We start from the raw sequence: 72,089 nt of genomic DNA on the forward strand, positions 1-72,089 counted from the left end.
TATTTATTTTTTTTCCGTGGAATTTTTTGTTATATTTTCAACTGTGCAGTATTTTGATTAGCTTATTATTAGTACATGTATCTTTCAACATCCGTTTCATAGGAAATAGATCATTTGATATTGATTTTTACATTTTTTTATATCAATTTTTACACTTATTTTTAAATTTAATATTAACTTCATTTTAATATCTCCTTATCTAATGGTCATTTTTTATCTGACATTTTTTGTCTTAGATCTGACTTTTCATACTTTCTTCAAGTTAGATCTGTCAGTTATCTCAAGCGTATAGCAAATATATACATATTTTTTTGTATTTTGTTGTGTTTCTTTTGGTTTTAAGCAACATTAATAAATACTATCTTTTAAATCATTTGAACTCGAACCACATATGCCATTCTCTAAATTATGACCTCGGCTAGTGCTGTAAAGCTCTACAAACTCTTTGTATAATATTGCAAATTATATTATAACAAACAACCAATATATTAAATTATACCCATTTTTTGAAGTAAATGAGCACTTGCATCCCTTTTTTGAAAATTTGAACCATAGTAATACCTACAATTCCGTGCTAAAATTAAACATTTTTGAACAATTGATCCAATTTTTTTTTTAGATAAACTCCATTTTTTGCATCTGTGTATTTTAGGTGCAATAACCTGAATATATTCCTATTCTATTTTTTATTCAGTTTAATTATCTAACTAAACAGTTATTTATTTTACATTCCTTTAGCGCTTACTCTAATCCTTTCCATATATATACATGTTTGTGTGTGTAGTGCCGCCCACAAGCGTTATCAAGCCCGCATGCAAATAAAAATAATTAGGGGGAACATTGATATATATATATATATATATATATATATTTACAGTGCATTGCAGTTAAGTAGATGAAAATTTGAAAACAGCATATTTATTCAATATTTATTTTTAATAAAAGTTTTAACTATGTATTTACTGTAAATATTTGCCATTCCAATGTTATGCACATACCAGAATATGTTTTATGTATTTTTAAATAGGTATTCCAATAGATATCTATACCTAAAAATAATAATCTATGTATAGGTATAGATATATATTGTAACAAAATACCATCAGATATATGTCGAAATATTTATTTATGAATAAAGAGAACATATTCTTGCATGTGATGAACATCGGAATGTGAAAATATTCATATTTTCATGTCAGGTTAGTGCATATGACAATATGCGTTCGGGTTTGCAAAAGAGTGGGTTGCCCTCCCCACTTTTTTTGCTTCATTGCTACAATTTTTTAATTTTTGGATTTTATTTTCTATATAGGACACTCACCTTTTTTTCACCACTATATCACTATAGTGTCATTATCATATATTTTTTGGATAATTGGATATAAATAGGATTTTCTAGTTCACCTTTTACATCTGGAAGAAGGATCATTCATGAACTGTTAACCACCCCTCACAGAACATTATTTTTGTTACTCTACATTTTTGTTTAACCCAATCAATTGGTATTGTCTGTTAATATTGCCTTTTATCATACTGTAACATTATATTATATTATTTTATTGTGTAGGTATCATGGATCCATGATTGTCAATTTTAAATATGTACCACATTGTCTTTTAAATATGTATTAAATTAATTTTTAAACATATATCACACTTATTCACGTAGAGTACCTGCCTCCGTTTGGTTAGGCGCCTTGGCACACACACTATCTATAACCTTCTCTTTGGTGATTGCTAGGTATCCTAGACTAGAGGTACGCAAGTAGGCGCTTAGTCCATTCCTTAAACCTGTTGAATATGTGAATGTGCATGCAATACTCTAACTTCCGCTTTTTACACTCGTCGAATTAGCACAAAAGCAAAAACAGTTGACTTTTTACTCATAATACGAGTGGAACCCGACTTGCGCAAAAAGCTTACTTCAAGAGCAATGAACGCTCAAGCGGTAGCGCCCAACTTGTAATCTGGCCCAAAATGTTTAGTTATGCTTAGTAAAACAACTTTGCAATATACTTTCATTGTTTAATTCTGTAATTTATCTCTGAAAATTATGGATTTTCAAACTATGAACTGGAAATGCACACTGCTGACTAACCCTGCTGCATATCTTTCTCTGATTGGCTTTAACTGATAACAGCAAAGTCCAGATCGGCTCCTCCAAGTAAGTAATGTGGTGGCGAAAGTCTGGCTTTTTAAAAACAATGGCAGCAAACAATCGGCTAGATTACGAGTTTTGCGTTATGATTGAAAAAGGAGTGTTATGGGTTGTAACGCTGCATTTTCACTACCGCTGCTGTTACGAGTCTTGTCAAAAAAGCTGTACCGCACACTTTTTTGGCCATAATGCAAATTAACTTATGCAATTTGCGTAAAGTCTTTTTTCAATGGGACTTCCATAGTGCCGATATTACAAGCTTTTTCTGAGAGGCCAGAAGCCTAGCCCGCAAGATTCGTAACGCAATCTAAAGTCAGTAGTTATGAGTTTTACGCTATAAAGCTGTAGCATAAAACTCATAACTAAAGTGCTAAACAGTACACTAACACCCATAAACTACCTATTAACCCCTAATCTGCCGCCCTCACGCATCAAAAACACTAAAATAAAATTATTAACCCCTAATCTGCCGCTCCCGACATCGCCACCACTATAATAAACATATTAACCCCTATACCGCTGCACTCCCGCATCGCAAACACAGGTAAATCTAAATAAAATCTACTATCATTACCTAAATTATTCCTATTTAAAACTAAATATTTACCTATAAAATAAACCCTAATCTAGCTACAATATAACTAATAGTTACATTGTAGCTAGCTTAGAGTTTATTTTTATTTTACAGGCAAGTTTGTATTTATTTTAATTAGGTAGAATAGTTACTAAATAGTTATTAACTATTTACTAACTACCTAGCTAAATTAAATACAAATTTACCTGTAAAATAAAACCTAACCTGTCTTACACTAACACCTAACCTTACACTACAATTAAATAAATTACTTACATTAAATACAATTACCTAATTTAAAAAAAAAAAAACAAAACACTAAATTACACAAAATAAAAAAGAAATTATCAGATATTTAAACTAATTACACCTAATCTGATAGCCCTATCAAAATAAAAAAAGCCTCCCCAAAATAAAAAACTCTAACCTAAACTAAACTACCCATAGCCCTTAAATTGGCCTTTGCGGGGCATTGCCCCAAAGAAATCAGCTCTTTTACCTGTAAAAAAAAATACAAACAAACCCCAACAGTAAAACCCACCACCCACACAACCAACCCCCCAAATAAAAGCCTAACTAAAAAAACATAAGCTCCCCATTGCCCTGAAAAGGGCATTTGGATGGGCATTGCCCTTAAAAGGGCATTTAGCTCTTTTTCAAAAGCCCAAACCCTAATCTAAAAATAAAACCCACCCAAAAAATCCTTAAGAAAACCTAACACTAACCTCTGAAGATCCACTTACAGTTTTGAAGACCGGACATCCATCCTCAACAAAGCCGGGAGAATTCTTCATCCAAGCCGGCAGAAGTGGTCCTCCAGACGGGCAAAAGTCTTCATCCAGACAGCATCTTCTATCTTCATCCATCCGGTAAGGAGCGGCTCCATCTTCAAGACATCAAAGTCTTCTTCCAGAATGAAGGTTTCTTTAAATGATGTCATCCAAGATGGTGTCCCTTGAATTCCGATTGGCTGATAGAATTCTATCAGCCAATCGGAATTAAAGGTGAAAAAATCCTATTGGCTGATGCAATCAGCCAATAGGATTGAGCTCACATTCTATTGGCTGTTCCAATCAGCCAATAGAATGCAAGCTCAATCCTATTGGCTGATTGCATCAGCCAATAGGATTTTTTCACCTTTAATTCCTATTGGCTGATAGAATTCTATCAGCCAATCGGAATTAAAAGGACGCCATCTTTGATGACGTCATATAAATGAACCTTGATTCTGGAAGAAGACTTCAATGGAAGAGGATGCTCCATGCTGGATGTCTTGAAGATGGAGCCGCTCCGCACCGGATGGATGAAGATAGAAGATGCCGTCTGGATGAGGACTTCTGCCCGTCTGGAGGACCACTTCTGCTGGCTTGGATGAAGACTTCTCCCGGCTTCATTGAGGACTTCTTGCCGCTTGGATGAAGACTTCTCCTGGCTTCGTTGAGGATGGATGTCCGGTCTTCAAAACTGTAAGTGGATCTTCAGGGGTTAGTGTTAGGTTTTTTAAGGGTTTATTGGGTGGGTTTTATTTTTAGATTAGGGTTTGGGTTTTTGAAAAAGAGCCAAATGTCCTTTTCAGGGCAATGGGGAGCTTAGGTTTTTTTAGTTAGGATTTTATTTGGGGGGTTGGTTGTGTGGGTGGTGGGTTTTACTGTTGGGGGGTGTTTGTATTTTTTTTTTACAGGTAAAAGAGCTGATTTCTTTGGGGCAATGCCCCGCAAAAGGCCCTTTTAATGGCTATTGGTAGTTTAGTTTAGGCTAGGGTTTTTTTTTATTTTGGGCGGGGGGCTTTTTTATTTTGATAGGGCTATTAGATTAGGTGTAATTAGTTTAAATATCTGATAATTTCTTTTTTTATTTTGTGTAATTTAGTGTTTTATTTTTTTGTAATTTAGGTAATTGTATTTAATTTAGGAAATTTATTTAATTGTAGTGTAAGGTTAAGTGTTAGTGTAAGACAGGTTAGGTTTTATTTTACAGGTACATTTGTATTTATGTTAGTTAGGTAGTTAGTAAATAGTTAATAACTATTTACTAACTATTCTACCTAGTTAAAATAAATACAAACTTGCCTGTAAAATAAAAATAAAACCTAAGCTAACTACAATGTAACTATTAGTTATATTGTAGCTAGCTTAGGGTTTATTTTATAGGTACGTATTTAGTTTTAAATAGGAATTATTTAGTTAATGATAGTAAGTTTTATTTAGATTTATTTTAATTATATTTAAGTTAGGGGGTGTTAGGGTTGGACTTAGGTTTAGGGGTTAATAAATTTAGTATAGTGGCAGCTACGTTGGGGGCGGCAGATTAGAGGTTAATAAATGTAGGTAGGTGGCTGCGACATTGGGGGCGTGAGATTAGGGATAATAAATATAATGTAGGTGTCGACGATGTTGGGGGCAGCAGATTAGGGGTTAATAAGTATAATGTAGGTGTTGGCGATGTGTAAGATTAGGGTTGTTTAGACTCGGGGTTCATGTTAGGGTGTTAGGTGTAAACATATATTTTGTTTCCCCACAGGAATCAATGGGGCTGCGTTACGGAGCTTTATGCAGCTTTTTTGCAGGTGTTAGACTTTTTTTCAGACGGCTCTCCCCATTGATGTCTATGGGGAAATCATGCACAAGCACGTAAAACCAGCTCATCGCAGCTTTCAGCATTGCTGGTATGGGATTGCAGTATGGAGCTCAATTTTGCTTTACGCTCACTTCTTGCCTAATAACGCTGGGTTTTTTATAAACCTGTAATACCAGCGCTGTAGGGAAGTGAGCAGTGACAATAACGTTCAAGTTAGCACCGCACCACTCATAACGCACAACTCGTAATCTAGCCGAATGTTAATTTGATTTAAAATGTTGTGACTTGGCTGTTATGTTACTTTATAGCAAGACAACATAAAGTTCTTGTAATAACAAGGAGTTTACTGTCCCTTTAAGCTGATCCAGCTCTAGGAGTAGTGATTAACCCCTTAATGACCGAGGACGTGCAGGGTACGTCCTCAAAAAAAAGGCAGTTAATGCCTGAGGACGTACCCTGCACGTCCTCGGTGTGGAAAGCAGCTGGAAGCGATCCTGCTCGCTTCCAGCTGCTTTCCGGTTATTGCAGTGATGCCTCGATATGGATGCATCCTGCAATAACTTTACATGGCCATCCGATGCAGAGAGAGCCACTCTGTGGCCCTCCCTGCACCGGACATCGATGGCCGGTATCGTTGGTGGGTGGGAGCCGACTTGGGAGGCGGGTGGGCGGCCATCGGTGTATCTTCTGCCATCAAGGGGGGCGGGATCGGAGGCGGGGCCGTTAGGGGGCGCGCGCGGGGGCGCGCGGGAGCGCGCACGTGCACGGAGGTTGGCGGGTGGGCGCGTGCACGGGGCGGGAGCGGGTGGGAACCGCTACACTACGGAAAATATTGCTAGGAAAAAGGGCCCAATCTTGTTTGTGCAAAAGCACAAAAATAGATCGTGGAGGGGTGGGGGGTTGGTTTTGTGTGGGGGGAAGCTACACTACAGAAAATTGTAATAAAAATAAAAAAAAAACATATTTTCTTCTAAACTGGGTACTGGCAGACAGCTGCCAGTACCCAAGATGGCGCATATTAAGTTAGATTGGGAGGGTTATAGAGCTGTTTGGGGGGGATCAGTGAGGTTGGGGGCTAAGGGGGGGATAGTACACAGCAGCATATGTAAATATGCTTTTTAAAAACACAAAAAAACAACAAATATAGCTTTTATTTTAGTACTGGCAGACTTTCTGCCAGTACTTAAGATGGCGGGGACAATTGTGGGGTGGGGGAGGGAAGAGAGCTGTTTGGGAGGGATCAGGGGGTCTGATGTTTCAGGTGGGAGGCTGAGCTCTACACTAAATGTGATATTAACCCTGCAAGCTCCCTACAAGCTACCTAATTAACCCCTTCACTGCTCGCCATAATACACGTGTGATGCGCAGCGGCATTTAGCGGCCTTCTAAATACCAAAAAGCAACGCCAAAGCCATATATGTCTGCTATTTTTGAACAAAGGGGATCCCAGAGAAGCATTTACAACCATTTGTGCCATAATTGCACAAGCTGTTTGTAAATGATTTCAGTGAGAAACCTAAAATTGTGAAAAATTTAACGTTTTTTTTAATTTGATCGCATTTGGCGGTGAAATGGTGGCATGAAATATACCAAAATGGGCCTAGATCAATACTTGGGGTTGTCTACTACACTACACTAAAGCTAAAATTACCCCAAAAAGCTCCCTACATGCTCCCTAATTAACCCCTTCACTGCTGGGCATAATACACGTGTGGTGCGCAGTGGCATTTAGTGGCATTCTAATTACCAAAAAGCAACACCAAAGCCATATAAGTCTGCTATTTCTGAACAAAGGGGATCCCAGAGAAGAATTTACAACCATTTGTGCCATTATTGCATAAGCTGTTTGTAAATAATTTCAGTGAGAATCCTAAAGTTTGTGAAAAAATTTGTGAAAAAGTGAACAATTTTTTTTATTTGATCGCATTTGGCGGTGAAATGGTGGCATGAAATATACCAAAATTGGCCTAGATCAATACTTTGGGATGTCTACTAAAAAAAAATATATACATGTCAATGGATATTCAGAGATTCCTGAAAGATATTAGTGTTCTAATGTAACTAGCGCTAATTTTGAAAAAAAAATGGTTTGGAAATAGCAAAGTGCTACTTGTATTTATGGCCCTATAACTTGCAAAAAAAGCAAAGAACATGTAAACATTGGGTATTTCTAAACTCAGGACAAAATTTAGAAACTATTTAGCATGGGTGTTTTTTGGTGGTTGTAGATGTGTAACAGATTTTGGGGGTCAAAGTTAGAAAAAGTGTATTTTTTTTCAATTTTTCCTCATATTTTATAATTTTTTTATAGTAAATTATAAGATATGATGAAAATAATGGTATCTTTAGAAAGTCCATTTAATGGCGAGAAAAACGGTATATAATATGTGTGGGTACAGTAAATGAGTAAGAAGAAAATTACAGCTAAACACAAACACCGCAAAAATGTAAAAATAGCCTTGGTCCCAAACGGACAGAAAATGGAAAAGTGCTGCGGTCATTAAGGGGTTAAAGATAACATTATTAGAAAATTAGCATAGTGTAACCTACATTATCATAGTGATATTTATGTCTTTCTTTACCATATTTGAAATTAATAGTCAAATAAGGATAAAGTATTTATTTTGTTTCCCCTTTTTTATTTTTTTATAACATCCCAAAATTAATGGTTCACTTGATATCAAATTAATAAAAACAAGAGTGCTTAAAGGGACAGTCTACTCCAGAATTGATAGATAATCCCTTTATTAGAAACAGCAAAGACTCGCGTATCCAAAAGCATTAACCAGGAGAGTATTGATAGATTAAAAATCCATTTTATTGATAACAAAGGTTAAAAGAATATAAGGGCACAGTGCAGCAACCACAGCTAAGCTATGGTTACTGCGCTGTGCCCTTATATTCTTTTAAACTTTGTTATCAATAAAATGGATTTTTAATCTATCAATACTCTCCTGGTTAATGCTTTTGGATACGCAAGTCTTTGCTGTTTCTATTTTGGATTATAATACAGGGGCGAAGTGGAGAGCCCCAGTGTTTTCCAGCATTGCAGCTAGTGCCGTGAATACAACAACGGCACGTTATCAAGGTATTTACTCTGTTCCAGTGAACGCCAATCAGGCTATACACTCAGGAGGAGACATTTGTGATTACACAGAGACTGAACGAACCTGGATGAAGAGGGGTAAGCCTTGTTGATATTAGAGAAAACATCTCTTTTTTTTTTACTAAACGCAGAGAGTTATAAATGTATTGTTAACCCTGTGATAGCCGCATATAGTGGAGCTCAAGGAGAGTTGATTTCACGGAGGGGTACACACAAAATCATTACTTTGGTTTTAACTGTGAATATTACTCTGTGAACAATACAGGGGTGCTAATCCCTTTATTACCCTTTCTCCAGTTTTGTATAACCAACACTTATATTAATACACTTTTTACCTCTGTTATCACCTTGAATCTAAGCCCCTGCAGACTGCCCTCTTATCTCAGTTCTTTTGACAGACATGCATTTTAACTAATCAGCATTGATTCTTAAATAACTCCAGGGGAGTGAGCACAATGTTATCTATATGACAAACATTAACCAGCACTGTCTAACTGTGAAAAGCAGTCAAAATACACTATGGTAGGGGGCGTTTTTTTTTAGCAGTTTAGAAATCAGTTTGAGCCTACCTTGGTTTAGCTTTCAGCAAGGAATACAGAGAGAGCAAGGCAAATTTGATGATAAACGTAAATTGGAAAGTTGTTTAAAATTACATGCCCTATCTGAATCATGAAATTATAATTTTGACTAGACTGTCCCTTTAAATTTGTCATAGATCAGACATTTATTAAAGATATATTGGGCTAGATTACAAATGGAGCTCTAATTTATCGTGTGCCCATAAACTAGCTAATTCGCTGTTTATGGGTGCACAATAACTAACCAGCCATTACAAGTGGCTGGTTATTGCTACCGCAAACTCGCAGTAGCAATTAGCGCTCAAAAAATTAACCAAGGATTAGATCTAGGGTTAATTTTCTAAATGTCCCCCAATTGGCCACTAAACTAAGTGTGGTGTAGTTCAGTAAAATACAAACATCAGCATTTTTATTTTATTTTTTAAATTAACTGCACAAAGCAGTTTTTCAGAGTTAAATGTGTCGGTGATGAGGTATTAGAAAAAAAACGGCACCGACAAGTGCCTTTACATTGCAGTCTATGGGGACTGTGTGTTCACTACATATATATATATATGTATATGCTTATATACATATATTTGTGTGTTAATACACATGTTAACACATACATATATATGTAAATATTCAAATATATTTATATTTTCTGCCCATCGCTGTGCCACATACCTCCTTCATTGCGCTAGGTCTCATGCCGTGTCTCACGGCATGAGAACAAGGATTCTGTTGAAGCCTATGGAAGGATGCCCTCGTAAACGCAAAGCTTCAGTGAAATGTGAACGTGAGGTTGCGTTCGCATTGCCCGTAACTTGTAATACCAGTGCACATTTGCGTGCGCTGGCATTCCTAAGTGCAGCAGAAATATTGCTTTTGCTGAAGCAATATTTTGCGCTCCTCTTATAATCTAGCCCATTATATACTAAATTACTAATCTTCTTGGTCTACATCTGTTTCCTGGGTTTACTTGTTGTTACAGTGATCACTGGCAGTAAGGAGACATATTGCAGGGAGTGGCAAAAGAGCAAACAGACATCAGTTTCAATATCAATTACAAATTTACAAACTCATCTCTTATTGTTAAGTGATATTTAATTTAAGGGAATGACAAACGTCACAGTAGAATACATTGTGGACCAACCCCCTTATCAACTTTCTCCAATAATCCCTTATACCACCTCCTCCCCTTATCAGTCTCCTTCCCACTCTCTCAGGCCTCCATTATCACTTACTATTCTTTTGTCCCTCCTCTGAAAAAGTATGTTATATTGATCTGATCATACTTCAAGCTCACAGCTCCTGTAACAGCTTCTTCCAAGTCATTTTCCCACTTTCAGGCTCCTCCCTTTGTTAGTGAGAGGACCTTTTGTGTTGCTGCTGCTGACATAATAGGGAAATAGACAGCTAGGATAGTGTATTTAGTGTCCACTACAGACCTGAAGGACTCATCTCATCTCTGCTGCAAGGACAGCACCCCAAAAAGCCATTTTTAGGGCTATAACTTCAGTCATTTTTTTTTTTTCTTTGTATTTTTATTTGCATTTGCCTGGCTTTCAGCCTGTGTGTGAGGCTCACAGCATATGCTGTGATTAGTGCCACCACTGATATCTGCCTAACAACATTAGTTTAAATTTAACCAACAAAAAATTGAAATTATTTTGCTAGTGTAATTTATTTTCATCTTCTATCAGGCCTGTGTCTCTCAGGCTCACACAGCATATACTTCAGTTTTTTTCAGTCTTTTGGTTAATTGCTCTGTGCCAGCCACCACTCATATCTGCTTAACCTTATTTTAAATTTAAAAAAAAACTTTTAAATCATTTTGCTAGTGTAATCTAATTTCATTTTCTATCAGGCCTGTGTGTTTTGCTGACTTACAGAGCATACTGTGTTTAATTGCTGCCCTCCCTAGTCTATCAGCCACGACTCATATGTGTTTAACCTTTTTTTAAATTCCCCCCCAAAAAAAACTTTAAAAATCATTTTGCTAGTGTAATCTAATTTTATTTTCTATCAGGCCTGTGTGTATCTGACTTACAGAGCCTACTGTGGTTAATTGCTGCCTTACCAAGGCTAGCAGCCACGACTCATATGTGCTTAACCTTTTTCTTTCAATAAAAAAAAACAACTTTAAATCATTTTGCTAGTGTAATCTAATTTTATTTTCTATCAGGCCTGTGTGCATCTGACTTACAGAACCTACTGTTTTTAATTGCTGCCCTTCCAAGGCTATCAGCCACGACTCATATGTGCTTAACCTTTTTCTTTAAATTAAAAAAAATCTTTAAATCATTTTACTAGTGTAATCTAATTTTATTTTCTATCAGGCCTGTGTGTATCTGACTTACAGAGCATACTGTTGTTAATTGCTGCCCTACGTAGCAGCCAGCCAGTGCCACCACTCATATCTGCTTAACATTATTTAAAATTTTAAAAAAAAAAATTAAATTATTTTGCTAGTGTAATCTAATTTAATTTTCTATCAGGCCTGTGTGTTTCTCACTTACACAGCATACTGTTGTAAATTGCTGCCCTACCTACCAGCCACGACTCATATCTGCTTTACATTATTTTAAAGTTAAAATTTTTTTTAAATCATCTTGCTGCTAGTGTAATTTAATTTCTTTTTCCATCAGGCCTGTGTTTCTGGCCCACATCATATAGTGTTACACAGATTATTATTTTTTTCCACCACTTATATCTGGTGTAACAACATTAGTGTAAATTTTATGTAATTTTTTTTTTAACATCAGTCATCTTCTAGTGTTATTAAATTTTAGTTGCCAGGCCAGCCAGGCTGCCATTAGTGCCAGCCTGTGTGTCAGGCTGCCAGCATATACTGTGCCTACTTCCATCATCGGTGCCAGTCCACGACTCCTATCTGTTGTAACATAACATTAAAATTTGTAAAAAAAAAATTTACATCACTCTTTGAGTGTTATTTAATATTAGTTCACAGGCCAGCCTGCAACCACTAGTGCCAGCCTATGTGTCAGGCTGCCAGCACATACTGTGCCTAGTTCTATCCTGAGTGCCATTACTCCTATCTGTTGTAACATTTTTGTAACTTTTTTAAAAACAAACTGTTACATCATTCTGCTATTGTTATTTAATTGCAGTTGCCTGCTTGCCAGAGTGTGTGCCAGGCCCACTTGCCAACTAGTTACACCAATCATATTTGTTGTAACAGTATTGTTAATATTTAAAAAAACAAATTGCTAGATTGTGAATCATCCGTTTGCTCGTGCCATTGAATTGCAGTTTCCTCCTGCCTGCCAGCGTGTGTGCCAGGCCCACTAGCCAACTAGTGCCACCAATCATATTTTTTGTAACAGTATTGAACTTTTTTTAAATCATAACTTTTTTGACTGTGAATCTTCAGTCTCCTAGTGCCATTGAATTACAGTTTCCTCCTGCCTGCCAGCCTGTGTGCCAGGCCCACTTGCCAACTAGTTACAGCAATCATATTTGTTGTAACAGTATTGTTAATATTTAAAATTAAAAATTGTTAGATTGTAAATCATCATTTTTCTAGTGCCATTGAATTGCAGTTTCCTCCTGCCTGCCAGCGTGTGTGCCAGGCCCACTATCCAACTAGTGCCACCAATCATATTTTTTGTAACAGTATTAAAAAATTTTTAAATCATAACTTTTTTGACTGTGAATCTTCAGTCTCCTAGTGCCATTGAATTGCAGTTTCCTCCTGCCTGCCAGCCTGTGTGCCAGGCCGACTTGCCAACTAGTTACACCAATCATAATTTTTGTAACAGTATTGTTAATATTTAAAATAAAAATTGTTAGGGGCGCGATCCGATATAGATCGTAGTTTGCGGCGCAAGCGAGGGAACCCGCGTTGCCCACAGTTTCAGCTCGGAACTCGAGCTATCCCATATACGGCGCCGTCAGAGGCTAAAGTGCCGTAAGTCGGATAAACCAGCGATGTCCAGAAATCTGCGCAAGTACAAATTTCTGGCGTCGCCAGTGACTTACGGCACGTTAGAAACTGCCGGCGCCTACAAAACCTGACTAAAGTCTAAATCCCCCGCACTGTCTAACACGCCTCCCTAACATAGCCCGACACGTCTAACCCTCTATCCGCTATCCCCCCTCACTAGCCTAACAATAAAATATGTATTAACCCCTAAACCGCCGCTCCCGGAGCCCACCGCTACCTAATAAAGTTATTAACCCCTAAACCGCCGCCAGCTATATTAAATCTATAACCCCCTAAAGTGAGCCCCTAACACCGCTGCCATCTACCTTACCTACCCCCTAAAGTGAGCCCCTACCCCGCCGCTATCTATTTTAAAATTATTAACCCCTAATCTAATCCCCCTACCCCGCCGCCATCTATATTAAATTATTTAACCCCTAAAATACTAAACTATCCCTACCACTAAACCTAAGTCTAACCCTACAAATAGCCCTGAAAATGGCTTTTTGCGTGGCATTGCCCCAAAGTAACAGCTCTTTTGCCAGCCCTTAAAAGGGCTTTTTGCGGGGCATGCCCCAAAGAATTCAGCTCTTTTGCCAGCCCTTAAAAGGGCTTTTGGCGGGGCTTTGTCACAAAGTAAACTGCTCTTTTGCCTACAATCTACATCCCCCTACACCGCGGCCACCTATAATAAATGTATTAACCCCTAATCTAATCCACCTACACCGCCGCAAGCTATATTAACTATATTAACCCTAATTATATTAGTGTTAATATAGTAAATATAGTTATTATATTATATATATTAACTATATTAACCCTAATTATATTAGGGTTAATATAGTTAATATCGTTATTATAATATATATATTAATTATAATAACCCTATCTAACTCTAACATCCTAACTAAACTCTTATTAAAATAAATCTAATATTAATATTATTAATTAAAATATTCCTATTTAAATCTAAATACTTACCTATAAAATAAACCCTAAGATAGCTACAATATAATTAATAATTACACTGTAGCTATGTTAGGGTTTATATTTATTTTACAGGTAAATTGTTAATTATTTTAACTAGGTATAATAGCTATTAAATAGTTATTACCTATTTAATAACTACCTAGTTAAAATAATTACCCAATTACCTGTAAAATAAATCCTAACCTAAGTTACAAATACACCTACACTATCAATAAATTAAATAAACTACAAATATCTATCTAAAAATACAATTAAATAAGCTAAACTAAATTACAAAAAAAACAAACACTAAATTACAAAAAATAAAAAAAAATTACAAGATTTTTAAGCTAATTACACCTATTCTAAGCCCCCTAATAAAATAATAAAGCCCCAAAATAAAAAAAATTCCCTACCCTATTCTAAATTAAAAATAGTTCAAAGCTCTTTTACCTTACCAGCCCTTAAAAGGGCCTTTTGTGGGGGCATGCCCCAAAGAAAACTGCTCTTTTGCCTGAAAAAAAACACAATACCACCCCCCAACATTACAACCCACCACCCACATACCCCTAATCTAACCCAAACCCCCCTTAAATAAACCTAACACTACCCCCCTGAAGATCTCCCTACCTTGTATTCACCCCGCCGGGCAGAACTCTTCATCCGATCCGGGCGATGTCTAATCAAGCGGCAAAGAAGAATTCTTCATCCCGGTGATGTCTTTCTCCAAGCGGCAGCAAAGTCTTCTTCCATCGGGCAGCATCTTCCATTAAGCGGCATCTTCAATCTTCATTCTTCACTCCTCCAACGCGGAGCATCCATCCCGGCCGACGACTGAACGACGAATGAGGTACCTTTAAATGACGTCATCCAAGATGGCGTCCGTCGAATTCCGATTGGCTGATAGGATTCTATCAGCCAATCGGAATTAAGGTAGAAAAATCTGATTGGCTGATTGAATCAGCCAATCAGATTCAAGTTCAATCCGATTGGCTGAACCAATCAGACAATCGGATTGAACTTGAATCTGATTGGCTGATTCAATCAGCCAATCAGATTTTTCTACCTTAATTCCGATTGGCTGATAGAATCCAATCAGCCAATCGGAATTAGGGTATGTGGGTGGTGGGTTGTAATGTTGGGGGGTGGTATTGTGTTTTTTTTCAGGCAAAAGAGCAGTTTTCTTTGGGGCATGCCCCCACAAAAGGCCCTTTTAAGGGCTGGTAAGGTAAAAGAGCTTTGAACTATTTTTAATTTAGAATAGGGCAGGGAATTTTTTTATTTTGGGGGTTTATTATTTTATTAGGGGGCTTAGAATAGGTGTAATTAGTTTAAAAATCTTGTAATCTTTTTTTTATTTTTTGTAATTTAGTGTTTGTTTTTTTTTGTAATTTAGTTTAGCTTATTTAATTGTATTTTTAGATAGATATTTGTAGTTTATTTAATTTATTGATAGTGTAGGTGTATTTGTAACTTAGGTTAGGATTTATTTTACAGGTAATTGGGTAATTATTTTAACTAGGTAGCTATTAAATAGGTAATAACTATTTAATAGCTATTATACCTAGTTAAAATAATTAACAATTTACCTGTAAAATAAATATAAACCCTAACATAGCTACAATGTAATTATTATTATTATATTGTAGCTATCTTAGGGTTTATTTTATAGGTAAGTATTTAGATTTAAATAGGAATATTTTAGTTTATAACATAAATTAGATTTATTTAATAAGAATTTAGTTAGTGGTGTTAGGGTTAGATAGAGTTAATATAGTTAATATAAATACTATAGTAACTATATTAACTATATTAACCCTAATATAATTAGTGTTAATATAGTTAATATATATAATGTAATAACTATATTAACTATAATATACTTAGGGTTAATATAGATAATATAGCTGGCGGCGGGGTAGGTAGATTAAATTAGGGGTTAATAATTTTAATATAGATGGCGGCGGTGTAAGGGGCTTATATTAGGGGTTAATACCATTAATATAGGTGCGGCAGTGTACGGAGGGCAGGTTATAGGGCAAAAGAGCTGTTAACTTTGGGGCAAAGCCCCACAAAAGGCCCTTTTAAGGGCTGGTAACAGAGTTTATTACTTTATGGATATTAGATTAGGGGTTAATAATATTAATATAGCTGGCGGCGGTGTAAGGGGTCAGATTAGGGGATAGATCAGTTAGATGGTGGCGGTTTTAGGGGCTCACAGTAGGGGATAGATCAGTTAGATGGTGGCGGTTTTAGGGGCTCACAGTAGGGGGTTAGTTTATGTAGACGGCGGCGGTTTAGGGGTTAAATACTTTATTAGGGATTGAGGCGGGGGATCGCGGTTGACAGGTAGATAGACATTGCGCATGCGTTAGGTGTTAGGTTTTATTTAGCAGATCGCGGTTGTCAGGTATAGACATTGCGCATGCGTTAGGTGTTAGGTTTATTTAGCAGCCAGTTTAGGGAGTTACGGGGCTCCAATACTCAGCGTAAGGCTTTTTACGGCTGCTTTTTGTGGCGAGGTGACAATGGAGTAAGATTTCTCCATTTTCGCCACGTAAGTCCTTACGCTGTATATTGGATACCAAACTGCACGGGTTTGGTATACCTGCCTATGGCCCAAAAAACTACGGGCGACGGCAGAAATATACGCACGTAACTTCTAGGTTACACCGTATATAGGATACCAAACCCGCGCAAATATTGGCATCGCCAGCTTTTGCGGGCGACGATTTTTATCGGATCGAACCCTAGATTGTGAATCATCAGTTTGCTTGTGCCATTGAATTGCATTTTCCTCCTGCCTGCCAGCGTGTGTGCCAGGCCCACTAGCCACTAGAGCCACCAATCATATTTTTTGTAACAGTATTAAAAAATTTTTAAATCATAACTTTTTTGACTGTGAATCTTCAGTCTCCTAGTGCCATTGAATTGCAGTTTCCTCCTGCCTGCCAGCCTGTGTGCCAGGCCCACTTGCCAACTAGTTACACCAATCATAGTTGTTGTAACAGTATTGTTAATATTTAAAATAAAAAATTGTTAGATTGTGAATCATCAGTTTGCTCGTGCCATTGAATTGCACTTTCCTCCTGCCTGCCAGCCTGTGTGCCAGGCCCACTAGCCAATTAGTGCCACCAATCATATTTCTTGTAACAGTATTTTTAAAAATTTGTAAATCATAACTTTTTTGACTGTGAATCACCAGTTTGCTAGTGCCATTGAATTGCAGTTTCCTCCTGCCTACCAGCCTGTGTGCCAGGCCCACTTGCCAACTAGTTACACCAATCATATTTGTTGTAACAGTATTGTTAATATTTTAAATAAAAAAATCTTAGATTGTGAATCACCAGTTTACTAGTGCCATTGAATTGCAGTTTCCTCCTGCCTGCCAGCGTGTGTGCCAGGCCCACTAGCCAACTAGTGCCAACAATCATATTTCTTGTAACTGTATTGACATTTTTTTAAATCATAACTTTTTTGACTGTGAATCTTCAGTCTCCTAGTGCCATTGAATTGCAGTTACCTCTTGCCTGCCAGCCTGTGTGCCAGGCCCACTTGCCAACTAGTTACACCAATCATATTTGTTGTAACAGTATTGTTAATATTTAAAATAAAAATGTCTTAGATTGTGAATCACCAGTTTGCTCGTGCCATTGAATTGCAGTTTCCTCCTGCCTGCCAGCGTGTGTGCCAGGCCCACTAGCCAACTAATGCCAACAATCATATTTCTTCTAACAGTATTGAAAAAAAATTAAATCATAACTTTTTTGACTTTGAAGCTTCAGTCTCCTAGTGCCATTGAATTGCAGTTTCCTCCTGCCTGCCAGCCTGTGTGCCAGGCCCACTTGCCAACTAGTTACACCAATCATATTTGTTGTAACAGTATTGTTAATATTTAAAATAAAAAATTGTTAGATTGTGAATCATCAGTTTGCTCGTGCCATTGAATTGCAGTTTCCTCCTGCCTGCCAGCGTGTGTGCCAGGCCCACTAGCCAACTAGTGCTAACAATCATATTTCTTGTAACTGTATTGAAAAAAATTTAAATCATAACTTTTCGGACTGTGAATCTTCAGTCTCCTAGTGTCATTCAATTGCAGTTTCTTCCTGCCTGCCAGCCTGTGTGCCAGGCCCAGTTGCCAACTAGTTACACCAATCATAGTTGTTGTAACAGTATTGTTAATATTTAAAATTAAAAATTGTTAGATTGTGAATCATCAGTTTGCTCGTGCCATTGAATTGCACTTTCCTCCGGCCTGCCAGCCTGTGTGCCAGGCCCACTAGCCAATTATTGCCACCAATCATATTTCTTGTAACAGTATTGAAAAAATTATAAATCATAATTTTTTTGACTGTGAATCTTCAGTCTCCTAGTGCCATTGAATTGCAGTTTCCTCCTGCCTGCCAGCCTGTGTGCCAGGCCGACTTGCCAAGTAGTTACACCAATCATATTTGTTGCAACAGTATTGTTAATATTTTAAAAAAAAAAATCTTAGATTGTGAATCATCAGTTTGCTAGTGCCATTGAATTGCAGTTTCCTCCTGCCTGCCAGTGTGTGTGCCAGGCCCACTAGCCAACTAGTGCCAACAATCATATTTCTTGTAACTGTATTGAAAAAAATTTAAATCATAACTTTTCTGACTGTGAATCACCAGTTTGCTAGTGCCATTGAATTGCAGTTTCCTCCTGCCTACCAGCCTGTGTGCCAGGCCCACTTGCCAACTAGTTACACCAATCATATTTGTTGTAACAGTATTGTTAATATTTTAAATAAAAAAATCTTAGATTGTGAATCACCAGTTTACTAGTGCCATTGAATTGCAGTTTCCTCCTGCCTGCCAGCTTGTGTGCCAGGCCCACTAGCCAACTAGTGCCAACAATCATATTTCTTGTAACTGTATTGAAATTTTTTTAAATCATAATTTTTTTGACTGAATCTTCAGTCTCCTAGTGCCATTTAATTGCAGTTTCCTCCTGCCTGCCAGCCTGTGTGCCAGGCCCACTTGCCAACTAGTTACAGCAATCGTATTTGTTGTAACAGTATTGTTAATATTTTTAAAAAAATTCTTAGATTGTGAATCATCAGTTTGCTAGTGCCATTGAATTGCAGTTTCCTCCTGCCTGCCAGCGTGTGTGCCAGGCCCACTAGCCAACTAGTGCCAACAATCATATTTCTTGTAACTGTATTGAAAAAATTTTAAATCATAACTTTTTTGACTGTGAATCTTCAGTCTCCTAGTGCCATTGAATTGCAGTTACCTCCTGCCTGCCAGCCTGTGTGCCAGGCCCACTTGCCAACTAGTTACACCAATCATATTTGTTGTAACAGTATTGTTAATATTTAAAATAAAAATGTCTTAGATTGTGAATCACCAGTTTGCTCGTGCCATTGAATTGCAGTTTCCTCCTGCCTGCCAGCGTGTGTGCCAGGCCCACTAGCCAACTAGTGCCAACAATCATATTTCTTCTAACAGTATTGAAAAAATTATAAATCAAAAATTTTTTGACTGTGAATCTTGTCTCCTAGTGCCATTGAATTGCAGTTTCCTCCTGCCTGCCAGCCTGTGTGCCAGGCCGACTTGCCAAGTAGTTACACCAATCATATTTCTTGTAACAGTATTGTTAATATTTTAAAAAAAAATCTTAGATTGTGAATCATCAGTTTGCTAGTGCCATTGAATTGCAGTTTCCTCCTGCCTGCCAGCGTGTGTGCCAGGTCCACTAGCCAACTAGTGCCAACAATCATATTTCTTGTAACTGTATTGAAAAAAATTTAAATCATAACTTTTCGGACTGTGAATCTTCAGTCTCCTAGTGCCATTCAATTGCAGTTTCCTCCTGCCTGCCAGCCTGTGTGCCAGGCCCAGTTGCCAACTAGTTACACCAATCATAGTTGTTGTAACAGTATTCTTAATATTTAAAATTAAAAATTGTTAGATTGTGAATCATCAGTTTGCTCGTGCCATTGAATTGCACTTTCCTCCAGCCTGCCAGCCTGTGTGCCAGGCCCACTAGCCAATTAGTGCCACCAATCATATTTCTTGTAACAATATTGAAAAAATTGTAAATCATAATTTTTTTTACTGTGAATCTTCAGTCTCCTAGTGCCATTGAATTGCAGTTTCCTCCTGCCTGCCAGCCTGTGTGCCAGGCCGACTTGCCAAGTAGTTACACCAATCATATTTGTTGTAACAGTATTGTTAATATTTTAAAAAAAAATTCTTAGATTGTGAATCATCAGTTTGCTAGTGCCATTGAATTGCAGTTTCCTCCTGCCTACCAGCGTGTGTGCCAGGCCCACTAGCCAGCTAGTGACAACAATCATATTTCTTGTAACAGTATTGAAAAAATTATAAATCATAACTTTTTTGACTGTGAATCTTCAGTCTCCTAGTGCCATTGAATTGCAGTTTCCTCCTGCCTGTCAGCCTGTGTGCCAGGTCCACTTGCCAACTAGTTACAACAATCATAGTTGTTGTAACAGTATTGTTAATATTTAAAATTAAAAATTGTTAGATTGTGAATCATCAGTTTGCTCGTCCATTGAATTGCACTTTCCTCCTGCCTGCCAGCCTGTGTGCCAGGCCCACTAGCCAATTAGTGACACCAATCATATTTCTTGTAACAGTATTGAAAAAATTGTAAATCATAATTTTTTTGACTGAATCTTCAGTCTCCTAGTGCCATTTAATTGCAGTTTCCTCCTGCCTGCCAGCCTGTGTGCCAGGCCCACTTGCCAACTAGTTACAGCAATCGTATTTGTTGTAATAGTATTGTTAATATTTTTTAAAAAAAATCTTAGATTGTGAATCATCAGTTTGCTAGTGCCATTGAATTGCAGTTTCCTCCTGCCTGCCAGCGTGTGTGCCAGGCCCACTAGCCAACTAGTGCCAACAATCATATTTCTTGTAACTGTATTGAAATTTTTTTAAATCATAACTTTTCGGACTGTGAATCTTCAGTCTCCTAGTGCCATTCAATTGCAGTTTTCTCCTGCCTGCCAGCCTGTGTGCCAGGCCCACTTGCCAACTAGTTACACCAATCATAGTTGTTGTAACAGTATTGTTAATATTTAAAATTAAAAATTGTTAGATTGTGAATCATCAGTTTGCTTGTGCCATTGAATTGCACTTTCCTCCAGCCTGCCAGCCTGTGTGCCAGGCCCACTAGCCAATTAGTGACACCAATCATATTTCTTGTAACAATATTGAAAACATTGTAAATCATCATTTTTTTGACTGTGAATCTTCAGTCTCCTAGTGCCATTTAATTGCAGTTTCCTCCTGCCTGCCAGCCTGTGTGCCAGGCCCACTTGCCAACTAGTTACAGCAATCATATTTGTTGTAACAGTATTGTTAATATTTTTTAAAAAAAATCTTAGATTGTGAATCATCAGTTTGCTAGTGCCATTGAATTGCAGTTTCCTCCTGCCTGCCAGCGTGTGTGCCAGGCCCACTAGACAACTAGTGCCAACAATCTTATTTCCTGTAACTGTATTGAAAAAAATTTAAATCATAATTTTTTTGACTGTGAATCTTCAGTCTCCTAGTGCCATTCAATTGAAGTTTCCTCCTGCCTGCCAGCCTGTGTGCCAGGCCCAGCTGCCAACTAGTTACACCAATCATAGTTGTTGTAACAGTATTGTTAATATTTAAAATTAAAAATTGTTAGATTGTGAATCATCAGTTTGCTCGTGCCATTGAATTGCAGTTTCCTCCTGCCTGCCAGCGTGTGTGCCAGGCCCACTAGCCAACTAGTGCCACCAATCATATTTCTTGTAACAGTATTGAAAAAAAATTAAATCATAACTTTTTTGACTGTGAATGTTCAGTCTCCTAGTGCCATTGAATTGCAGTTGCCTGCCTGCCAGCGTGTGTGCCAGGCCCACTTGCCGTTTCCAACTAGTGCCACCAATCATATTTTTTCTAACAGTATTGTCAATTTTTTAGAAAAACTATTTTTGGACTAAGAAGCATGACTCAGCTAGTTTAATCTAATTGCAGTTGCCTTACTCCCAGCGTGTGTGCCAGACAGGCCCATTTGCCAACTAGTGCCAACAATCATATTTGTTGTCACAGTACTTCTAATATTTAAAAAATAAACATTTTTGACTTTGAAACATCAGTCTTTTTTGTTGTCAGTCTCACAGCGTATACTGTGCCCACTTGCCCGGTGCCACCATTTATAATTTGTGTAATAGTATTGTAAGTGTACATTTTAAAAAAAATGACAGGCAGAGGCAGGCCAACCCGCAGGTTCCGTCATCGTGTTCGTGGTGCTGTAATTCCTTTAGACCCTACAAATATGCACATTGTTCAGATGCCGGGTGCCAGGGAGGATGCAAAAAGTTCTGAGGAGGACCTAGTTGAATGGCTAACACAGGACACCCAATCTTCTACAGCTTCCGCTCCTAGTCCTCCTAACCTTGACGCACCATCTACGTCCAGCTGTGCTTTGGGCAGGTCTCAAGTGACCAGTGCCACTCGCCCGCCTGTCGCCACCACCAACACTAGCACCACAGCCGCTTCACTTGATCTGTCACAGGAGTTATTGACACATCAGTTGGAAGAAATGAGTGATGCGCAACCATCATTGACAGAGGATGTAGATAACAGTGATATGTCTCAGTCAGGCAACATTACAGACATAGAGGTATGGTGTGATAATGATGATGATGATGTTGTACCCGCTGCTGCTTCCTTTCTTGATGTGTCAGATACAAGTGAAGTGGTTGATGATGATGTGTCGGTGGATGTCACGTGGGTGCCTGCGAGAAGAAGAGGGGGAAAGTTCAGATGGGGAGATAGAGAGGAGGATGAGGAGACGAGTCGGAAGCAGGGGGAGGTCGTCGCAAGGAGCTAGTGGCACAGTCAGACAGCATGCATCGGCACCCGGGGTCAGCCAGACAGCACGCCGACGCCCATCAATGCATGCTGTTGCCACCACCAGAATGCCGTCATCGCAGAGCTCAGCAGTGTGGCATTTTTTTGTGTGTCTGCCTCTGACAACAGCGATGCCATTTGCAACCTGTGCCAAAAGAAACTGAGTCGTGGGAGGTCCAACACCCACCTAGCTACAACTGCTTTGCGAAGGCACATGGTCTCCCATCACAAACGCCGATGGGAAGAACACATGAGTAGAAGCAGCACACAAACTGAAAGCTGCCCTCCTCCTCCTGCTCCAGCATCTTCAGCCACGTCAGCCACTGCTGTCCTCCTTGCCCCCTCTCAACCATCCTCCACTGAGTCTCTCTTGACATAGCAGTTCCTGGTCATCTGCCCACAGTCAGGTGTCTGTCAAGGACATGTTTGAGCGTAAGAAGCCAATTTCTCAAAGTCACCCCCTTGCCCGGCATCTGACAGCTGGCTTGTCTGAACTCTTAGCCCGCCAGCTTTTACCATAAAAGCTGGTGGAGTCTGATGCTTTCAAAAAATTTGTATCTATTGGGACACCGCAGTGGAAGGTACCTGGCAGAAATTTCTTTTCACAAAAGGCAATCCCAAACCTGTACTCTGTTGTGCGAAAGGAAGTAATGGCATGCCTGGCACACAGCGTTGGGGCAAGGGTCCATATGACCACGGATAGCTGGTCTGCAAAGCATGATCAGGGCAGGTATATCACCTACACTGCGCATTGGGTAAACCTGCTGATGTCTGACAAGCATGGAATGCGTGGCTCTGCAGAAGAGTTGGTGACACCGCCACGACTTGCAGGCAGGCCTGCTGCTACCTCCTCTACTCCTCCTACTCCATTCTCTTCCATAACCTCTTCTATAACCTCTTCCTCGGCTGAGTCCTCTTCTGCTTCTGCGTCTTGCTCCACATCAATGGCACCCCCCCAGCTCCCCAGGTACTATGCCACATCCCAAGGTACGGCAGTGTCACGCCGTGTTGGGGTTGACTTGCCTGAAAGCGGAGAGTCACACCGCACCAGCACTCCTGAACGCACAGGTGGATCAGTGGCTGACTCTGCACCAACTGGAGATTGGCAAGGTTGTTTCTGACAATGGAAGTAATTTGGTGACGGCATTGAAATTGGGCAAGTTGACACATGTGCCGTGCATGGCACATGTGTGTAATCTGATTGTACAACAATTTGTCCATAAGTACCCAGGCTTACAGGACGTCCTGAAGCAGGCCAGGAAGGTGTGTGGCCATTTCAGGCGTTCCTATATGGGGCCATGGCGCACTTGTCTGATATCCAGCGTCGAAACAACCTGCCAGTGAGGCGCTTGATTTGCGACAGCCCGACACGGTGGAATTCAACACTCCTAATGTTTGACCGCCTGCTCCAACAAGAAAAAGCTGTTAATGAGTATTTGTATGACCGGGGTGCTAGGACAGCCTCTGGGGAGCTGGGGATTTTTTTGCCAAATTACTGGATGCTCATGTGCAATGCCTGTAGGCTCATGCGTCCTTTTGAGGAGGTGACAAACCTTGTCAGTCGCACCGAAGGCACCATGAGCGACATCATACCATTTGTTTTCTTCCTGGAGTGTGCTCTGCACAGAGTGCTGGGTCAGGCCGTAGATGAGCGTGAAGAGGAAGAGGAAGAGTTGTGGTCTCCATCACCACCACAAACAGCCTTATCAGCATTGCTTGCTGGACCTGCGGAAACGCAGGAAGAGGATTGTGAGGAAGAGGAGTCAGAGGAGGAATGTGGCCAAGCACAACAGCCACGTCAACCACTGCTGTCCTCCTTGCCCCCTCTCAACCATCCTCCACTGAGTCTCTCTTACATAGCAGTTCCTGGTCATCTGCCCACAGTCAGGTGTCTGTCAAGGACATGTTTGAGCGTAAGAAGCCAATTTCTCAAAGTTACCCACTTGCCCGGCGTCTGACAGCTGGCTTGTCTGAACTCTTAGCCCGCCAGCTTTTACCATAAAAGCTGGTGGAGTCTGATGCTTTCAAAAAATTTGTATCTATTGGGACACCGCAGTGGAAGGTACCTGGCAGAAATTTCTTTTCACAAAAGGCAATCCCAAACCTGTACTCTGTTGTGCGAAAGGAAGTAATGGCATGTCTGGCACACAGCGTTGGGGCAAGGGTCCATATGACCACGGATAGCTGGTCTGCAAAGCATGGTCAGGGCAGGTATATCACCTACACTGCACATTGGGTAAACCTGCTGACGTCTGACAAGCATGGAATGCGTGGTTCTGCAGAAGAGTTGGTGACACCGCCACGACTTGCAGGCAGGCCTGCTGCTACCTCCTCTACTCCTCCTACTCCATCCTCTTCCATAACCTCTTCTATAACCTCTTCCTCGGCTGAGTCCTCTTCTGCTTCTGCGTCTTGCTCCACATCAATGGCACCCCCCCAGATCCCCAGGTACTATGCCACATCCTGGGTACGGCAGTGTCACGCCGTCTTGGGGTTGACTTGCCTGAAAGCGGAGAATCACACCGCACCAGCACTCCTGACCGCCCTGAACGCACAGGTGGATCAGTGGCTGACTATGCACCAACTGGAGATTGGCAAGGTTGTTTCTGACAATGGAAGTAATTTGGTGGCGGCATTGAAATTGGGCAAGTTGACACATGTGCCGTGCATGGCACATGTGTGTAATCTGATTGTACAACGATTTGTCCATAAGTACCCAGGCTTACAGGACGTCCTGAAGCAGGCCAGGAAGGTGTGTGGCCATTTCAGAAGTTCCTATACTGGGCCATGGCGGACTTGTCCGATATCCAGCGTCGAAACAACCTGCCAGTGAGGTGCTTGATTTGCGACAGCCCGACACGGTGGAATTCAACACTCCTAATGTTTGACCGCCTGCTCCAACAAGAAAAAGCTGTTAATGAGTATTTGTATGACCGGGGAGCTAGGACAGCCTCTGGGGAGCTGGGGATTTTTTTGCCAAATTACTGGACTCTCATGTGCAATACCTTTAGGCTCATGCGTCCTTTTGAGGAGGTGACAAACCTTGTCAGTCGCACCGAAGGCACCATGAGCGACATCATACCATTTGTTTTCTTCCTGGAGCGTGCCCTGCGCAGAGTGCTGGATCAGGCCGTAGATGAGCGTGAAGAGGAAGAGTTGTGGTGTCCATCACCACCACAAACAGCCTTATCAGCATCGCTTGCTGGACCTGCGGAAACGCAGGAAGAGGATTGTGAGGAAGAGGAGTCAGAGGAGGAATGTGGATTTGAGGAGGAGGAAGACCAAGCACAACAGGCATCCCAGGGTGCTCGTTGTTGTCACCTCTCTGGTACCCGTGGTGTTGTACGTGGCTGGGGGGAAGATACCCTCAGTGACATCAGTGAGGACGAGGAACGGGACATGATTAGCTCGGCATCCAACCTTGTGCAAATGGGTTCTTTCATGTGTACGAGGGACCCTCGTATAAAAAAGCTGAAGGAGAACGACCTGTACTGGATGTCCATGCTACTAGACCCCCGCTATAAGCATAAAGTGCCTGAAATGTTACCAAATTCCCGCAAGTCGGAAAGGATGGAGCATTTTAAAAATAAATTAAAAACTATGCTTTACACAGCGTATAAGGGTGATGTCACAGCACAACGGGAATGTAACAGGGGAAGAGATGAAAGTAATCCTCCTCCTCCCACGACCACGGCGGCAAGGACAGGACGCTTTCCTGACGTCTTGTTGATGGAGGACATGCGGACCTTTTTAACTCCCATGCATCGCCAGAGCCTTTCGGGATCCAGCCTCAGAGAAAGACTCAACCGACAGGTAGCAGACTACCTAGCATTAACTGCGGATCTCGACACTCTGAGGAGCTATGGACCCCTTGACTACTGGGTGTGCAGGCTTGACCTGTGGCCTGAGCTATCCCAATTTGCAATTGAACTTCTGGCCTGCCCCGCTTCAAGTGTCCTGTCCAAAAGGACCTTCAGTGCAGCAGGAGGTTTTGTCACTGAGAAGAGAAGTCGCCTAGATCAAAAAAGCCTTGACTATCTCACCTTTATTAAAATGAATGAGGGATGCATCCCGAAGGGACTGACATTGGGCGATACATTTGAGTAAAAAAGGCCTGATGATGAGATGAGCTGGCTTGGGCTACAACTGGTACACACGCTGGCTTTTTTTTTTTTATAATGCAGGATGACTTGCTTGACTTATCCGCCAACAACTAGTGTTCAAGCCGCAAGCTTTTAGGGCACTTTCTAAATGTTTTACAAACATCAATTTTTCTGTCCACTGCTACAGCAGTGGCTACAACAATACCCAATTTTTCAGTCATTTGTACATGCCTAATTTTTCTGGCCTCTGCTGCTGCTCTGTGGCTACAAAACTCAAAGCAAAAAATAAGGCACATAACAGTGATTAAACTGTTAAGAATAGTACAACTTAACACACCACTCATATCTGGTGGACCATTACATTGCACGCGCAGTGCCCCAAATTTGAAGGAGGACCGACCAAGCATCTTCTCTTGGTTGCTCTTAATTATCTCCGGTTTCCATCTATGCCATACTTGTAGTTTATTGTGCAAAGGGTGGCATATGTGGTGTTTCATTCTGTTGTGCCTGTTGAGGGTCGTGGCCCATGGTATAAAAAGGCTGAAGGAGAACGACCTGTAATGGGTGTCCAAGCACTTTTTTTGTAAAATGTTCCCGGTTCCTCTCAATTATCTCCGGGTTTCTCAAATCAATGCCATACCTGTACTCGATTGTGCAAAAGGATGGCATATGTGGTGTTTCACGCTGTTGTGCCTGTTGAGGTTCGTGGGCCATCTTATTAAAAGGGTGAAGGAGAACAAAGTGTACTTGTTGTCCAAGCATCTTTTTCCATCTCCCTGTTCCTAAAAATTATCTCTGTCTTTCTAAAATGGATGCCATACCTGTACTCTATTGTGCAAAAGGATGGCATATGTGGTGTTTCCTGCAGTTGTTTATGTTGAGGGTGCTGGACCCTCTTATAAAAAGGCTGAAGGAGAACGACCTTTACTGGGTGTCCAAGCATGTTTTTTTGGCCAATTTCACGGTTCCAAAAAATTATCTCTGGGTTTCTAAAATCAATGCCGTACCTGTACTCTATTGTTCAAAAGGATGCAAAACGTCCGCTTTCCAGCTGTTTCTGTTGAGGGTCCTGGAGCCTCTTATAAAAAGGCTGAAGAAGAAAGAAGTGTACTGAGTGTCCAATAATTTTTTTGGTTCAATTTCCCGGTTCCAACAAATTATCTCCGGGTTTCTAAAATCAATGCCTTACCTGTAATCTATTGTTCAAAAGGATGCCATATGTCATCTTTCCTGCTGTTGTTTCTGTTGAGGGTCCTGGACCCTCTTATAAAAAGGCAAAAGGAGAAAGAAGTGTACTGGGTGTCCAATCAATGTTTTTTTCTATTTCCCGTTTCCTAAAAATTATCTCTGGGTTTCTAAAATCAATGCCTTACCTGTACTCTATTGTTCAAAAGGATGCCATATGTCCTCTTTCCTGCCGTTGTTTTTGTAGAGGGTCCAGGACCCTCTTATAAAAAGGCTGAAGGAGAAAGAAGTGTACTGGGTGTCCAATCAATGTTTTTTTCTATTTCCTGTTTCCTAAAAATTATCTCCGGGTTTCTAAAATCAATGCCTTACCTGTACTCTATTGTTCAAAAGGATGCCATATGTCCTCTTTCCTGCTGTTGTTTTTGTTGAGGGTCCTGGAGCCTCTTATAAAAAGGCTGAAGAAGAAAGAAGTGTACTGGGTGTCCAATCATTTTTTTGGTTCAATTTCACGGTTCCAACAAATTATCTCCGGGTTTCTAAAATCAATGCCTTACCTGTACTCTATTGTTCAAAAGGATGCCATATGTCCTCTTTCCTGCTGTTGTTTTTGTTGAGGGTCCGGGACCCTCTTATAAAAAGGTCGAAGGCGAACGACCTGTACTGTACTGGGTGTCCAAGCATGGTTTTTAGTTCAATTTCACGGTTCCTAAAAATTATCTCCATGTTCCTAAAATCAATGCCATACCTGTACTCTATTGTTCAAAAGGATGGCATGGGTGGTGTTTCCTGCTGTTGTGGCTGTTGAGGTTCATGGGCCATCGTATAAAACGGCTGAAGGAGAATGACCTGTACTGCCTTGCTGCTCCTTTTAGGCAGGCCATCTCTTTGCATACATGCCCACAGACTCTGTAACGGATGCCTCTATTAGGGAGAGGTGCAGCCATAATGCAGGGTCAGAACCTCTGCCTGCAACTGGTATACTCGATTTTGCGAAAGGAAGTAACCTTACCATGGTTCCCTGACCGCACGTCTTGTTGTTATATTTTGGTGAGGGTAATCATGATGGCCATGTAGACCACCCCCGAGAGGCCTGGAAGTAACAGGGATTAAAGTGCTAAGAATAGTACTAATTTACACAACCGAGTTAGCCATGGGTCTTAGTCCAAGACCGCATGTCTTTTTTTTTGGTTGGGTGCGGCTAATCATGCAGGCCATATAGACCTCCCACCATTCGGTGTTGTAACAGGTATTAAACTAATAAGAATAGTACTACTTAAAACAAAACCTAGTTACCATGGGTCCCAGACCGCATGTCTTATTGTTATATTTTGGTAAGGTAATCATGATGGCCATGTAGACCACCCCCGAGAGGCCTTGAAGTTACAGGGATGAAAGTGCTAAGAATAGTACTACTTTAAACAACTGAGTTAGCCATGGGTCTTAGTCCAAGACCGCATGGCTTTTTTTTTTGGTTGGGTGCGGCTAATCATGCAGGCCATATAGACCTCCCACCATTCGGTGTTGTAACAGGTATTAAACTAATAAGAACAGTACTACCAAAATACAGCCAATTAACGGGCTTTCAAGAGCCAAGGTTTTATTGTTGTACTTTGTTAGGCTAATCATGATGGCCATGTAGACCACCCCCGAGAGGCCTTGAAGTAACAGGGATGAAAGTGCTAAGAATAGTACTACTTTAAACAACCGAGTTAGCCATGGGTCTTAGTCCAAGACCGCATGGCTTTTTTTTTGTTGGGTGCGGCTAATCATGCAGGCCATATAGACCTCCCACCATTAGGTGTTGTAACAGGTATTAAACTAATAAGAATAGTACTACTTAAAACAAAACCTAGTTACCATGGGTCCCAGACCGCATGTCTTATTGTTATATTTTGTTAAGGTAATCATGATGGCCATGTAGACCACCCCCGAGAGGCCTTGAAGTTACAGGGATGAAAGTGCTAAGAATAGTACTACTTTAAACAACTGAGTTAGCCATGGGTCTTAGTCCAAGACCGCATGGCTTTTTTTTTGGTTGGGTGCGGCTAATCATGCAGGCCATATAGACCTCCCACCATTCGGTGTTGTAACAGGTATTAAACTAATAAGAACAGTACTACCAAAATACAGCCAATTAACGGGCTTTCAAGAGCCAAGGTTTTATTGTTGTACTTTGTTAGGCTAATCATGATGGCCATGTAGACCACCCCCGAGAGGCCTTGAAGTAACAGGAATGAAAGTGCTAAGAATAGTACTACTTTACACAACCGAGTTAGCCATGGGTCTTAGTCCAAGACCGCATGCCTTTTTTTTTGGTTGGGTGCGGCTAATCATGCAGGTCATATAGACCTCCGACAATACGGTTTTGTAACAGGTATTAAACTAATAAGAACAGTACTACTTAACAAAACCTAGTTACCATGGGTCCCAGACCGCATGTTTTGTTGTTGTACTTTGTTAGGATAATCATGATGGCCATGTAGACCTCCCCCGAGAGGCCTGGAAGTAACAGGGATGAAAGCGCTAATAATAGTACTACTTTACACAACCGAGTTAGCCATGGGTCTTAGCCCAAGACCGCATGCCTTTTTTTTTGGTTGAGTGCGGCTAATCATGCAGGCCATATAGACCTCCCCCGATAGGGTGAGTAACAGGTATTAAAATGCTAAGAACAGTACTACTTAACACAACCTAGTTACCATGGGTCCCAGACCGCATGTCTTGTTATTATTTTTTGTAAGGGTAATCATGAAGGCCATATAGACCTCCCCCGATAGGGTAACAGGTATTAAAATGCTAAGAACAGTACTACTTAACACAACCTTACCATGGGTCCCAGAGCAGATGTCTTATTATTATATTTTGTAAGGGTAATCATGCAGGCTGTATAGACCTCCCCCGATAGGGGGAGTTACAGAGATTAAAGTTCTAAGAATAGTACTACTTAAAACACAACCTAGTTAACATGGGTCCCAGACCGCATGTCTTATTATTATATTTTGTCAGGGTAATCAGGCAGGCCATATAGACCTCCCCCAATAGGGGGGGTAACAGGGATTAAAGTGCTAAGAAAAGTACTAATTAACACAAGCTAGTTACCATGGGTCCAACACCGCGTGTCTTGTTGTTATACTTTGTCAGGGTAATTATGCAGGCCATATAGACCTCCCCCGATAGGGTGAGTAACAGGTATTAAAATGCTAAGAACAGTACTACTTAACACAACCTTACCATGGGTCCCAGAGCATATGTCTTATTATTATATTTTGTTAGGGTAATCATGCAGGCCATATAGACCTCCCCCGATAGGGTGAGTAACAGGTATTAAAATGTTAAGAACAGTACTACTTAACACAACCTTACCATGGGTCCCAGAGCATATGTCTTATTATTATATTTTGTTAGGGTAATCATGCAGGCCATATAGACCTCCCCCGATAGGGTGAGTAACAGGGATTAAAGTGCTAAGAATAGTACTACTTAACACAACCTAGTTACCATGGGTCCCAGACCGCATGTTTAATTATTATACTTTGTCAGGGTAATTATATATCTAACAAATCTATCTATTTCTCTTCTGTCGATTCTATCTAACTATCTATCTATCCTATCTATCTATCTATCTTCTTTCCGGACTGTTTTGAGACAGCCACTTGTGTTTTGGACAAATTTGAAGTAGGAGGACAGACCAATCACAGGGATTAAACTGGGAAGAATAGTAATACTTAAGAAAACCTAGTTATACCAGAACCACCATGGGTCCCAGACCGCGTGTCTTGTTGTTATACTTTGTCAGGGTAATAATTCAGGCCATATAGACCTCCCCCGATAGGAGGAGTTACAGGGATGAAAGTGCTAAGGACTACTTTACACAACCTAGTTACCAATACCATAGGTCCCAGACCGCATGTTTAATTATTATACTTTGTCAGGGTAGTTATATATTTAACAAATCAATCTATTTCTCTTCTATCGATTCTATCTAACTATCAATCTATGTATATCTATCCTATCTATCTATCTTCTGTCCAGACTGTTTTGAGACAGCCACTTGTGTTTTGGACAAATTTGAAGTAGGAGGACAGACCAATCACAGGGATTAAACTGCGAAGAATAGTAATACTTAAGAAAACCTAGTTATACCAGTACCACCATGGGTCCCAGACCGCATGTTTTGTTGTTATACTTTGTCAGGGTAATCATGCAGGCCATATAGACCTCCCTTGATAGGGGAAGTAACAGGGGTTAAAGTGCAAAGAATAGTACAACTTAACACAACCTAGTTAACATTAACAGTGGTTCCCAGACCGCATGTCTTGTTATTAGATTTTGCCAGGATAATCAGTCAGACCATATAGACCGCCCCGATAGGGGGAAGAACAGGGATTAAAGTGCTAAGAATAGTAAAAATTAACACAACCTAGTTAACAGTGGTTCACAGACCGCATGTCTTGTTGTTATATTTTGCCAGGATAATCAGGCACGCCATATAGACCTCCCCCGATAGGGGGAGTAACAGGGATTAAAGTGCTAAGAATAGTACTACTTAACACAACCTAGTTACCATGGGTCCATGACCGCATGTTTTCTTATTATACTTTGTCAGGGTAATCATGCAGGCCATATAGACCTCCCTTGATAGGGGGAGTAACAGGGATTACAGTTCTAAGAATAGTACTACTTAACACAACCTAGTTAACATGGGTCCCAGACCAGATGTTTTGTTGCTATACTTTGTCAGGGTAATCATGCAGGCCATATAGAACTCCACTGAAAGGGGGAGTAAGAGGGATTAAAGTGCTAAGAAAAGTTTTACTTAACACAACCTAATTACCATGGGTCCCAGACCGCGTGTCTTGTTGTTATACTTTGTCAGGGTAATCATACACGCCATATAGACCTCCACCGATAGGAGGAGTTACAGGGCTGAAAGTGCTAAGAATAGTACTACTTAACACAACCTAGTTACCATGGATCCCAGACCGCATGTTTAATTATTATACTTTGTCAGGGTAATTATACATCTAACAAATCTATCTATTTCTCTTCTATCGATTCTATCTAACTATCAATCTATGTATATCTATCTATCCTATCTATCTATCTATCTATCTATCTATCTATCTTGTGTCCGGACTGTTTTGAGACAGCCACTTGTGTTTTTGACAAATTTGAAGTAGGAGGACAGACCAATCATCTTCTTCCATCTCCCGGTTCCAAAAATGCAGGCCATATAGACCTCCCCCGATAGGGGGAGTAACAGGTTGTTGTAAACTGCTAAGAATAGTACTACTTAACACACCACGGGTCACAGACCGCATGTCTTATTGTTATACTCTGTCAGGGAAATGATATATTTTTCAAATCTATCTATATATCTATGAAATCGATCTAACTATCAAACATATCTATCAAATGTAGATTGCATCTATTGATCGATGTAATTCGTATCTATAAAATGTATATTACATATTTTGGTTGATGTAATTCGTATCTATCAAATGTATATTGCATCTTTGGATCGATAACATTCGTATCTATTATATGGATATTGCATCTATTGATCTATGTAATTCGTATCTATCAAATGTATATTGCATCTATTGATCTATGTAATTTGTATCGATCATATGTATATTGCATCGATTGAGCTATGTAATCTATGTATCTATCTATCAAATCTATCTATCTCGTGGTTGTGCAAATGGACTGTTTGCGGTTGTTTGCGGTGCGTTACACTTGGAGTTTGCTCTGTCACTGTGAAGCGACCGTAACACTTACACTACCTGATAGATACGACATCATAACTGATGTTTTAAAGCACGTTATTGCAAATAATTTGGGAATGTTAGGTGATTTAGGCCCTTTATGGGTTAAAAGCAGACTCTGCATCAACTATGTAATTTTCCATGGGAGTTTTGCCATGGATCCCCCTCCAGCATGCCACAGTCCCGGTGTTAGTCCCCTTGAAACAACTTTTCCATCACTATTGTGGCCAGAAAGAGTCCTTGTAGGTTTTAAAGTTCGCCTGCCTATTGAAGTCAATGGCGGTTTGCGCGGTTCGCCGGTTCGCGAACAATACCAGAAGTTTGAGTCCGCCGTTCGCGAACCGAAATTTTTAAGTTCGCAACATCACTACTGTTTGCTATTTAGTACTCCTTTTATGTTGGACATTACCTCTGGCCTTGCCTTTAGTGCCAAGACTAAATGGGAGGTGTTAAAAGGCATTTTCAGTCTACTTCTTTGCGTGGTTATATTTGTATGGAGACCAAAGCATTCCTGTTCCTGAACTGTTACCCTGAACTTGACCTTGGTAAAGTTCTAGAACCACGCTACCTGTTTTACCCTCCTACTGAGATATATATCCCTAGGACTGACTTACTGACTTAATAACTTTGGAACTATGCCTTGATTTACTTACCTGGCTTATTCCTCTGCTTTAATACCAGGTTCTGGACTGCCCTTTTGGCTTTGACCCCTGGCTTGTCCATTGTTAAATCCTTAACGTCTGTAAATAAAGTGCTGAAATGCTTTACATAGATTGAGTAAAAGTGCAAATAATTCTGCAGTGCAAAATAGATTCCTAAAGAACACGGTTTAGCATTGAATTTAAACAATGCCTGCTCTGTATAATACAATATGTTATTTGATGAAGTAGCTCAATTTCTGAATATTCATGCTTTCTTTCCAAAGGCATGGATACTCCACACATCCATTCAATTACTAGTGGGAATTCAACTCCTGGCCACCAGGTGGAGGCAAAGAACATCTGAGCAAAGCTTCAGGAATCCTCCCACTTCCCCCAATCCCCAGCCATTCTTTGCCTGTGTAAAATTGTAGGTGATGTGCGAAGATGGAGTCTGAAGAATATCAAGTTGTTAATCCTTTAATGGCTACTTTTCCCTGCAAGCAACGATTGGGGTTATGCTGTGTCCATGTAATCCTCTTTATTAAGAGTAATGGTGGCTTTTAGCAGTTGGAAGACGACAAGGTTGTCTTTGCTTACCTTCCAACATTTATGCTACCCCTATATAGAAAACCAGGGTTGGTTACTCTGTTTTTTCTTTATCTACAGGTCTATGTCAGTGAGGATTCTGTTACACCTGTTGCTGTACCTGCCCTACAGCGGATCCACAGGTAAGTGTTTTTACCTTCTAGGTGAGAAGGATGCAGCACTTAGGATTTAGAGAACAAGGTGGATCCTTATGGGACTGAATATCCCTTTTAAGATTGGGGGATTTATTTGGGCAGCAGTTCAGGGCACTGTTCTGTCATAAGAAGGGTCTTTTTTTTGGCTTTGGGGATTTGTTTGCACAGTTTACTCTTATTTTGTTTTTAGGGTAATATCTCTTTAAGGCAGTTTTGTTGGCGGTTCTTTTTACTGCGTTTATGACTCCGTATTGCACTTTGGAATTTTGCGATCATGTGACCGCTTAGCTTACTTCCGCTGAGTGGTTTGTTTCTAGTCGGCTTTATTTGTAGGAAGCCGGATTACAAGGAGACAAAGTGAATTTTCTGGATCATTTCTTTTGTCTGTAAAGGATTGTTATTTCTGCTGGCGTGGATCTGAATTCTGGTTACAGGTTTGGTGAGTCTCTCCAGCTTGGCTGGGGTGTAGGGGTGCCGGTTATTTGATTAATATATTTTATACTAGAAACATATTTCAAAATATTAAAGTAGAAATAAAAGAATAAGAACAAAAAGAAGGGATTTGTTTGAGCTATTTGATTTGCTATGGATGCCGATCCCCAGCTTTCTCTGTCCTTTGACAAATTTCTTTACTGTGCAGATGCCCAGGTTATACCTCCTGTGCAATTTTGTTCCTCTTGCCTTAATAAAGTATTATCTAAAGATAAGGATACCCTATCTGAGTCTTCTTTTTCTCAGGATAATGCTGTTCAGGGTTTGTCTCAGCCTTCTTCTAACATGTTACAGTCGTTGACAGATTCACATGCAGTGCCCTGCGGTTCCTCTCAGTCAGTCCCTGGGAGTGTTTTTTTACCTAAAGATTTTGTTGCGCAGTTGACTTCTGCAGTTTCTGCAGCCTTAAAGGGACAGTATACACCCATTTTCATATGACTGTATGTTATAGATCCTACTATAAAGAATAAGATGCACAGATACTGATATAAAAATCATTATACCGTTAAAAAAGAATATTAGAGTGACTATTCTGTGTGACCCACACTCTGCCTCTTTATTAAACAAATTATCCCAAAATTAATTTGCAAATACTAAAATTCAAACAGGTATAAAGAACTGGCGCATAAAATGCTGGTGAGGGTTTATAAATTTGCTGGCCTCTAAACCATACACCACCATACAATGACACCATACAATGCAAAATCTATAAAAGTATAAGATCTCTCTACTTTAAATATCTAATATTAGCTGACATTAGTATAAGACCTATAATATAATATGTATAAGGTCTCAAGTTCTCTAAAATCTGGATAATTCTTATATAACTCTCTTAATATGGTAGTAAATATATAAATACTAATAATATTTGTTCAATGCTGGTTCAACAAACTTCTAAATTAACTCAAAAAACAAAATTCTTTAAAAAAGCTCAAAACAATTTAATACATATTTTGTTTTCAATAACGTCACATACATAAATGTTTATAAACAGTTGATGATTCAAACTTCTAAAATCATGTAGGTGTTTTAACCACACACACCTTAATTCATACACCAATGTATTTAACAACTAAAACCATCCACTCTAATTTGATCCAACAATAATGCGTATAAAAAATATATAAAGCAATCAATGGCAACGATAGTTACAAAATTGTTAAAAAGTGGTTGAAAAAAGTAACCAATTGGTATAAGGCTTGACTTTGGGCTGATACAATACGCTTGATATTGGTTTGCTGTGAAGGAACTAACTTGAGATCTTTTTAACGCAAACCAATATCAAGCCTATTGTATCAGCCCAAAGTCAAGCCCTATACCAATTGGTTACTTTTTTCAATCACTTTTTAACAATTTTGTAACTATCGTTGCCATTGATTGCTTTATATATTTTTTATACGCATTATTGTTGGATCAAATTAGAGTGGATGGTTTTAGTTGTTAAATACACCGGTGTATGAATTAAGGTGTGTGTGGTTAAAACACCTACACGATTTGAATCATCAACTGTTTATAAACATTTATGTATGTGAAGTTATTGAAAACAAAATATGTATTAAATTGTTTTGAGCTTTTTTAAAGAATTTAGTTTTTTGAGTTAATTTAGAAGTTTTTTGAACCAGCATTGAACAAATATTATTTTTAGTATTTATATATTTACTACCATATTAACATCAGAAGAGTTATATAAGAATTATCCAGATTTTAGAGAACTTAAGACCCTTATACATATCATATTAAAGGTCTTATACTAACGTCAGCTAATATTAGATATTTAAAGTAGAGAGATCTTATACTTTTATAGATTTTGCATTGTATGGTGTCATTTACCTAACATTTAGAGGCCAGAACATTTATAAACCCTCACCAGCATTTTTTTGCGCAAGTTCTTTATACCTCTTGGAAAGTTCTGATCTAAAAATCTGTTTAGCTCTGTTGAAATGGTATTTGGAAAGCCCACTGCAAGTGGGAAATAAGACACTTCCCCTTCTTCTGCATATGAAAAGACCATTTACACAAACAGAAGCAAGCTGGAGTAGGTATACGTCGGTATTCTCCTAAAACTTTGGGGCTTGGTTAGGAGTCTGAAAATCAGAGCAATGTTATTTAAAAATAAGCAAAACTATACATTTAAAAAAAAAATAAAAAAAAAATCATGGGCTATTTAAATAGATCATCTATAAAACATTTATGCAAAGAAAAAAATGAGTGCATAATGTCCCTTTAAGTGCCTTACCTAGTTCTGGTAAAAGAAAAAGGAAATCTAAAAACATTTCTATGGGTTCTGATTCCGCAAAGACTGATTTGGTTAGTCTTTCTCAGTTATCTAGCGAGGATCATTCCTCTGCAGCTTCTGAGGGCGAAATCTCTGATTCTGAATCTGCGGTTCTTAGTACAGTAGATTCTGAGGAGGTTAATTTTAGATTTAAACTTGAGCATCTCCGTTTACTTTTGAAGAAGGTTTTAGCTACTTTGGATGACTCTGAAACAATTGCAGAGGCTCCAAAGAAGGCTTATAAGCTAAACAGGGTTTTTGATGTCAAACCTAAATCTGTGGAGGTTTTTCCTGTTCTAGATCGCATGTCTGATATTATATCTCAGGAATGGGAGAAGCCGGGTGTTCCCTTTAACCCGTCTCATGTGTTTACAAAGATGTTTCCTGTTGCTGATTCAGTGCGAGATCTTTGGTGCACTGTTCCTAAAGTACAGGGCGCTATATCCATCTTAGCCAAAAGAACTACTATTCCTCTTGAGGATAGTTCCTCTTTTAGAGACCCTATGGATAAGAAACTGGAGGGTTATTTAAGAAAGATGTTTCTTCATCAGGGTTTGCAATGGCAACCAGTTGCTAGTTTTGGGACAGTTGATGGTGCAGCCTCTTATTGATGTGACTCATTGTCTGATCTAATTTCAGACAAGACTACTATAGAGGAGATCCAAGATAGGATCAAGGCTCTAAAGCTGGCTAATACTTTTATCTGTGAAGCCAGGTAGTAGGGCTGGGAGGCAAGAGTTCTAGTTTTGCGATTCTAGCCCGCAGAGCCCTATGGTTAAAATCTTGGTCTGCGGAGAATCATAATGCATTTGCATAGTTTTCAATTGTAACTGAGATGGAACAAAAATGTTCCCTCCATAGTACAATATCCCATAATTTAAGATCGAAGGGGTTGAAGCAGACACTTAGCAGAGATATAAAGGAGATATTCAAGATAATGGTGGAATGTAAAGTTGGTTATAGGTTAAACAGCACCTTCCAACCAATGCCTCAATTTTTCAAATGTACGCTTAATCAACAGCAGTTCACAATGTCCAACATCAGAATTATCTTCTACAGAAGTAAGATTATGCGAGACAAAAGCAGCTGGTGCATCTGATCCTTTGGATCCATCCTTTAAGACAGAATAGCACCTATGACTATATTAGAGGCATTCTCTTCTACAAATAAAGGTTTCTAAATTTTGGGTTGAAACAAAATTGACATAAACAGTCCCTTAAATTTATTAAAAGCTTGGTGAGTCTCTGATGTCCAAACAAAATGAGCTTGACCTTGAGTAATACGGGCACAGACTCCCTCCAGAAAATGTTCAGATGAATTGTCTGTAAAAATTAGCAAAACAAATTACACCTTTTGAACTACGCTCCTATTAGTAGGGACAGGCCACTTCAGGATCACAGATATTTTCTTATGGCTCATCCTAATATGGTATTGAGAAAGGATATATTCTAAAAATTCTACAGAAGGAACAAATAATTGACACTTTTTAACTCACCAATATAGACTGTTAGCTCTCAGTCTTAACAATGCAGTACAATCAAGAGGAACATGCAAATATTGAGAAGGAGAGAAGACCAGGATATATGGCAATGCAAGTATCTAATAAGTCTATAAAAATATTATTAGAAAATACTGAAAGGTGGCTGGAGCATTGCATAATCCAAATGGCAAGACACAGCAGATAAACGTGTCCATAACAGGTACAAAATGCTGTGTTCCACTCATCTAATATACAACAGATTAGATGCGCGTCTCAAATCAGTCTTCATAAAAACTTCAGCCCCTTTTATTCTGACCAGCATTTCAGGGATGTGTGACAAAGGGTACTTGTTATGGATAATAATAGTGTATAGAGCACAGGGGGGCCTACTTATCAAGCCGTCAACCTCAAATACGCTGGAATTCCGCAGCGTATTTGTGGCGAGGCTGATTCGCCTTAGTTATCAAGCCCTAGATACCGGCAAAAGTAGAATTTTGTGACGTAAGCTTTGATCCGCTGGACTCAGTCCGACACAGATCGATTCTTACGTCACTCCAGATGTTCCGCACACAAGTGCGGCACAATCTGACTACTTCTGCTAGTTATCAAAAAACTAGCAGGTACGCTCTGCACTTTTCCGGCCCAGCGTACCTGGTTTTCAATCCGCCGCCCTGGAGGTGGCGGATCCCATAGGAATCAATGGGAGTCTGACCATAGCGAAAGTTCATGTTCGCTGCTGCCAGACATCCCATTGATTCCTATGGGAAACGTCTGCACCTAACACCCTACCATGTACCTCGAGTCTAAACACCCCTAATCTGTCCCCCCTACACCGCCGCAACTAAATAAAGTTATTAACCCCTATCCTGCCCCCACTACACCGCCGCCAATGTAATAAAATTATTAACCCCTAAACCTAAGTCTAACCCTAACCCTAACACCCCCCTAACTTAAATATTAATTAAATAAATCTAAATAATATTTATCTTATTAACTAAATTAATCCTATTTAAAACTAAATACTTACCTTTAAAATAAACCCTAATATAGCTACAATATAAATAATAATTATATTGTAGCTATCTTAGGATTTATTTTTATTTTACAGGCAAATTTCAATTTATTTTAACTACGTACAATAGCTATTAAATAGTTATTAACTATTTAATAGCTACCTATTAAAATAAAGAGAAATTAACCTGTAAAATAAAAACTAACCTAAGTTACAATTACACCTAACACTACACTATACTTTAATAAATTATTTCTATTTAAAACTAAATACTTACCTGTAAAATAAACCCTAAGATAGCTACAATATAATTAATAATTACATTGTAGCTATTTTAGGATTTATATTTTTTTTACAGGTAACTTGGTATTTATTTTAGCTAGTTAGAAAAGTTATTAAATAGTTATTAACTATTTAATAACTACCTAGCTAAAAGAAATACCAAATTACCTGTAAAATAAATCCTAACCTAAGTTACAATTAAACCTAACACTACACTATCATTAAATTAATTAAATAAATTACCTACAAATAACTACAATGAAATGCAATTAAATAAACTAACTAAATTACAAAAAAGTAACAAAAAATAAAAAAAATAAGTTACAAACATTTAAACAATTTTAAGCTACTTACACCTAATCTAAGCCCCCTAATAAAATAACAAACCCCCCCAAAATAAAAAAAATCCCTACCCTATTCTAAATTAAAAAGTTCAAAGCTCTTTTACCTTACCAGCCCTTAAAAGGGCCTTTTGTGGGGCATGCCCCAAAGAAATCAGCTCTTTTGCCTGTAAAAGAAAAATACAACCCCCCCCAACATTATAACCCACCACCCACATACCCCTAATCTAACCCAAACCCCCCTTAAATATCTATTATAAACACTGAATAGTGGCAAAACTTTGTGATTGGATTGAAATTGAACACAGGCTCTAAATTGATACCCTAAAATTCGAATCTAAAGGGCTCAGAGTTGCTGAGCTAGATATAAGGGACTTGCTCAAAGAGCCTTGAGATGTTAATTAAAAGAGACCATATAACAACAGTGGTATAAAAAACGGATGATATAACATAAAATGCTTAAAAGTCCAAGTGAAGACCGAAACCGGTTGACTGGTAAGGAGTATTTTAATTGTGATCACATTAAGAAGCCATCTGCACTATTGTTTGCCTTTCCTTTTTTGGCAGGTAATGGACAACATTGCAAGTTGGAATTATTTGTTAACTACCGCCCAAGAAGATTTCTACATAATCACCTATTGGGATCCATATTGAGATAGACTATAGCAAGATTCTTATTATCCAATTTGAATATTTATTTGGACTTTTAAGCATTTTATGTTATATCATCCATTTTTTAAACCACTGTTGTTATATGGTCTCTTTTAATTAACATCTCGAGGCTCATTGAGCAAGTCCCTTATATCTAGCTCAGCAACTCTGAGCCCTTTAGATTCGAATTTTAGGGTATCAATTTAGAGCCTGTGTTCAATTTCAATCCAATCACAAAGTTTTGCCACTATTCAGTGTTTATAATAGATATTTGTTCACATCACATCACAGTTTGCAAGCAGAAACACATTTGAACACACGTTAAAGTTGTGCTGTTGTTTTTATTTGGTTCTACAGGGAGTGCAGAATTATTAGGCAAATGAGTATTTTGACCACATCATCCTCTTTATGCATGTTGTCTTACTCCAAGCTGTATAGGCTCGAAAGCCTACTACCAATTAAGCATATTAGGTGATGTGCATCTCTGTAATGAGAAGGGGTGTGGTCTAATGACATCAACACCCTATATCAGGTGTGCATAATTATTAGGCAACTTCCTTTCCTTTGGCAAAATGGGTCAAAAGAAGGACTTGACAGGCTCAGAAAAGTCAAAAATAGTGAGATATCTTGCAGAGGGATGCAGCACTCTTAAAATTGCAAAGCTTCTGAAGCGTGATCATCGAACAATCAAGCGTTTCATTCAAAATAGTCAACAGGGTCGCAAGAAGCGTGTGGAAAAACCAAGGCGCAAAATAACTGCCCATGAACTGAGAAAAGTCAAGCGTGCAGCTGCCAAGATGCCACTTGCCACCAGTTTGGCCATATTTCAGAGCTGCAACATCACTGGAGTGCCCAAAAGCACAAGGTGTGCAATACTCAGAGACATGGCCAAGGTAAGAAAGGCTGAAAGACGACCACCACTGAACAAGACACACAAGCTGAAACGTCAAGACTGGGCCAAGAAATATCTCAAGACTGATTTTTCTAAGGTTTTATGGACTGATGAAATGAGAGTGAGTCTTGATGGGCCAGATGGATGGGCCCGTGGCTGGATTGGTAAAGGGCAGAGAGCTCCAGTCCGACTCAGATGCCAGCAAGGTGGAGGTGGAGTACTGGTTTGGGCTGGTATCATCAAAGATGAGCTTGTGGGGCCTTTTCGGGTTGAGGATGGAGTCAAGCTCAACTCCCAGTCCTACTGCCAGTTTCTGGAAGACACCTTCTTCAAGCAGTGGTACAGGAAGAAGTCTGCATCCTTCAAGAAAAACATGATTTTCATGCAGGACAATGCTCCATAACACGCGTCCAAGTACTCCACAGCGTGGCTGGCAAGAAAGGGTATAAAAGAAGAAAATCTAATGACATGGCCTCCTTGTTCACCTGATCTGAACCCCATTAAGAACCTGTGGTCCATCATCAAATGTGAGATTTACAAGGAGGGAAAACAGTACACCTTTCTGAACAGTGTCTGGGAGGCTGTGGTTGCTGCTGCACGCAATGTTGATGGTGAACAGATCAAAACACTGACAGAATCCATGGATGGCAGGCTTTTGAGTGTCCTTGCAAAGAAAGGTGGCTATATTGGTCACTGATTTGTTTTTGTTTTGTTTTTGAATGTCAGAAATGTATATTTGTGAATGTTGAGATGTTATATTGTTTACACTGGTAAAAATAAATAATTGAAATGGGTATATATTTGTTTTTTGTTAAGTTGCCTAATAATTATGCACAGTAATAGTCACCTGCACACACAGATATCCCCCTAAAATAGCTATAACTAAAAACAAACTAAAAACTACTTCCAAAACTATTCAGCTTTGATATTAATGAGTTTTTTGGGTTCATTGAGAACATGGTTGTTGTTCAATAATAAAATTAATCCTCAAAAATACAACTTGCCTAATAATTCTGCACTCCCTGTATTTATGCTTTATGTATGCATTAGTTGATTTGTCAAAAATTCACTTGTATATCGTTTTATTTTGAATTCATTGTTTATTTTGAAAATAAGGTTCACACACCCCTGCAATATTTTTCTCACATTTTTTCACTTGTTAGGATTTACACCCTTTTTGGATAAACACATAGGCACAACCTCAGGTCTTATATTTTGAATTCAGGTTCTAGACATTCCTGTAACATTTTTTGTCCACCTGTTAGGATTTACATAATTTTGGATAAACACATAGGCAAAACCTCAATTCGGAGCCACTTACATTTCACACCCACCGGTTTCAAGCAACCTGGAATCTATCCACCTGTGCATTGTAACCCATTGTTTTTATAAATAGAGTGTGCATAAGCGCTCCTAGCATTCACATATTAGAATTTAAGTTTTATGCGATAGACATTATTTGTTAGATTTTTTGTTGTTGTTATTAATTGTTCTACAAGCATTTTTAAATTGTTCAAAGTGTTTCAATATATATTTTAAAGTGTAACATGGATCCATGACTAATTGTTGTATAATTTAAATGTACCAACTTTTTTATCTTATGTATTAAATCATATTATTTCAACCTATTGTTACCTTTGGTATTTGACTATCTGCCCATAGACCCTGCCTACGTTGTTTGGCGCTCTGATATCCAATCTTAAAATTGAATCCATCCTTGGTAACTAGGTGCCAATTTATTAGAGCTGGAGGTCTGTTGCGTTATATAGTTGGTGCTTAGTTATCACCTTTCCACACTAAAGGTTGCAAACCATAAGCAGTTCAAATACTAGCCTCTTCAGCTGCAGCAGATTATAAAGCCATAACATGAGCAATGGTGGACACCCTTGCTTTCAACTCTTTGCAGTACATTTTGCTGTGAGGCCTGTAACTCTTGCATGGAGTAAGTCCTGTATGATGCTGTGACAATGTACTGATAATATTCACCATTTTCACTGGATCCATGTTGGCTTGGATATTATACAGGTATATTGCCTCATATGAAGACGTTTACCTTGTTTGTCATGTGAAAGCAAGCTTGCAAGCGATGGTGTCAGAAACATTCTGAGGTCGTTACCAGATAAACAGAACCAGATGTTAGCACACAGGGTTAATCAAAAAGACTAGTCAAAGTTCTGTTCCAGAGGTCAGTAGCCAATAAAGTAGTCCTTAGATCAGGGTACAGGCAGAAATGAGGGTTCAGGCGTAAGTCAGGACATAAGCAGGGTTCAGAGCCAGGAAAGTAAGGAATAGACAAAGGAATTCCAACTGAATGGTCACTTCTGACATCCAGTTCACAAATAGTGCTACTTATAACACATGTATCACAGCCAGGTAATTAAAAGGAAGAAGCCTGCAGCTCCTCTGTGCTAAACTTAACCATAATGCCCATAGCACACCCCACACAAACTCCACCTCTAAGACTCCTTTCTTCAGCACAACAATAGCCTTTGGCTGTGCTTATGATCCTGACAGAACAACCCTGGACTCTAGGATTAGTGTGACCGCTATGATGCATAGGTAAGATCCTAGGACCCTTACAATTGGTAATGTAATTTACTGCTGCATTGGTTTCTACATAGTATAGGTACCAGTGTCAACTCAGTGTGAAGGAGCATATATTTTGGAACCATCCATATTGAATTAAAGCAGACAAGGAAGTAAGCGGTGCGCTCTTTCTTACTGTCTGCGTGTCTACGTCTGTGTATCCGGTTACGGCACATAAGAGTGTGGGGATGACGTATGCATCACCTGATCCTGTGTAGGAGACATGGGCGCATTCGTCCTCAATGCCAAAATAAGGAATTCAAGTATACAAATAGGGGGTCTCAACACAGGCAGATTAATTAAAAGTTCCAAGCTTTAATCCAACACATGTTTAAAAACATATATAAAGTAAAGTACAGCCAGCTACTGCATAGCAATGACCGACAATGACTGTCATATAAAAACATCCATTTCAAGAAGGGAAAGCTGAGCTCCTCATACAGCAGACATGTTTCGTGCATGCCAAGCACTTGTTCACTGCCTGTGGGAGCTACAGCTACCTTCAGCTTAAATAGGCTGCAGTTGTTACAAAATTTAAAGATACAGATACATATATATATTTTAAACCCTTCTTGATACATAAACAAAATGTATATTTATTATGGAATAACATTTGGAGGATAAATGAAATAAAATAAAATTATATGAAAACGTATGAAATCATGCTGGACATTATGTTACTCAATGCATTATTAGCGTATATAGCATATTTAAATATCTGAAATTATTTATGATTTTGAATGACTGCATTGATCATCAATTATGTAAATATCCCTTTCAATATATTTTATTCTTTCATTTACTGTATATCCTTAATTTTAGTTATAAACTCACTTATCGCTATATACATAAATCTATGTCCCTTCTAAAGTTTAGACCATAAGGTATTGAGGTATTCAGAGTAAAAATCCAATATACCTCTCTTAAATTAAGTTTGTTTTCTCTGTTACCTCCCCTTTTCCAATGGGGGATATGGTCTATACCTTGTAAGGAAAATAGTGTATCGGAATCTGGATCCCCTATAGATTGCACATGTTCAAGGAAACAATCTTTAAGGGGTCTCTTTGTTCTCCCTACGTATTGCTTAGAGCACCCCCTACAGGTCAAAAGATAGATGACATGCGTAGTGGTACAATTTATATAAAACTTGATTTGATGACTATTTTTAGTATGTGTTGAGGTAAAATGTTCACCTTCATTTACATGTTCACAGGTTTTACATATTTTGTGCCTGCATTTGAAAAAGCCTTTTCTCTGCTTAAGTCAGCAAGTTTGATTAGCTTTGGGCAAGTCAGTTGGTGATACAAAATTAACAATTGTTTTTCCTTTTTCAAAGATAAACTGACAGCCCTCATTGACTATCTTTTTTTTTTTTTTTTTTAAAAGAGCTTTATTGAATAATACATATTACAGAAGTACAATGCAAGTATGAATACAAGCAGGTAAAATTACAGGGATATAAATACAGGTAGTATCCTCGGATGACCACGAGTAGGGCTAGTATCAAGTCTATAGTGCAAACCAGGTTTATAAATCTTGTCCTTACAAGTCCATATGGCTAGGTTTGATTGTCCATAGAAGATGTTGTTGTCTATAATCTTCTAGCCTTATGTAATCCCTCTGCGTAATAAACGCCAATAAAGCTCTAACTTTTTTTTTTTTTTTTAAAGTTTCTAACATTTCAACCTGTCTTGGGTAACATTAATCAAGTCACATCACATACATGAAGTTGTCAACAGGAATGGGGGCTTAAGTAGCCATACAGTGAATGTCTCCACTCTTGGGAGACTTGAATGTTATATAATACAGGCAGCAAATAAATTGAGGTGGTGAAACAGTAACAGTTTGTAGAGATTTGCTTAATTAATACTCTCTGGACACATTGCTGAGCAAGGCCAGCAAGAGGGGACGGAAGAAAAAAAAAAAGAAGGAATAGTAGGAGGGGAGAAGGGGGTTCACCTAGAAGGGAAAGAGATGGCAGGGTAGGGAAGGGAACAAGCGAAGGACAGTATGACTCGTCTCACAGCACACTGCCTCTGTCCATTTGTACTATCTTTCAGCCAGAGCCTCTCCACATCTGGAGCAGTAGCTCATATGTGTCAAGCTTGGCCACCCGGGCGTAGTGAAATCTTTCAAGTGTAAGGAGATTCTGTATTTTGTATCTCCACTCAGCGAGAGTAGGGACCTGTGGGGTCTTCCAGTGCAGCGGAATCAGATTTTTCACACCAGTTAGCATTAACAATAAAAGGGATCTCTTCACTGTGTCTTGAATTTTAACAGGGAGGTGGAAGAGCAGGGTCCATGGATTCCTTGGGATTTCTAAGCTCAGTTTGCTACTCATCTCATCCCAAATTGAGGACCAAAATTTGTCTAGTAGGGGGCATTCCCACCAAATGTGTACCATGGTGCCCAACCCTCCACACCCCCTCCAGAATCTATCCGAAACACTTCGGTATATTGTTTTAAGGCGCGACGGTGTCAAATACCAGCAGCTCATATGTTTATATTGCGTCTCTTGTGTGTGCGCTGAGACCGAGATGGCCTTGATGGTACAAAAGATTGTATGCCAGTCCTCTGCTGAAAGCTATACACCTAACTCCCGATGCCACATTTTAGTATAACTTGGCAGTGCACTTCCCTCTGGTATGAGAAGTTTATACAGCAAAGATATCAGGTGTCTCGAGGCTGTCCTATGTAAGCACAGCTGTTCAAAAGGTGTAAGCTTTCTCAATAGCTGATGCTTGTGTCTATGAGATGTGATGTAATGACAAATTTGAAAATAGACAAACCAAGGAATAGGGAAGTGCGGGTAATCTCTCTCAATTTCCTCTCGCGTCCTAACCTTTCCGTTTGATGTGAAACATTTTACATGATTGTGTTGCGTAAGGTCATGAGCGGTGGTCCTTGTCAAATGTAACATGAGCTCAGTGTTATCATATATTGGTGTCAGTGGTGAGCAGACCGTCGTGAGGTATGAGTCTGTATGTTGAGTCCTATCCCATTCTGTAAGCATTTCATTCAATAATGGGAAATTAGTCAGGTCTATATGTCCATATTGCTTCCCGGACCACAGGAGGGAAAACAGGTTTTTAGTGTGTAATGCGCTCTTATCCAGAGATATCCACATTTTCTGGTCACTATCCTGGCACCACTCTACTACTCTCTGAAGCAGAGTGGCTCTTCTGTACAATAGGTTTGGTAAACCCAAACCCCCATTTTCTCTTGGCAGGTACATTGTTCTCTTATTTACTCTAGGCTTAATGCCCTGCCAGACATACTCCTCAAGCATACCCTGCAGCGAGGGGAGGAACGTGCGGGGCAAGGAGATTGGTATCGTTTGGAGCAAGTATAGTAGCCTGGGAAGAACATTCATTTTACGAACATGAATCCTTCCCAGCCAAGAAATGGGCTTGTGATTCCATGAGGAGAGGTCTGCTGAAATCTGTGTTATTAGTTTCACAAAGTTTTCTGTGAAAATGTCTGCCATTGTGGCTGCTAAACTAATACACAGATAGGTTAGGTGTTTGGTTTTCAGCGTGAATGGGCTGTGTTGTTTAAGCCAATCCACTGCGGTGTGGGGCAAAGAGACGCTTAAAAGCTCAGACTTCGTGCTGTTTAGATGGAAATATGAAGCCTCCCCATATCTCTTAAACTCCGCCAATAAGGCTGGAATTGTCCCCTCTACCTCTGTGATGGTAAACAAGAGGTTGTCTGCGTACATCGCTATTTTGTTTATTATACCTCCCATCTCCACTCCTCTGATGGCGGGGTTAGCCCTGATGTTACTCGCCAGAGCCTCCACCGAGATGGCAAACAACAGGGGCGACAATGGGCACCCCTGCCTAGTCCCGTTTGTAATGGAAAAGGCATCCGATAGGACGTTGTTTACTTTAACCCGCGCATTTGGTGTAGAGTACAAGGCAAAGATCGTCTAAGGAATCTGTCGCCAAAACCCATTTTAGTCAAGGTAGATCTTAGGAAGTGCCAACTCACCCTGTCAAAGGCTTTTTCAGCGTCTGTAGATAACAGGGCGAGCGGCACCCCCCCCCTGAGCATAAGCCATCAGCTGTTGCACTTTGAGGGTGTTATCCCTTGCTTCCCTCCGGGGACAAACCCCACCTAGATCCGGGGAGATCAGCCCCGGGAGGTACTTATTCACTCTGTTCGCCATAACCTTCGCCAAAATCTTAACATCCACGTTTAGCAGAGAAATTGGTCTATAACTCTGAGGTAAGTCCACAGGTTTCCCAGGCTTTGGGATGACCGTAATGTAAGCAGTTAAAATGGAGGAGGGAAGCTGTTCCAAATCTGCAATCTGGTTGAACAGGGTCTGCATAACTGGGAGCAGGTCAGAGGAAAAAGACTTATAGTATTTTGCCCCCAACCCATCTGGGCCTGGGCTTTTCCCGCTAGGGAGATCCTTTAGAGCTGTTTGAATCTCCTCCTGTGTCAGGGATGCTTCAAGAAAGTTAACTGCATGCTAGTCTAGTTTTGGAAGGTCAGTGGTGCGTAGGTATTCATGTGCTTTGTATGTGTTAGTATTGTCTCCTGAGGAAAAGCCTGCACCTGATGCCTCAAGATTGTAGAGAGAGCTATAGTATGACCTAAATGTGTTTGCGATGCCTAGACTGTCTTTATTTATCTTCCCTGTGCTATCTTTAATAGTGTGTATAAAATATTTCAACTGGGAGCGGCGCAGCGCCCTAGCAAGCAATCTACCAGATTTGTTCCCACCCTCGTAAAATTTTTGTTGCATATAGAGTGCTTTGTGGTGATTTTCCTCTTGTAAGAGGAGTTTAAAGTCTATTCTAGCCTGGTTAAGAGCTAACTCCACCTCAGAGTACAAGGTATTTTTTTGTGCTGTTCCTCAAGCATCTTAATGTTGCTAAGGGCCTGGTTATATTTTTCCCTATGACATTTCATTAATCTTGCCTTGAGTTTTTTTTTTTTTTTTTAAACTTTTTTTATTGAGGTGTCAAAATAAATGCAACAGGCAAAATATGTCACAGGATTCCAAACATGCAAGAAAAGATGTCACTAACATTACATAATCTCCATCTAAGAACAAATCAATTATAAAAACACATATTGCCTAAGAAAGCAAATAAAGATATAACCTCATATTTTCTATTAAGGTGAATCCCCTGAAAAGTATAACAGGCTATCAAATAAAGTAGTGATTTTCCACGGACATGTAAGGGGGCCTCTTTTGGACCTCCTGGACTAAATTGATGAAAGAAAGAGGGACTTTGGGGAGAGAAAATAAAATAACAAACCGGGCCACTTTTGGACCCAAGGTATTTTATACATTTATGCCAAACAAACTGCATAAGGGACACAAACAATTGGTATAAAAATTACATATCAGGGTGAATAATTATTACCGCAAATTAAATACTAAGGAGCTAGGGGGTATATGCAAGATTTTTTTTGAGGTTACTACAAGTCTCTCTGGAGGAATATAGTGCTGCTCTAAAGTGAGTAAAATTGAAAAAGCAGTGATACATTTTTAAGTTATAAATAAAACATTACTCCCCTCTAGTGGAGAGGCCTGTTGTCAGCCTTTAGCCTTATAGTAGTGTTTGAAAATGCATCATCTTAAAAGTAATAATTTTTATGTATTTCAACATTAAACTTAAGTAGGTATAGGTATCAATATACTAGTAATATGTCACATAGGTCTATGATGTAAACGTGTAGGAACCATAATATAAGTATGCTGTTTTTTGCACCTGTTCTACAACCTGTTTTTGCACTATTGTGCTTACCACTTTTTAATCTATCTTGTATGATTTTAACAAGTTTGGAATAAAATTGAACTTTTATATATCTGTGGGCTTGGAGCGCTTATTTTTCCCTACATTGGATGGACTGTTGCTATTTTGTGCGTGTGCAGACGCACTGGGAATATTTGCTTGCCGCCTAGGATATTATCTACATTTTTTTCACATATACCCTTACTCTATTAGTGCCTATCATAATCTCAGGATTTGTTTTTACATACCCCAGGGGCGCTCCGTTGAGCAGGTTTTATTTGTATCTTATATATGTAGAAGGCCAGAAAGGAGACTAACATATTTAAACATCAATCTGACCTAATCTAGAATAGCCAGCGTTTGCCTCAAAGTTTACTCTTACATACTGAGGAATGGCGATGTTAATACCCTATACAGGTTAAGTGCTCATATACGCTCCAATACTTGTCAGGGCCAAGGCTAGGATAAACCCAATATGTGTAATTGTTAGTATGGTTCCCAACTATAACAATTAAACCATAGACAGCAGCCAAATAACCCCAAACCCATCCACATATCTGAGATAAATCAGGAAAACTAAAGCTTCAGACTCTTAGGTCGTCATAGATAGTTCCAGGTATTATGTGGAAGTCTCTAAAAGTTCAAGTGAATTTCTATCAGAACCGGTCAATGCAAGCTTTGCAAGTATTCAGCCCCACATCTGCGCTCCCTAGTCATCAACCCACTCCGGTCGCCGACAAACTGCCTGGCTCTGTTAGGGGAACCAGCCATGACCCAACTTGTAGGTGTCTTGAGATGTAGCCTGAAGCTGAACATTTAGCATGTGAGATCCGGTCGTAAACTGGATAACGTAAGGGGTTGTAGAACTTGACTGTTGCTTCTCAGGCGTGACTATCTTGTCGGACTGGGTGAGTGTAGCCTTCGCTCCTGTACAGGGCCATGACGTATCCTCTGGTTCTAGCCCTCCGCCGGTCCTAGCTGACTTCTCCGTACCATGTATCGCACTGCCTCCAGCGTGGGCATAGCAGGCTGGCTTCTCATGCCCTCTCTCTTTCTGAGTAGATAGCCGTTGTGTGTCCGATGGGATCCAGGAGCTCCCGGTTGTAGGTTTATAGGGGATCTCCTTTCTCTCTAGGCACCCGCTCCGACCTCTATTTTCAGGAAAGGCTCTATATTCACTCCTGATCTCGGGATCGAGTAGTGCAGCCTCTGTCTCTTCTATTTGATTAGGTTCTTCCCATCCTAGCTCCACTCCCGCTTTAAGTGTGCTGTCGGGAATCTTTGGGGAACGTGCTGTATACTTAGGAGTACAAACACTACCCCAGTCCTTAGTCAGTTGGGCTGAAATGCTTTTAAGTTGAATGTCCAATAATCTAGCTATGACAGCTATTAGCGATGCGTCTCTGGTGTCCATTCTGTTTCAATTTGTGAGTAGCTCTCTGTAGAATGGCTTGCCACTTAAAGCACTGGCTGCACAGCAGAGGCACAGCTATCGTGGGGACAAATGTGGCTTCAGAAATAAGGAAAGGCCTCAAAGTAAAAAGTCTGGTACTGTAACAGTCTGTCCCTTTAAGAAACTAATTCTGCATCTAGCCTCATTTTCGTTTCAATCTCCTTTATAAGCAATGAAGCCTATAGCTTCATTGCTTGGTATTAGCTGGTTGACTCCTGTCAATACTCAGCCTGTATTCTACCTGTGCTCACTAATTGTGGATTGCTACAGCCTGCCTACTTTTGCCCTGCCTCTGTGAGAGTTACCTCTGTCTCTGATTCAGAGCCAACACCTTGCAGCTGCATCGCTGCTCCACTTCACCTGTCATTCTTCCAGCACCGTATTGCAACGGAACTTCCTCTGACGTCACGGGCGGCCGCTCCAACAATTCACTCTGACTCCACGCTGACGCCGAGTTCGTTCAGCCTGCTCTCACCGGACTTTCCAGCTAAATTCTCACTGAGAACAGCTTCACCTCCTACCCGCTTGACACTATTTGCTGCCGCTTCTCCTGCTCTCTCATTTCTACAAGTTGGTGAGCCAGTACTCGTTACTTATAACTTTATCTATTTTTGCCATATCAATCTGCATTACGTAGTCTTGCTTATTTGAATTACATTTATGTTTCTGCCATACCCATTCCATCCTTCCAATGAGAAAAGGAATATTAAGGGTAACATTAAGCATATGTTATTCCATTCCTTAGCTCAACATATAAAACTTCTTGTGATCATTACAATTGTTATCCAGACTAACAATGGTAAAGATTTAAAGAGACATACACCTAATTTTGGAAGTGTAATTTTTGAAAGTAGTTTATTGGAGAATTGTATTTGTTTAAACTGCAACTTTAGAATATCTAATCGGGTTGTTACAGAAATACCAAGCCTGAAAAAAAGCAGCATAAAGATGGATCCCATGGAACTCTCCAACTATGTTGCAACATTAGATCAAAAGGTAGATCCATTAAACGTTGGTCTTAGAGAGTTGCAGGTGGAAAACCAAACACTTAGGAAAATTATACAAGATAGTATAAAACCCACACACTCTCACATAGAGCCAATTAATGAGCCACCTGTAAGCCCCCCAGAAAAATTTTCTGGTGATCGCAAACAGTTTAGGCAGTTCCTAAACTCATGTATACTGTTTATCACTTTGAAACCAAAAACTTTCACAACTGATAAAATAAAGGTATTAACTGTCATCTCTTACCTCAGAGGAGAGCCTAGGGCATGGGCAGATACCCTTTTTGAACGCAATGACCCCTTACTTAATTCCATTGATGATTTTTTTAAAGCTCTTTCCTCCTTGTATGAAGATCCACACAAACAGCTAACAGCTGATAACAAATTAAGGTCTCTTAGACAGCATAAAAGGGCTGTAGAGGATTATATTTCGGAATTCAAAATTTGGCAGCAAGATTCTGGCTGGAATCAGATTTCCCTAAGAAATCAATTTAGGATTGGACTCTCAGAGTCAATCAAAGATGAGTTCGCCAGAATTGATCTGCCAGAAGATCTAGAACAATTAATGCAGCTTTCAATTAAAATTGATCACAGGCTTAGGGAAAGAAAGTTAGAAAAATCAAACTATGACACACATACTAAACTAACTGAATCTAGAGTTACATTACACACACATCGATCTGCTGACGAGCCTATGGACATCGGAGTAATCAGAGGACCCCTGTCCCCAGAAGAAAAACTGAGACGAAGGACAAACCATCTATGTCTTTACTGTGGTTCAAAAGATCATGAGGTCACAGCTTGCCCAACCCTCAAGAAGCAGAAAAAGGGTAAGCCAGAGATACTCAGTTCAGTAACCCCCTCTCCTAATACAGAAGTAACTAACTGTTTACTCCCTATCTCATTGCAGTGGGATCATCATCTCCTCCACTCTAAAGAAGTCATAGACTCTGGAGCTTTTTCCTGTTACATTGATATTGATTATGTAAAATTAAATAAAATTCCCCTTATTGCAAAAAACAAACCTGTAATGGTTCGTCTTATTGATGGAAAACAGTTGGAAACAGGACCAATAACACATCATACAGTACCGATTCTGGTGACCACCCATACATCACATAGGGAGTACATTAAATTTGATGTCTTACAGTCTCCGATTTTTCACATAGTTTTAGGGTTACAATGGCTACAAACACATCAACCTACAATTAACTGGACAAGTAGTACATTTGAGTTTAGTTCAGAATATTGTAGGACAACATGTAATCCACAATTACCACTACTAGCCTTAACAGAATCAAAACTTCCCATTGAGTATCAGGATCTTAAACAAGTTTTCAGTAAAACAGAGGCGGAAAATCTGCCTCCCCATCGTCCATATGACTGCCCAATAGATCTTATCCCAGGTTCTGATATACCATATGGACATATATTTCCCCTTTCAGAACCAGAATTACAAACTTTGAAAAACTACATAAATGAAAACTTGCGAAAAGGTTTCATAAGACCTTCAACCTCTCCAGCAGGAGCAGGTATATTTTTTGTCCGAAACAAAGATCAAACATTACGGCCAATTGTTGACTATAGACAATTAAATAATCGAACAATTAAAGACAGATACCCATTACCTCTGATCTCTGAACTTATTGAGAGGCTTAAGGGGGCAAAGATCTTTACGAAACTTGATTTAAGAGGGGCCTATAATCTCATCCGAATAAGACCAGGTGATGAGTGGCTAACTGCATTTCGTACAAGGTATGGACTGTACGAATATACAGTCATGCCATTTGGGTTATGCAACGCCCCAGCCACGTTTCAGAGATTTATAAATGACATATTCAGGGATCTATTAGACACATCCATGGTAATATATTTAGATGACATTTTAATATATTCATCTAATTATCAGGACCACATCAAACATGTACGTGCAGTTTTACATAGATTAAAAGCACATAGTCTTTATGCTAAGCTTGAAAAATGTATTTTTCATACACAAAATATTACATTTTTAGGATATAACATAACCCCAAATGGCATAACAATGTAACCTAATAAAATTCAGGTCATCTTAGATTGGCCTAGACCAAAGAATAAACGTGATATCCAAAAGTTCCTTGGCTTTTCAAACTTTTACCGCAAATTTATAAAGAATTTTGCTGGTATAACTAAACCTTTAACAAATCTCACCAAGGCTGATAATCCTTTTCACTGGACTGCTGAAACTGAACAAGTTTTTCAGCTCTTAAAAACCAGTTTCACTACAGCAACAATTTTAAAATACCCAGATCCCAATCTTCAGTATGTGTTGGAGGTTGATGCTTCCCAATATGCAATAGGAGCTATTCTATCCCAACGTTCTTCACCGAAAGAATCTATCCATCCAGTAGCTTACTTTTCACGGGTATTAACTACCCCTGAATTAAATTATCACGTTGGTAAAAAAGAACTTCTAGCTATGAAGGCTGCCTTGGAGCACTGGAGGCATCTCCTAGAGGGAACAACAATTCCTATTCAGATTTATACTGATCATAGGAATTTACAATATCTAAAGATTCATAAAACCCTCACCTCCAGGCAAGTCCGATGGAGTCTCTTTTTCTCTAGATTCTCCTATATTATTTCGTACCGACCTGCATCCAAAAATTCAAAGGCTGATATATTATCAAGATTACCCGAGAAACCTACCAATTCCAGACATCATGGCACTGTAATTCCTGAAAATTGTATACAGAATACCCTAGGTATTCTTTATGAACATAACAAAGCCCTCCAAAAGGAACAACTCCAAGATAATACATTTCCTAAGGAAAAGTTAGAAAAACGTAGCGATGGTCTTTACTATCATTCAAACAGACTATATGTACCCCCTTCACAGAGAAATTCCTTACTAGAGAGTTTACATGATAACAAACTCTCTGGTCACCCAGGAATTCATAAAACCATCGAGTTAGCTAAAAGATCTTACTGGTGGCCAAAGATGCAAAAGGACATAAGAATTTACATACAGAGTTGTGAAACTTGCACTACCTCAAAAATAGAGAAACAAAAACCAATAGGCTACTTACTCTCACTACCAGCTCCAGAAAAACCTTGGACTCACATAGCCACAGATTTTATCGTAGAATTACCAATTTCTGATAACAACAAAACGATTATGGTGGTAGTAGACTTATTCACCAAGATGTCGCATTTTATTCCTTACCATAAATTGCCGACATCTTTGGAGACTGCTAAACTACTGATCCAACACGTAGTAAAATTGCATGGCTTACCCCTATCCATAACTACGGACAGGGGGACGCAATTTACGTCTTGACTTTGGAAGGAATTATGCACTGCATTACAAATTGATAGAAGGTTGAGTACTGCATACCACCCACAGTCTAATGGGCAATGTGAAAGAACCAATCAATGGTTAGAAGAATACCTCAGGTGTTATGTCACACAGCATCAGGATGACTGGTCCTCCCTTCTCCCATTGGCGGAGTTTGCTCACAATAACTCTTATCACACGTCTATTAAAACTACGCCTTTCTTTGCAAACTATGGGTTGCACCCTACTTTCCATATCAACACTCAAATAGACAGTGTCTGTCCGGTCGTAACTGACACAACCAACACCATTGCTGAAACGTTCTCCATTCTTAATGATAACATTAAATCAGCTCAGACTAGACAACAGAACTACTACAATTTACGAAGACGGCCGTCACCCACTTACGCACCTGGTGACTTGGTGTGGCTATCAACGAAACATTTAAGATTGACAACCCCTTCTAGAAAGTTGAATAAATTTTATATTGGACCATTTCCCATCTTAAAAGTGGTTAATAGGAATGCCGTCACTCTAGATTTACCCCCTCAATACAAAATACACCCGACTTTTCATGTCAGTTTATTGAAACCCTATACTGCTTTGAGGGATTCTATGACACATACTTCTCAGCAGCCACCACTTGCCCCAGATACTGAATTTGAAGTTCAGAGTATTCTTGACTCACGGCTGGTATCAGGGAGATTACAATATTTAATACATTGGAAAGGTTATTCATCAGAGGATGATTCGTGGGAGCCTTCAGCCAATTTGTCGGCACCCCGTCTGGTCTCCCTTTTCCATAGGCGACATCGGGATCGTCCGCGTCCCTGAACCTCGGAGTGGTTCATTTTTGGGGGGCCCTCTGTAACAGTCTGTCCCTTTAAGAAACTAATTCTGCATCTAGCCTCATTTTCGTTTCAATCTCCTTTATAAGCAATGAAGCCTATAGCTTCATTGCTTGGTATTAGCTGGTTGACTCCTGTCAATACTCAGCCTGTATTCTACCTGTGCTCACTAATTGTGGATTGCTACAGCCTGCCTACTTTTGCCCTGCCTCTGTGAGAGTTACCTCTGTCTCTGATTCAGAGCCAACACCTTGCAGCTGCATCGCTGCTCCACTTCACCTGTCATTCTTCCAGCACCGTATTGCAACGGAACTTCCTCTGACGTCACGGGCGGCCGCTCCAACAATTCACTCTGACTCCACGCTGACGCCGAGTTCGTTCAGCCTGCTCTCACCGGACTTTCCAGCTAAATTCTCACTGAGAACAGCTTCACCTCCTACCCGCTTGACACTATTTGCTGCCGCTTCTCCTGCTCTCTCATTTCTACAAGTTGGTGAGCCAGTACTTATAACTTTATCTATTTTTGCCACATCAATCTGCATTATGTAGTCTTGCTTATTTGAATTACATTTATGTTTCTGCCATACCCATTCCATCCTTCCAATGAGAAAAGGAATATTAAGGGTAACATTAAGCATATGTTATTCCATTCCTTAGCTCAACATATAAAACTTCTTGTGATCATTACAATTGTTATCCAGACTAACAATGGTAAAGATTTAAAGAGACATACACCTAATTTTGGAAGTGTAATTTTTGAAAGTAGTTTATTGGAGAATTGTATTTGTTTAAACTGCAACTTTAGAATATCTAATTGGGTTGTTACAGGTACTGAGGGCTGGGATGGCCGCACCGCAATCCAAAACCTTATCTTTTGGGTGAGAGGGCCTTCAGACGAGCTTCTCCACCTGTCTAAATGATCTATCATCAATATTTCAAGATTATTCTAGGCAAAAGAGGTGAATGACTCTGGAGCTGAAGCTCAGTGCGACCAGCAAGATGGCTGCCGCCCGGAAGTCCCCCCTGCCCTTGCCTTGTGTTTTATCAAGTGCCCTCTAATAACACTTTTATGTGCCTCCCAGATGATGGGTGGGGGCAGCTCATCAGTCGTGTTAAGTTCAAAATATTCTAGAGGAAATCTCATCCCTAACTGTGGGGTCGTCTAGTAATGCTACGTCTAAACGCAAAATAATTGGCGTGGTCGGTGTTTCCGGCCAGTTCATCTCAAAGAAGACTGGAGCGTGGTGCGACCAGGTAATAGCGCTAATGTTACTGCAAGTTATGTAAGCAATACCTTGTGAGTCTGTAAAGAAAAAGTCAATACGAGAGTATTTCTTATGCGGGCTGGAATAATATGTATAGTCAGAGTCTATAGGATGAAGAGTTCTCCAGATGTCATGGAGCATATTATCTTTTAGTACTGCATTAATTTGCTTTAGGACCTGATGCGGAGCGCTTGAGATGCTGTGTGAAGTTTCTAATTTAGGGTTAACGGGAGCATTAAAATCGCCTCCCAGGAATATCACCCCCTTAGCTGATTCCAGCAATTTGCCGGAAAGATTTCTAAAAAACACGTGGTGGGCGGTGTTAGGGGCATATATGTTTACGAGTGTTACCTGTCTACTCTGCAGCAGGCCCACTACCATGATAAATCTGCCATATTTGTCTTTTTCCAACTTCTGGAGTTGGAAGGCAGTTTTGTGGTGTACTAAAATGCCCACCCCATTCCGTTTGCAAGGTCCGGATGAGAAAAAGGCTATGGGATATTTAACACTGTGCCATTTGGGTTCTTTATTTTTAACAAAGTGTGATTCTTGGATGAAAACAATGTCACCCTGCTTTTTCTGTAGATCTCTGAATACTATAGAACGTTTGCCTGGACTGTTCAGACCCTTCACGTTAATTGTTACAAATTTCAGAGGGTGAACCTTCGCCTTATGCTGCGAGGGAGCCATGTCGGGAGGATGGGGTGGGAACGAGGCCGGTAAGGAGGGAGGAGATGAAGAAGGAGAGACTAGGGGTAAGGAGATGGAAAGAGAGAAAAAGAAGAAAGAGGGAGGGAGGATGATAAAATAAAAATAAAAAAAAATAAAAAAAAGGGGGGAGGAAGGAGAGCAGCAAAACAATACAGGGAGTGCAGAATTATTAGGCAAATGAGTATTTTGACCATATCATCCTCTTTATGCATGTTGTCTTACTCCAAGCTGTATAGGCTCGAAAGCCTACTATCAATTAAGCATATTAGGTGATGTGCATCTCTGTAATGAGAAGGGGTGTGGTCTAATGACATCAACACCCTATATCAGGTGTGCATAATTATTAGGCAACTTCCTTTCCTTTGGCAAAATGGGTCAAAAGAAGGACTTGACAGGCTCAAAAATAGTGAGATATCTTGCAGAGGGATGCAGCACTCTTAAAATTGCAAAGCTTCTGAAGCGTGATCATCGAACAATCAAGCGTTTCATTCAAAATAGTCAACAGGGTCGCAAGAAGCGTGTGGAAAAACCAAGGCGCAAAATAACTGCCCATGAACTGAGAAAAGTCAAGCGTGCAGCTGCCAAGATGCCACTTGCCACCAGTTTGGCCATATTTCAGAGCAGCAACATCACTGGAGTGCCCAAAAGCACAAGGTGTGCAATACTCAGAGACATGGCCAAGGTAAGAAAGGCTGAAAGACGACCACCACTGAACAAGAAACACAAGCTGAAACGTCAAGACTGGGCCAAGAAATATCTCAAGACTGATTTTTCTAAGGTTTTATGGACTGATGAAATGAGAGTGAGTCTTGATGGGCCAGATGGATGGGCCCGTGGCTGGATTGGTAAAGGGCAGAGAGCTCCAGTCCGACTCAGACGCCAGCAAGGTGGAGGTGGAGTACTGGTTTGGGCTGGTATCATCAAAGATGAGCTTGTGGGGCCTTTTCGGGTTGAGGATGGAGTCAAGCTCAACTCCCAGTCCTACTGCCATTTTTTGCAAGACACCTTCTTCAAGCAGTGGTACAGGAAGAAGTCTGCATCCTTCAAGAAAAACATGATTTTCATGCAGGACAATGCTCCATCACATGCGTCCAAGTACTCCACAGCGTGGCTGGCAAGAAAGGGTATAAAAGAAGAAAATCTAATGACATGGCCTCCTTGTTCACCTGATCTGAACCCCATTGAGAACCTGTGGTCCATCATCAAATGTGAGATTTACAAGGAGGGAAAACAGTACACCTCTCTGAACAGTGTCTGGGAGGCTGTGGTTGCTGCTGCACGCAATGTTGATGGTGAACAGATCAAAACACTGACAGAATCCATGGATGGCAGGCTTTTGAGTGTCCTTGCAAAGAAAGGTGGCTATATTGGTCACTGATTTGTTTTTGTTTTGTTTTTGAATGTCAGAAATGTATATTTGTTAATGTTGAGATGTTATATTGGTTTCACTGGTAAAAATAAATAATTGAAATGGGTATATATTGTTTTTTGTTAAGTTGCCTAATAATTATGCACAGTAATAGTCACCTGCACACACAGATATCCCCCTAAAATAGCTAAAACTAAAAACAAACTAAAAACTACTTCCAAAAATATTCAGCTTTGATATTAATGAGTTTTTTGGGTTCATTGAGAACATGGTTGTTGTTCAATAATAAAATTAATCCTCAAAAATACAACGCCTAATAATTCTGCACTCCCTGTATATGTAATTATCTGTTATAAAGAGTTTCTATCAGTGTGCCCAGTATATGGAAGTTTTACCAGTCCTACTGGGGGCTGGATATGAGATATGGCAGAAAGTGAGTAGAAAAGGTGGTAAGGGAGGAAAAGGAAAGCGCCGGAATACCAAATGGTGTTCCGCAATAAACTCTTACTTTTGAAGGGTCTATTCAGGGAGGAATGTGCTGAAAGTCGGCCCACTTTTAGATATTAAAACATAGCTTAACTCACACACATATTAAAGCATTTAAACCATCTAATACAACTGAATCTGAACATTTATTTGTAAACATTTTAACATAACTTAAACTTCAAAAACCGAGGGGTAATCTCCTGATACTAAAAGAAAGCAGGTAATATCTTCATTTGCACTTATATTAACATGGTCTGAGTGGGAGCTGCTGAGTTTACACGATAAACATTGCTCTAAAAAGTACTTTTTATACTTACACAATGTCCTAACCATCTCCACTTGCTGTAACGGTTATGAGTCCCAGCAGCACAGAAACAGACAGTGTTAAGAAAAAGTCCCACTATGTACCAGTCTCTTATGACTGAGATTGTTCTTCGCACTCCGGTGGAGGCTGTGGAGGCAAGCTGTCAGGCCCCGGGGGTGACACTCCCAGGGTGTTGCAAAAGAGATCAAGATCAAGTAGAGACCTGTACATGGCAGTCTTGTCTCCGCTGGTGGCGATGATGCATGTGGGAAACCCCCATCTATAGGGAATTTTATTATCCTGGAGGATGGTGGTGAGGAATCTCAGGTCTCTGCATTTCTGAAGAGTCGCTGGGCTAAGATCCGAAAAGACTTGCAGGGTGATGCCAGCATGCTGCACTGGCTGCTTATTTCTGCTGTTCCTGAGTATCTCCTCCTTATCTTTGTAGTTGAGGAGCCTGAGGATGACATCCCTCGGCGGGGCTTTATTTGAAGGTTTAGGGCGAAGAGCCCTATGTGCCCTCTCTATTGTCACTTCAGGGGCCATAGGGGTGCCTTTAATTGATCTGAATAGGTCTTGTAAATAGCCCTGTAAGGCGTTAGGGTTAACTGACTCAGGGACCCCTCTGATGCGCAGGTTGTTCCGCCGACTGCGGTTATCCAGATCTTCTATACGATCCTGCAAACTCTGCAGTATGTTAGTATTTTGCTGCGTTTGTGAGGTGGTTTCTTTTAACTTCTCCTGTAGGGCATTGTGATACTGCTCTATTTCAGCCACTTTTTGTGTGACTTCTGTTAGATCCCTTCGCAGCTCGCCAAACAGGTTCTTAATTTCAGTGACCACTTCTTTAATATTCTCCTTAGAGGAGAGGGATTTTAAATCATCTTATGTAACGTATTGAGATGTAGAAATAGGTTGTGAGGAGACTTGAGCAGCTTCACTCATATTTACCTGTTGTAGCAACAGGTTCTCTTCCTCTGTCTTTGCGTCTACACTTTTGAGATAGTGGTTCATATTTCTTGTTTTTGAACCTTTCTCTTGCAAGCCTGCTTTTCTTTGCGCCATGTTAAGAGCGAAACAGAGTGAAAGGCCCCTCTGCAGACAAATTCATGCAGTACAGCAATAGGAAGTAGTATATAATGTGTGGTTCTACTGTGTTAGCAAGTTCTGCTATTCTGACTGAGCTATAATAAAGTTTCTGTTAGGCAACCCCAACAACTGCACAATTGAGTCAGTCACCGCTGTAATCTATAGATTGTCTCCTGAGTTTCTGTTCCTCTTGGCCTACTGATGTGGTATAGTCTCAGAGCTCCTGTTACGTTTCTTTGCTTACTACTAATAAAACAACCTTTAATGGTAATAGAAAGCAGTCGCAATCTTCAGAGCTGTAAGGTATCTGTGCTATTATAATAAGGAGCTGTGCTCTCAACCAAGCCCTTCCGGGCTACTACTGTCAATTTCCGTGGTTAGAAGTACTCACTCAGTGTTGCCGGTGTCGTCGATAGTCACGGATCCTTCTACAGCAGCCAAGCTTATGGGGTATAGGGAGCTTAGACATCAGTAAGGCTCTGGGCGCCTCTCCTCTGAATGAGTATAATCTGCTCCAAATGGGACCCCACATGCGCTGATGCTATGCACTTTCAACTTTAGGCTGGATGCGGCCTAAGCGGGAGTCTCCTCCTCCGCCCTCAGTGATCTCTTTGGGGGGTAGTTATCAAGTTGTCAACCTCAAATACGCTGGAATTCCGGAGCGTATTTGTGGCGAGGCTGATTCGCCTTAGTTATCAAAGGCTACAGACCGGCAAAAGTAGAATTTTGTGATGTAAGCTTCGATCCGCCGGACACAGTCCGACACAGATCGATTCTTACGTCACTCCAGATGTTCCGCACACAAGTGCGGCACAATCTGACTACTTTTACTAGTTATCAAAAAACTAGCAGGTACGCTCGGCACTTTTCCGGCCCAGAGTACATGGTTTTCAATCCGCCGCCCTGGAGGTGGCGGATCCCATAGGAATCAATGGGAGTCTGACCATAGCGAAAGTACAAGTTCGCTACTGCCAGACATCCCATTGATTTCTATGGGAGCTGTCTACACCTAACACCCTAACATGTACCCCGAGTCTAAACACCCCAAAGCTGTTCCCCCCTACACCGCCGCAACTAAATAAAGTTATTACCCCCTAAACCGCCGCTCCCTAACCCACCGCAAGCTACTCTATACATATTAACCCCTAAAACGCCGCTCCCTGACCCCGCTGCAACTATAATAAATGTATTAACCCCTAAACCGCTGCTCTCGGACCCCGCCGCAACCTATATTAAACTTATTAACCCCTATCCTGCCCCCCCTACACCGTCGCCACCTATAATACATTTATTAACCCCTATCCTGCCCCCCCTACACCGCCGCCACTGTAATAAATTTATTAACCCCTAAACCTAAGTCTAAAACTAACCCTAACACCCCCCCTAACTTAAATATTAATTAAATAAATCTAAATAATATTTCTATTATTAACTTAGGCCTAGATTTGGAGTTTGGCGTTAGCAGTGAAAACCAGCGTTAGAGGCTCCTAACGCTGGTTTTAGGCTACCTCCAGCATTTGGAGTCACTCAAAATAGGGTCTAACGCTCACTTTTCAGCCGCGACTTTTCCATACCGCAGATCCACTTACGTCAATTGCGTATCCTATCTTTTCAATGGGATCTTTCTAACTCCGGTATTTAGAGTCGTGTCTGAAGTGAGCGTTAGACATCTAACGACAAAACTCTAGCCGCAGGAAAAAAGTCAGTAGTTAAGAGCTTTCTGGGCTAACGCCGGTTTATAAAGCTCTTAACTACTGTACTCTAAAGTACACTAACACCCATAAACTACCTATGTACCTCTAAACCGAGGTCCCCCCACATCGTCGACACTCTAGTAAAATTTTTTAACCCCTAATCTGCCGACCGCCACCTACGTTATACTTATGTACCCCTAATCTGCTGCCCCTAACACCGCCGACCCCTATATTATATTTATTAACCCCTAATCTGCCCCCCACAACGTCACCGCCAGCTACCTACACTTATTAACCCCTAATCTGCCGACCGCAAAGCGCCGCCACCTACGTTATCCTTATGTACCCCTAATCTGTTGCCCCTAACACCGCCGACCCCTATATTATATTTATTAACCCCTAATCTGCCCCCCTCAACGTCGCCTTCACCTGCCTACACTTATTAACCCCTAATCTGCCGACCGTACCGTACCGCTATTATTATAAAGTTATTAACCCCTAATCCGCCTCACTAACCCTATAATAAATAGTATTAACCCCTAATCTGCCCTCCCTAACATCGCCGACACCTAACTTCAAACATTAACCCCTAATCTGCCGACTGGAGCTCACCGCTATTCTAATAAATGTATTAACCCCTAAAGCTAAGTCTAACCCTAACACTAACACCCCCCTAACTTAAATATAATTTAAATCTAACGAAATTAATTATCTCTTATTAAATAAATTATTCCTATTTAAAGCTAAATACGTACCTGTAAAATAAATCCTAATATAGCTACAATATAAATTATAATTATATTATAGCTATTTTAGGATTAATATTTATTTTACAGGTAACTTTGTATTTATTTTAACCAGGTACAATAGCTATTAAATAGTTAAGAACTATTTAATAGCTAAAATAGTTAAAATAATTACAAAATTACCTGTAAAATAAATCCTAACCTAAGTTACAATTAAACCTAACACTACACTATCAATAAATTAATTAAATAAACTACCTACAATTACCTACAATTAACCTAACACTACACTATCAATAAATTAATTAAATACAATTCCTACAAATAACTACAATGAAATAAACTAACTAAAGTACAAAAAATAAAAAAGAACTAAGTTACAAAAAATAAAAAAATATTTACAAACATAAGAAAAATATTACAACAATTTTAAACTAATTAAACCTACTCTAAGCCCCCTAATAAAATAACAAAGACCCCCAAAATAAAAAATGCCCTACCCTATTCTAAATTACTAAAGTTCAAAGCTCTTTTACCTTACCAGCCCTGAACAGGGCCCTTTGCGGGGCATGCCCCAAAGAATTCAGCTCTTTTGCCTGTAAAAAAATAAACATACAATACCCCCCCCAACATTACAACCCACCACCCACATACCCCTAATCTAACCCAAACCCCCCTTAAATAAACCTAACACTAAGCCCCTGAAGATATTCCTACCTTATCTTCACCATACCAGGTTCACCGATCCGTCCTGAAGAGCTCCGAATGACTAGCCGAATGACGGTTCCTTTAAGGGACGTCATCCAAGATGGCGTCCCTCGAATTCTGATTGGCTGATAGGATTCTATCAGCCAATCGGAATTAAGGTAGGAATATTCTGATTGGCTGATGGAATCAGCCAATCAGAATCAAGTTCAATCCGATTGGCTGATCCAATCAGCCAATCAGATTGAGTTTGCATTCTATTGGCTGATCAGAACAGCCAATAGAATGCGAGCTCAATCTGATTGGCTGATTGGATCAGCCAATCGGATTGAACTTGATTCTGATTGGCCAGAATATTCCTACCTTAATTCCGATTGGCTGATAGAATCCTATCAGCCAATCGGAATTCGAGGGACGCCATCTTGGATGACGTCCCTTAAAGGAACCGTCATTCGGCTAGTAGGCGTCGGGAGAAGAGGATGTTCCGCGTCGGAGGTCTGCAAGATGGATCCGGAGGAAAGAAGATTGAAGATGCCGTTGATAGAAGACTTCATCCGGATCATGGACCTCTTCAGCTCCCGCTTGGATGAAGACTTCATCCGGATCATGGACCGGATAGCGGGGGCGGCAGAATAGGGGTTAATAAGTGTAAGGTTAGGGGTGTTTAGACTCGGGGGAAACATGTTAGAGTGTTAGGTGCAGACGTAGGAAGTGTTTCCCCATAGGAAACAATCGGGCTGCGTTAGGAGCTGAACGCGGCTTTTTTGCAGGTGTTAGGTTTTTTTTTCAGCTCAAACAGCCCCATTGTTTCCTATGGGGGAATCGTGCACGAGCACGTCTTTGAGGCTGGCCGCGTCCGTAAGCAACTCTGGTATCGAGAGTTGCAGTGGCGTTAAATATGCTGTACGCTCCTTTTTTGGAGCCTAACGCAGCCATTTTGTGGACTCTCAATACCAGAGTTATTTTAAAAGGTGCGGCCAGAAAAAAGCCAGCGTTAGCTACGCGGGTCGTTACCGACAAAACTCTAAATCTAGCCGTTAGTTAATAATAGAAATATTATTTAGATTTAATTAATATTTAAGTTAGGGGGGTGTTAGGGTTAGTGTTAGACTTAGGTTTAGGGGTTAATAAATTTATTACAGTGGCGGAGGTGTAGGGGGGGCAGGATAGGGGTTAATAAATGTATTATAGGTGGCGACGGTGTAGGGGGGGCAGATTGGAGTTAATAAGTTTAATATAGGTTGCGGCGGGGTCCGGGAGAGGCGGTTTAGGGGTTAAACTATTTATTTAGTTGCGGCGAGGTCTGGGATCAGCAGGATAGGGGTTAATAACTTTATTATAGGTGGCGACGGTATAGGGGGGGCAGGATAGGGGTTACTAGGTATAATGTACGTTGCGGCGGTGTCCGGGAGCGGCGGTTTAGGGGTTAATACATTTATAAGAGTTGCGGCGGGGTCTAGGAGCGGCAGTTTAGGGGTTACTAACTTTATTTAGTTGCGGGAGGCTCCGGGGGCACCGGTATAGGGGGTAGAACAGTGTAGTTTAGTGTGGGTGCTTAGTGACAGACTAGCAAAAAAGCTGTAAAAAAGCCGAAGAGCAGCGAGATCGGATGAGTGATAACTCTCACAGTCTGCTGCTCATCGCCCCGTACTTGGTGCACGGCTTTTTGACAGCTTTTTTGATAACTTAGGCGAAATTTTGCAGGTCTGCGGCGGCAGGCGTATTGAACCGGCGAAGGCAGGAAAAGTAGACGCGTTGATAACTACCCCCCTTTGTCTCTTTCTGGTGCCGCGGTGTTAAGTGTTGTGTTCCCCCTCGGTTTAGGGTAGCTGATGTGTGATAAGGTCGGCTTAGTGATCAAGATTACATTACATGGGTTTGCCCCCATCGCTGTTCCACGTCTCTGGAGATAGAAATTATCCTCAAACATGAAAAAGTTGTGGTACAATAAATAATCAATGGAGTTGAGTAAGAACTGTTTAGATGCTGGATTAAAATTACTTTTGTTCTTGAGAAAATAATCTATTGCTTGTAGACCCTTAACATGTGTAATTTAAGTATATAAGGAGGCCATGTCAACATCCAGAAATCTATAATTAGGCTTCCATTTCACATTTTTAAGTTTTGATAGCAAGGAGGTAGTATCTTGTATAAAGCTTGGTAGAGCTTTTACAATAGGCTGAAGAAAACTATCAACCAGATCAGAAAGGGACTCATTTAGAGAACTTATCCCAGTTATGATGGGACATCTTGGGGGGGTTAGTAATGTCCTTATGGATTTTTGGAAAATAATGGTATATTGGTGTAACTGGCTGTTTTGGCATTAACATTTCTTGTACTGCCTGTGTAATAATGTTATTATACCTAGCATATAGAACTAACTCCTCCAAACTCTAAAACTCTGAGTGGGATTGTCCTTTAATTTAATGTATACATCCCTATTCTGTAGTTGTCTATATGCTTCCTTTACATAGTTAACCCTATATATTTGTTACATTTATGTTTTCATTCTGTGTCCCCTCAGCATCAACAAAATGTTTGTGAAAGATTAATTTACGCATAAATTTATTCACATCCACAATTGTGTTAAACAAATTGAAGTGCTGGAAGGGAACACAATTCAAACCTTTAGATAGTACTTTCTGTTCTAGCCCAGTAAGTTGTATACTAGATAAATTCAAAAACAGAATTTATGTTTACCTGATAAATTACTTTCTCCAACTGTGTGTCCGGTCCACGGCGTCATCCTTACTTGTGGGATATTCTCCTCCCCAACAGGAAATGGCAAAGAGCCCAGCAAAGCTGGTCACATGATCCCTCCTAGGCTCCGCCTTCCCCAGTCATTCGACCGACGTAAAGGAGGAATATTTGCATAGGAGAAATCATATGATACCGTGGTGACTGTAGTTAAAGAAAATAAATTATCAGACCTGATTAAAAAACCAGGGCGGGCCGTGGACCGGACACACAGTTGGAGAAAGTAATTTATCAGGTAAACATAAATTCTGTTTTCTCCAACATAGGTGTGTCCGGTCCACGGCGTCATCCTTACTTGTGGGAACCAATACCAAAGCTTTAGGACACGGATGAAGGGAGGGAGCAAATCAGGTCACCTAGATGGAAGGCACCACGGCTTGCAAAACCTTTCTCCCAAAAATAGCCTCAGAAGAAGCAAAAGTATCAAATTTGTAAAATTTAGTAAAAGTGTGCAGTGAAGACCAAGTCGCTGCCTTACATATCTGATCAACAGAAGCCTCGTTCTTGAAGGCCCATGTGGAAGCCACAGCCCTAGTGGAATGAGCTGTGATTCTTTCAGGAGGCTGCCGTCCGGCAGTCTCGTAAGCCAATCTGATGATGCTTTTAAGCCAAAAAGAGAGAGAGGTAGAAGTTGCTTTTTGACCTCTCCTTTTACCAGAATAAACAACAAACAAGGAAGATGTTTGTCTAAAATCCTTTGTAGCATCTAAATAGAATTTTAGAGCACGAACTACGTCCAAATTGTGCAACAAACGTTCCTTCTTTGAAACTGGATTCGGACACAAAGAAGGCACGACTATCTCCTGGTTAATGTTTTTGTTAGAAACAACTTTCGGAAGAAAACCAGGTTTAGTACGCAAAACCACCTTATCTGCATGGAACACCAGATAAGGAGGAGAACACTGCAGAGCAGATAATTCTGAAACTCTTCTAGCAGAAGAAATTGCAACCAAAAACAAAAAACTTTCCAAGATAATAATTTAATATCAACGGAATGTAAGGGTTCAAACGGAACCCCCTGAAGAACTGAAAGAACTAAATTGAGACTCCAAGGAGGAGTCAAAGGTTTGTAAACAGGCTTGATTCTAACCAGAGCCTGAACAAAGGCTTGAACATCTGGCACAGCTGCCAGCTTTTTGTGAAGTAACACAGACAAGGCAGAAATCTGTCCCTTCAAGGAACTTGCAGATAATCCTTTCTCCAAACCTTCTTGAAGAAAGGATAGAATCTTAGGAATTTTTATCTTGTCCCAAGGGAATCCTTTAGATTCACACCAACAGATATATTTTTTCCATATTTTGTGGTAGATTTTTCTAGTTACAGGCTTTCTGGCCTGAACAAGAGTATCAATGACAGAATCTGAGAACCCTCGCTTTGATAAGATCAAGCGTTCAATCTCCAAGCAGTCAGTTGGAGTGAGACCAGGTTCGGATGTTCGAACGGACCTTGAACAAGAAGGTCCCGTCTCAAAGGTAGCTTCCATGGTGGAGCCGATGACATATTCACCAGGTCTGCATACCAAGTCCTGCGTGGCCACGCAGGAGCTATCAAGATCACCGATGCCCTCTCCTGATTGATCCTGGCTACCAGCCTGGGGATGAGAGGAAACGGCGGGAATACATAAGCTAGTTTGAAGGTCCAAGGTGCTACTAGTGCATCTACTAGAGTCGCCTTGGGATCCCTGGATCTGGACCCGTAGCAAGGAACCTTGAAGTTCTGACGAGAGGCCATCAGATCCATGTCTGGAATGCCCCACAACTGAGTAATTTGGGCAAAGATTTCCGGATGGAGTTCCCACTCCCCCGGATGAAATGTCTGACGACTCAGAAAATCCGCTTCCCAATTTTCCACTCCTGGGATGTGGATTGCAGACAAGTGGCAGGAGTGAGTCTCCGCCCATTGAATGATTTTGGTCACTTCTTCCATCGCCAGGGAACTCCTTGTTCCCCCCTGATGGTTGATGTACGCAACAGTCGTCATGTTGTCTGATTGAAACCGTATGAATTTGGCCTTTGCTAGCTGAGGCCAAGCCTTGAGAGCATTGAATATCGCTCTCAGTTCCAGAATATTTATCGGGAGAAGAGATTCTTCCCGAGACCAAAGACCCTGAGCTTTCAGGGGTCCCCAGACCGCGCCCCAGCCCACTAGACTGGCGTCGGTCGTGACAATGACCCACTCTGGTCTGCGGAAGCTCATCCCCTGTGACAGGTTGTCCAGGGACAGCCACCAACGGAGTGAATCTCTGGTCCTCTGATCTACTTGTATCGTCGGAGACAAGTCTGTATAATCCCCATTCCACTGACTGAGCATGCACAGTTGTAATGGTCTTAGATGAATTCGCGCAAAAGGAACTATGTCCATTGCCGCTACCATCAAACCTATTACTTCCATGCACTGCGCTATGGAAGGAAGAGGAACAGAATGAAGTATTTGACAAGAGTTTAGAAGTTTTGATTTTCTGGCCTCTGTCAGAAAAATCCTCATTTCTAAGGAGTCTATTATTGTTCCCAAGAAGGGAACCCTTGTTGACGGAGATAGAGAACTTTTTTCTACGTTCACTTTCCACCCGTGAGATCTGAGAAAGGCCAGGACAATGTCCGTGTGAGCCTTTGCTTGTGGAAGGGACGACGCTTGAATCAGAATGTCGTCCAAGTAAGGTACTACTGCAATGCCCCTTGGTCTTAGCACCGCTAGAAGGGACCCTAGCACCTTTGTGAAAATTCTTGGAGCAGTGGCTAATCCGAACGGAAGTGCCACAAACTGGTAATGCTTGTCCAGAAATGCGAACCTTAGGAACCGATGATGTTCCTTGTGGATAGGAATATGTAGATACGCATCCTTTAAATCCACCGTGGTCATGAATTGACCTTCCTGGATGGAAGGAAGAATTGTTCGAATGGTTTCCATTTTGAACGATGGAACCTAGAGAAACTTGTTTAGGATCTTGAGATCTAAGATTGGTCTGAATGTTCCCTCTTTTTTGGGAACTACGAACAGATTGGAGTAGAACCCCATCCCTTGTTCTCCTAATGGAACAGGATGAATCACTCCCATTTTTAACAGGTCTTCTACACAATGTAAGAATGCCTGTTTTTTTTTATGTGGTCTGAAGACAATTGAGACCTGTGGAACCTCCCCCTCGGGGGAAGCCCCTTGAATTCCAGAAGATAACCTTGGGAGACTATTTCTAGCGCCCAAGGATCCAGAACATCTCTTGCCCAAGCCTGAGCGAAGAGAGAGAGAGTCTGCCCCCCACCAGATCCGGTCCCGGATCGGGGGTCAACATCTCATGCTGTCTTGGTAGCAGTGGCAGGTTTCTTGGCCTGCTTACCTTTGTTCCAGCCTTGCATTGGCCTCCAGGCTG

This window comes from Bombina bombina, chromosome 4, assembly GCF_027579735.1.
Source record: "Bombina bombina isolate aBomBom1 chromosome 4, aBomBom1.pri, whole genome shotgun sequence".
NCBI lineage: Eukaryota > Metazoa > Chordata > Amphibia > Anura > Bombinatoridae > Bombina > Bombina bombina.